This window comes from Leishmania mexicana, chromosome 12 (genome assembly GCF_000234665.1).
Source record: "Leishmania mexicana MHOM/GT/2001/U1103 complete genome, chromosome 12".
NCBI lineage: Eukaryota > Euglenozoa > Kinetoplastea > Trypanosomatida > Trypanosomatidae > Leishmania > Leishmania mexicana.
In genome coordinates, this window is record NC_018316.1 from 263,761 (window position 1) to 331,588 (window position 67,828).

Consider the following 67,828-nt stretch of genomic DNA (forward strand, 5'->3'; position numbering starts at 1 on the left):
CACCTTCGTCATCTGTAGCACTCACAGATCGGCTTTCCAACATCCGAGGAGTCGGCTCGTGCGATTCAGCAAATCGCACGACGCTCAGGCTGCTCCGTCGCGACTCCTTTTCCTTCATGAGCTCCTGCATAATAGCATTCAACTCTTCTTGAGCCTTCTCCTTCAGCTGCTGCTTCAGGGCCTCGAGCTCCTTTGCTTGGGAAGCCCTGATTTCCGCCAGCGTCTCCATAAAGCGCTCGTGCTCTTGCGAAAGCTGCTCTTTTTGATGGGCACTGCGCTGCTCCTTGAACTCGTCGTGCATCCTTTGAAGTTGCTGCTTTTGAGTTTGTTTGAGCTCCTCTGCTTCGCGCTCCATGTCTTTCCGCAGCGTCTCGAGGCGCTTGCTCGCACAATCTTGCTCTTGCTGAACTTTCCGGTCATGCTCCTCGCGCATCTGTACCAGCTTTGCATCCATTTCCTCCTGCATCTGCTTCTGCCTTCGAACCCCAATCTGCTCGAAGACATTGTGCGACTCTTGGATATCCTTCGCAAAGGCGGCGACCGCAGTCTCATACTCGTGCAGAAAGGCTGACGAGAACTGCTTCACATCAGTCATGCTTTTCGTAGCTTCCTGGAACGCCTGAGATTGAGCCTCTTTTTTGATCTCCGACTCCTGTCGCTTTTCGCGTGTAAAGCTTTCTAACATCTGCGCAACTTCCGCCTCGACTTTTCGCTTATCATGCTCGAGGTGCGCTTTCAACTTGTTGCGCAGGCGCTCGCTTTCAGCGGTGAGCTTCGTCTCGTAATCCTGCCGCAGCGCGGCGAGCTTGCTCTCTAGCTCCGCGCCAAGCTTCGCCGACTCGATATTCAGCGCATCTGCCGTCTCCTTCTCGATCGCAGCTCGCCGCTTGTGCTTTTTGGCGTTTGCACTCTCTTGATAGCGTCTGAGGTCTTCTGCTACGTCTGCATCGATTTCCTCCTTCTGACGCTTGAGGTTGCTCTGTTGCTGAGCTCTATATTCCTCTAGGTCCTTGCTCACCTGCTGATCCACCTTCGCTTTATGATTTTTCGAGCTAGAAGTCCCCACTTTCCCTGGCGACGATGTCCCAAGCTTGTCTAGAGCCCTCAATCCATTCACACCGCCACCAGCCACTACCTTTGACGGAAGGGGAATGGCATCGGGCTCATCGACCTTGGGTGCTTTTTCGGCATCAGATACAAGAGAGGAGCCGCTACGGGAAGCGGTAGATTGATGCTCGGTGGAGTCCATGCGTCTTGTTGCAATATTTCCCTTGTCCTCCCCTCCTCCATCATTCAGCATCGTGTTGATCTTCAGAGATTCGGGTAGTTCCTTCTTCTCCTGTATGGGGTCCAGATCCTTGACGCTGTTGGCCTTCCCAGCTGCCTCTTGGGCCTTGGGTTTTGCCTCATGTGCCTCTGCGTCGCTGGCCTTTGAGCGCCTCTTCTTTGCAGCCTTACCGCTATGCGCGACCTGAGCCTTGGACGAGGCAGCAGGAATAACTTCCTTGTCGCCTTTCCCATTTTCTTTTGCGTGCAACTTTGCCTTCTCCGCTTTGAGAAGCTCACGGTAGTGCTCATCGGAGGGGTGATCCCAAATGCTCTGCCCGGTCTTGAAGTTGAAGTAGTACAACTCGCCCTTTTCGCTCTTGCACGCCTTCCAGTGGTCCGGAAGTGGCGCCTTGAGACCCTCGCGTGCTATCCATAAAAGGGGCATGTCGTCGGGAAGCTCCATCCCAAGCCACTTCCCATACTCTACCATTTCGGCTTCAGAGGGCTCATACCCTGTGTCAGGTTGAACTTCGAGAACTACCGACATTATGCCTGCCTAATACTGAATTCTATCCGCTACGCAGCGTAGTTGCGATTTCCTGGTACTTTTTTTCTGTTTCTGCCCATGCAATCACTGAAGTAACCGTAGCAACCGCTGTTCGCAGGAGTTAAAGATACCAAAGAAGAAGTTAGAGAGAAGGTAGTGAAGGCGACTGGGAGAGGCATGGAAGTTCCTTTCATCAGTGACAGTTGCTCGTCGTAGGGCTGCAGAGTGCGCCTTGTGCTACACTGTGCTCCCTCCACCCGCTCCGCTCTCGTGAAAGAGAAAGTGGGGAAAATGGGCGTGGAAACCAGTGCAGGTGGTTGCTTTAGTGTAGTACGTCGCAGCTAAACTTGATTTACATGAGAGAATGTGTCGCTGTTGCAAACAGTTCTGCAGAATTAATCAAAAGTAACAGAAGAGAAACACTCCCCGAAACGCTAAGCAAATGCATTGAAAGAACTCTCCAGGAAATCGACACGACCGTGCATCAAATCGCTTTCTGGCTCTTTGTCGCTATCCTTGGTAGTGGGTCGCGTAGCTTGCACGCTAATAGGTTTTGTCAACCACCCGATGTTGAAAGATACAACATCAAACCAAAAAAAGTTACGTTATCAGTCCACCAAGGCTTATAGCACAAAGCCCAGCCATGACTGTAGGCCACAAAAGCTCAACGTTCAAGAGTGAATGTGCCCTCGAAGACCAGGCACCAGAACCAAACACCGTGGAGCCCATTCCACGCAGAAAACAGTCACGGAGAAGCACATGTGGTGCACAAACACGAAATCAGCATTTCGCCCGCAGCTACTGTTCCCTTGCCTCACATACAACTCCCTAATAACCCGAAGTCGATCACCGCTCCTTTATTTCAGCAACCTGCTGATCATCGGCTCCCCTCACATCATGCAAAAGGGTTTTCACATCATAAACAATGGTGATTCCCAAGCCCAGAACACTCACGCCTCTGTACGAGGTCAACCCTGTTGGTGCCTTGACCAAGAAAAAGAGCTGTCGTTAAAATAGAAGTGTAACAGACGTCCAGGCTAAAGTGAGGCTTCCCCGATGAAAACCTTCACTTTTGCAGCAGCTGTTCAGTTATTCCAAGCACAAGGCCGAGAGCCTTGGGTTTCATCCGCCCCACTGAGAGATCTCTGTCTAACAGGATACAATGCCCCGATTTGTACCACTGTAGCAAGCCCTCGACAGATACAACAGAACCACTTTGACTCACAGATTCTCCACTCAAATCGCAACAAAAATACACCTGTGATCGTGCCGATGTCGTCATTCTCCAGCAAAAAAAAGAAGAAGCTCTCGCCTAGTGTAGTTGGCAGGGCTCGCAAAGCGCTGTTGACCACCCCCTTCAAACCACGCGGCAATGTACTTCTCCAGTTGCAGCGCCTTGGCAACTGCTTGCAACAGATTCCTCAAGCACCTTTCATCAGGACACACACAAGTCAGTCATACACCCTTTTGCACCACACCTTACACGGCCATTCTGGCACCACAAACCTTTACAGAGAACCATCAACAAGCGCACTCGTTCAGCCTTAGTCAAACGCCATTCTAGCAATAAGTCATGCCGGTGGCAGGACAACCCAGTGTGTGACTCATCGCCCCCTTGAAGCAGTGGAAGTTTTCGATGGTTTCAAATCGGTGAGCCTGGTGACGAGCAATCATCCAGCTTGTTTTGATAGAAAGGCGGAGCACAGCGTCACGCAGTCTTGGGAGGGAATCACTCACCTCCCTCGCACCCTCCTGGTACCCTCATGTGTCGGTGAACGATGTCCTTCGATACACTCGCAGCAACGCTATTAGGAACTAAGTATTTTGTGGACGTAAAGTGGAGCACCTTCTACGGCAATATTTTTTTTCTTTCAATGTGTCCATTCTGAGGGCTGGACGAGATGCGCTCGAGCCACGCTGACGCTGTGGCTATCACATGCATGGCACAAGCGCGTTCACTGCTGCAGGCCTCTCAGATGCAGCCCTCGCCAGGACATCACCAGCAACATCAGCAGCGATACATCGCTCTGATTTCCCCACGATGTGGGGGCCTGAAGCTGTCGTCACGAGAAGTGGCTCGGCATCGGAAGTTATATGGGGTTTGCTTGGATTCCCAATAGTCCGAAACACTGGGCCTTGAAAGCACGCTGAGGAGATCCCCATCATTCGGGAGATCATCCACACTGCAAAAAGAAAAAAAACTTACGACACACTAGGTTTCAGAAAAAATGCAGAGACACTTAACCTCGATATGATTGTAGAGAAGCAAACCACGTATTCAAGAGCAATCAGTTATCTCTCGCGAACAAAACCTAATCAGCTAGTGCAACAGCTTGCAAGAGCCTCGCTCAAAGGGCGGGCGCGAGTATAAGCTCGGCGAGCAATTTCGCGGAAAACCTGTCATCAGTTTACCAAGTGCTGAGAAGAATCAGGCACACCATTGGGAAAAATATTCGAACGAGTACCAAGGGAGCCTTCCGATTTCACGAAAGGACAGAAAGGAAACACAAGACGAAGACAGCCTAAAAACCAGTACTCTGAGGATCGACAAACAATGTGAAGTGCTCCAGTGTTAGCAACTGTTTTTCGAGCCTCGAAGGCCACCCCTCGCAGATAAGATTTCAAAAACTCCAGAAAGGCAGTCCCACACACACCTCTTCAAAGCATCACTCCCAATACTGAACAGTCCTGTTAGATTTTCATATCTCCAGATTAGCGCAACCACAACAAACTGCAACCAACAGCACGAATTCCCAACACGAAAATGCGGGTCTGGCCTTGTGTGGATGGCTAGAGAGCCTCAGTCTCGTAAAGCCATGCACATGTCTGCTTTCAAAGCGCCACACATCCACATCAATGCATAAAAACCGATACTACGAGAACATCTTGTCTCTACTCCACGAACAACATTTCCTTTTCACTTCGTGTCCGCGCTACTAGGAGCAAGTCAAGAAACATCAACCGTGCAAACACCGTTCAGCCAACTCTGTCGCACTGCCCTTCAGCCCTGGTCGTCTAGGGCGAGCCATCCACCGGTGAATCGGCCCATTCCTCTAATGGACCCTCCTCGTCCTCCCTCGTGCGTGTGTGCCGCACCTCCGGCACCTGACGGATCGGAGTGGACGACACGCTTCGACCGACGTGGGCCGAGCCCAGCGTCCTGCCCTCGAGGGCAGAGGCGGTGGCGTCTGGCGTGCGGGGTGCGTGGTTTGGTCCAGGTGCGTGCCGGATGAGCTCGGGGAGGAAGCTGGCCAGCCTCAGGTCCGGACCCTCTGAGACACTCTGTCCTGCCTGCGCGCCATGCTTCCCACCGAGGGGCCTGAAGGCGCTGCATCCCATAGCATGGCGCAAGGGCTCCTCACATTGGGGCCCTGCGGACTCGGTGGTGTACATCGGGGCGCTCTCGCCATCCCTCCCGCACCTGTGCCGCAATCGCCCCACACCGGTCGGATGGGGATGCCGCACGTGCCGCACACGCGGGGTGCGCCGGCATGCGTCGCGTTGCGCCCTATCCATCCATCACCCTGGCCCCTCTGACCCCCGCATGGCTTGCTTGGATGTGATACGCCATTGCCGTCTGTGCTTGGCGGCGCGTGCGCACAATGCTCGCATTCTTCGGAACCGGGGGCCGGCCTCGGCGCGGCGTTGCTGTCGGGAGGGGGGCCCCTGCCGCCAACTTCCGCCTCCGTCCATGCAACGGGGGGCGTGTCTGGATGGCTGGGCCGCGTGCACCGCGACAGCCCCGGGCATTCCGCCCGCCCCCCCCGCTGGATCCGAAGCCCTTTGACATGGGTGGGCGGATCTGGCGGAAGGGGCCCGCGGATACAGAGGTGGCGGCGCACAAAAAACCCGCCGCCGGCACCCCCGGGAGAACGCAGGGGTGCAGCGATAGACACCCGGCGGGGAGGCCCACGCAGCGAGAGCGAGGCAAGCGTAATCAGGCCACCGTGTGCAGGATCACCGTGTGAAACGGAGTGTGCCCCGAGCCCTGGGCGATGCGCGAACCCAGCGTGCGCGACAGCCGCTGTGCAGAAGCCCTTGCCGTGGCACGTCGCACCGCGCAGCGCGCTTTCGCGGGATGTCGGCCAGGCGTCTGGGAGCGGTGACCGCGTCCGTCATCCATGCGCGTGCCGCCGGCGCCTCTGGCGATGCCGATTTTGCAAACTTGCCCACTTCGCCGCCGCGTTGCGATGCACAGTGGAAAACGACAGATCGAGCCGAGGGGCAAACGTGTCGGGCTGGTGGCGCCGGCATCCGCGCGCGGACACGCCGCCCCGTCCCCCAGCCCCCCGCACGACCCCCACCAAGCGCCGCGAGGAGGGGGAGCTTGCCCGCGACAGCAGCCACACCACACTTTTCGGTCCCCCTTGGTCACCCAGCCGTCCCCGCAGCCGGCCGCACCCCCAGCCACGCCGCACCGCACCCAGCGCGATGGCCACAAGCAAGGGGGCCGCGGCACCCCGTTCCCGCACCCGTTGGCGTGCGATTATCACGCAGCGTCGCGGCCCCTCCTGATTTCATGGCGGCGCACAGCGCGCCATCATCCCGCAGGGAGCAGAGGCGCTTCGCAAACAGCAGGGCCGCCGCCTTCACGCCGCCGGCGCTTTTTTTTCCGGAGAACCCCGCTCGTAGCCCGCATGGGAGGGGGGCGTGGCCGTTGAGGCGCGGGAAACCGCTGCGCATGGGGCAGGTGTGCGTGCGCGGCACCCTGCCTTAGGATTTCCCGAGGGCCGGTATCCCAGGGGGGGGGGTACAGAAGCCTTGAGAACCAGAACGGGCTCGCGGGGAATTTTTTTTGCCAGGCGCGGGGGGCAGCATTTTGCTGTTTTTAGGAAAATCACGGGTGCGGGTGGCTGCCCTGGTGCGCTGGCGTCGCGTGGAGGAAGGGCCCCTTGACAGGGTTATGGTTTGCGATATCTTTGCGGGTCTCTGGCATCCTTTTGGTGGGTTTGTGAAATGGGGCCCCGGGCCTTTTTAGACCATCCACGCGACGTGGTTCGGCAGTTGAGGGCGATATATCCGGCCAGGAAGCGGGAATGGAAGGGCGAAAGCGTGGGGGAGAGAAACACCCTAGCGAAAATCATCGGTTCCCGGTTTCTGTTTTGCGGATTCTCAACTGCGGGGTGGCCCATAAGCTGTTTTTTTCTTTCGTAGGCGCGTTTTGGACCATTGGGGCACTTTCGAAGACGGCGATCCCCGGCAGGGTCTTACGGAAAGCCGACCGATGGTGCCCATGGCGGCGATGAAAAGGGTGCCAGGGGATCGCCCCAAGGGGCCTCCAATGAAAGAGGGCTTTCCCGGCTTCGCCTGCGGGGGGGGTGAGGCCGGGCGTGGCGATCTTTTGGGGGCCCGCGGCTTTGGCGGCGTGGGGGCGGGGCGGGGGGGGGTGCGGAAAACCGCCTGGGGACAACCGGGGTAAAGATTGTCTGCTTGGAAAAAAAAAGCAGAGCCGGCGATTGCACATCCCGTCTTGGCTTCTTGCTGCCCGGTTCTGCTTTTCCGAGGCCCGGGATGCGGCGCGAGGGGGCTTTCGTGTGCGGGCCGAACCGCGTTTGCCGGGTTTGTCCCAAAGATGACCGGGGGTCATATTTGGTTGCGTTGCAAGCCCCGCTTCGGAAAGGCGCGGTGCTGGGAGCGGCGGCGCTTGCCGCCTTTCTCGTGAAATCAAAGCGCTGATCGTTTGTTGTTTCATGGATTCTTTTTTTTGCGCTGGTCAATTGTTTTTTCTTTTCCTTTAAAAGCTCATTTTTGCGTCGGGGGCAAGGTGCAGGCCGGCTGGGGGTCGCCGGGCGTTCTTGGCGCGGGGTGTGTGGTGCCAAAAAGCAGAAAAAAGGCCCCGCACCTTTAACAGTGTAGCGGAAACTGAAAAGCAAGCCGGCGAAAGCATGGTAAGAGTGTTCCACATATTTCCTTTTCTACGCTGCTTTATGCATTTTGGTAGCTGGTGATGTTTTGGGTTTCCCGGTTTCTTATTAAATAGAAAGCAAACGGCTGCTGAAAGGCGGGCGCTACAATTGGCGGGTGGTGTTTGTGGGCCTGGGGAGCCATAGGATGGGGTGAAACGCGCAGCGTTGGAAAAGGAATGCGCACCATACTAGTCAGGTACGGTGTGTTTCGGGCTTTTCTGTTTTGTTTATGAATTGTGCGCTTGGAAATCAGTGTTGCGCTTTTTTTGTTTTGCCCTCCCCCCGCCTCTCTGGAACATGCGTTTTTGTCCTTGGTAGCAAACTTCTCGTTTTTCGACGCAACTCTCCAAAAGAGTGCGGGTGGGAAGAGCCTCTTTTTTTTGAGACTGAGGGGGGGGAAACAGCCCCAGAGACACGGCGTTACAGATGCACCTCCTTGAAGAAGTTGCTTCGACCACAGAGTCTTAACTTTAGGAAGCCCGCCGTCACATGAGCGTTGGGGGTGCTGCCACCCCCCTCCAACACTAAGAAGCACGCGGCTAGTCTTTGAAGGTTCTCTTTTTTCTGTATTGTGGGGATGCGGTTTGTGGGATGTTTTGGAAGATGTCTGGCAGGATCAAAAGAAGCTGAAAGACTGTCTGATGGCGGGTTTCGCCAAGCGCGTGTTGGCGGTGCTCTTTGTCATTTGACCGAATTTGGAAACCCCGGGCTTTAGGTTAAGATGCTGCATAGAAAGTAAATGTTTTTGGGTTCGCGTCCTTCCTGTGCCGTGGGTTTGACTCCGGGTTGGTGCACTCAAAAGGAAATGCAAAGCAGGCAGGACTTTTAGGGGCTGCTTGTAGTTTCTCTAACCGAGACTTGCTGAGGGGGCGGAAGCCGCGCTCGTAAACTCCTATCGTCATTCTAAAACAGTTTTGCTCCATTGTGCTGGAATCCTTTGTGTATTTTGCGTGGGTTTCTGGACGTTTGCAGAGTCTGTCTTTCCTCGTTTCTGTGCGAGGGTGGTGGTGGCTTGGTGACGACAACCGGAGATCGGTGATATCTGCCACTTCACTGCGATTTGTTTTGGCTGACAGCGAAGAGTAAATTAGGGATTTATCGCATTTCAAAACGAGGCACTGCATTTTGGCTCTTTTTTCAAGGCTTCTTGACCTTCCTTTGTAATATTGGGCAGCGTTTAGGTGTTGCGTGGGTGCGAACTGCGACGGTGAACGCGCTTGCGCCATCCATGTGATAGACGGAGCGTCAGGGTGACTCGAACGCATCCCGCCCCTGTCCTGACTGCCCATTGACGTGCGAACGCTGGGTGCCACTGTGACGGGCCGCGCCGGGTGGCGGCCGGCATAATGTGAGCTGCTGTGGGGCGACCTACGAAGCAGGGGTGGGTGGAGTTCGAGGCAGGGGCCGTGGCCAGGTGACTGAGTCGACGTTGGTGCAACGCGTGTCTACCGCAGCTTTGCACGAGGCGGTGAGTGGCCTGTGACGAGGCGGGGTAGCGTGGAGCTCGACTCATGTTGTATGGCAGAATGAGCAAGTTTGAAGGAAAGCTAGATGGGTTTGTACATGACCGGTTGAAGGGTGTTGGCGGCGGGACTGCAAGGGTTTATGCTGGAATACTTTGCGTGGGATGTTTTATCTGCCCTGGGAGCCTGTGGGTAGATTCGGATACTGCTCCCAGACTGAAAGTCCGAGGAAAAGTTATTGTCGTGAGGAGAAAATGTTGGGCTGGAGTGTGGTGATTGCTAGTTTTATTGGTGTGTTTGCAAAGTTCGAGGGAAAGAGGGTAATTTGAGTAGATTGAGGTAAGGTGCTGGCCTAAGCTTCGTCTCAGCATTTACCTTAAGGTGCCTTTGAATGGGCTACTGGCGAAGAGGTGAGCAAGTGTTCAGCGAACGAGCACAGCGAGTAGCCCTTACGCAGCGTCTTCCTGATATGGGGACTCAAGGTTTTCTATGTGGGGACGTTTAGCACTTGAGTGATATGTGCTTGGCTTTAATAGCAACCGATCGGAACTAAGGAAAAAAAACTCAGGAGGACTTTCCTCGTATAGCAGTCATGCGCTACAGCAGCTGTAGCAGCTCTGTCTGCGTTGGATGAGAACGACACGCCTATCTATAGTTTCTCGCAATCTTTTCTTGAATATACAGTATCTACTGATTTACACACGTTTTGTTTCCTTTTCTTCATTATTGCACCTACCACAGACCGATGGGGCGCACAATAATCAAGTTTGGAGGACATCCCGGAGCCAGCGCGAAGGAGAGCTCTCCTACCAGCTGCGTGGAGGAGCCCGTAAGCGCAGAGAGTGCTTTTAGCATTGTCACTGGTGAGGGCGCATGCATAGTTGACAGTACGCTGTTGCGGAAGTATTTGGCGCGGAAGTATCTAAACGGAAACGCAGAAGAGGAAAATGCCCTAGGCGTTCTCGCCGCTGAAGCTGCTAGCGCGTTTCCAGATCTCGACAGTAAGAGTATTATCTACGAGGATTGGAAGTCGTGACGTACTGTCTTTATAGTTACCCTTCTGTGCTGATTGCAAGAAAAGTGGTAGATACGAGCTGATGCATTCCTCCTTGCACAGCATCGGAGATGAATGTGGATGGATACTAGTTAATAGAAAAGCAGCAGCGACAGTAGGTCTTTGCAGCAGTCCTTTATGGCGAGAGCACGTGCTCAGCTAAACTTGCGTGCTTTTGTGACTGCGCAACACCGTCGAATCCCACCTACTATCATATCGTATTTTGATTCTCTGTTCCCACATGACGAAAGCTTCATACAACAAAGCTATTGTCACACAGTCTCTCTTAGCAACCATGGCAAATTCTGTCCGCTACCGCAACGGTGAGCAGCGCATCGTCGGGATCATCGGCGACGAGGACACAGTCACCGGGTTTCTTCTTGCCGGAGTCGGCGACAACCGAGTGATGGCTAACCAAGGGGAGAATCCAAGCGAAGGCCAGCAAAGCGGGCTTCCACCAAATTACTATGTTGTGACTCCATCGACGCCTCTGTCGGAGATCGAAGAAGCGTTTACAACCATGTGTGGACGAAAGGATATTGGGATCATCATCATCTGCCAGCACATAGCCAATGATATTCGCCATCTTATGGAGGAACACAACACTGTGATTCCTTGCATCTTGGAGATCCCAAGCAAGGGGCAAAAGTACGACGCCGAAAAGGATTTTGTGCTGGAGAAGATCACTCGTGCGCTGGGTATTCGGTAGTTCACATACGTCGCGGGTGGATTGGCAGTGTGCAGGTCTTTTTCGCTTTGTGCTTCTTTCTATGTGTCCGTTGGGAGGAGGAAGCTGGCGACCACGGCATTTCCATGTGTTTTTGGTGGTGTTATCGACTATTAGGATGGTTACTAAATGCCTGGCTTTGCTCTTCGGAGAGGTGAGACAAGAAAATACATTGCAAACTTATAGCTGGTCGTTTGCTCGACATTTTGAGGACTTGTTTTCCATTCAAAACAGTCGCGAGAATTTGACGTATATATCTGTACGCGCTTGCATGTATCGCGTCTCTACTGCCCGTACTTTATGCTTCCGAAGCTCCGGTCTTTTCAGCCCCACACACTGCTGGTCTTCTGTACATTCCTCCTTTCCAGTGTCATTTTCACATGCGAAATGCACTGGGTAGATTTTTCAGCAACAGGATCATCACCTCACTCGCTATAGCTCCGCTTTATCAGTATTATACGCTGACAACACGCACGCATACGCACACACACATACACAAGAAGAAACAGTTTTCTATTGCACATCAAAGCCCTTTTCAAGATGAGCGATTATCTTTCGAAACTGAAGGAGCACGTGGTGGAGAGCACCAAAGTCAGTGGGTGCACCCCGTGCATGGCCACTTCGACTTTCAATGCCCCGCATGAGGTTGCACGCAGGACCAAGATGCTGGGAGCCACGGACAGCAGCCTGTTGAACTTGCCGGCGTGGAAGCGCTTGCAGTCCCTGTACGAGAGGCACGGCGACGAGTCCATCCTTTCGCATTTCGAGAGTGATCATCAGCGCTTTGGGCGGTACTCGATTGAGGTTGCCCTGCAGAGGGAGGAGAACTTCCTCTTCCTCGACTACTCCAAGTCACATATCAACGATGAGATCAAGGACGCGTTGGTTGCACTGGCCGAGGAACGTGGAGTGCGGGCGTTCGTCAAGGCTATGTTTGATGGGCAGCGGGTAAATTCTACTGAACACCGCGCCGTGTTACATGTGGCGCTGCGCAACCGCAGTAACCGCCCGATCATCGTTGACGGAAAAGATGTGATGGCCGATGTGAACAATGTGCTTGCCCAAATGAAGAGCTTTACCGAAAAGGTCCGCAGCGGAGAGTGGAAGGGTCAGACGGGCAAGAGCGTTTCCAACATAGTCAACATTGGCATTGGCGGCAGCGACCTTGGCCCGGTCATGGTGACCGAGGCACTGAAGCCGTTCTCCAAGCGCGACATGCATTGCTTTTTTGTGTCCAACGTTGATGGGACACACATGGCTGAGGTGCTGAAGCAGGTGAAGCTGGAGGAGACCGTCTTCATCATTGCGAGCAAGACGTTTACTACACAAGAAACGTTGACGAATGCCATGTCTGCACGCAACGCCCTCATGGACTACCTCAAAGCAAAGAACATCTCGACGGATGGCGCCGTTGCAAAGCATTTCGTTGCCCTATCGACCAACACAGAAAAGGTTCGGGAGTTCGGCATTGATACCGCCAACATGTTTGTGTTCTGGGACTGGGTCGGTGGGCGCTACTCTGTGTGGTCCGCCATCGGCCTCTCCGTGATGCTTTCGATTGGCTACGACAACTTTGTGGAGTTCCTGACTGGAGCGCACGTGATGGATAACCACTTTGCGTCGGCACCGGTGGAGCAGAACTTGCCGATGATGCTGGCTTTGGTCGGCATCTGGTACAACAACTTTTTCGGCGCGGAGACAGAGGCGGTGCTGCCGTACGACCAGTACCTGTGGCGTCTGCCTGCCTACCTTCAGCAGCTCGACATGGAGAGCAACGGCAAGGGGGTGACCAAGAAGTCTGGTGCGGTGGCTGTGCAGACGGGCCCCATTATCTTCGGTGAGGCCGGCACAAATGGTCAACACGCATTCTACCAGCTCATTCACCAGGGCACCAAGATCATTCCGTGCGATTTCATTGGCTGCGTCCAAACACAGAACCGTGTGGGGGACCACCACCGGATCCTGATGAGCAACTTCTTCGCGCAGACAGAGGCGCTCATGGTAGGAAAGAGCGCGGAGGAGGTCCGCCAGGAGCTGGTCCAGTCTGGTATGTCAGGTGATGCCATTGAGAGTATGATTCCGCACAAAACGTTTACGGGCAACCGGCCCAGCAACTCGATCTTGGTGAATGCTCTTACTCCGCGTGCGCTGGGTGCCATCATTGCCATGTACGAGCATAAGGTTCTCGTCCAGGGCGCGATTTGGGGCATCAACAGCTATGACCAGTGGGGTGTGGAGCTTGGCAAGGTGCTTGCCAAGTCTATCTTGCCGCAACTCAAGTCCGGCAACATCGTCTCCAATCACGATGCCTCTACGAATGGGCTAATCAACCTGTTCAACACGCGCGCACATCTATGAAAGAGCCTCTTAACGCTACTATTTAGAGCTGCGACGTGTGTTCTCTTTCCTTCCTTTGTTGGCGATGCAACGGACAGGTAGCGATGAGCCGGAGCGAACTGAGTTTGCTCTGTCTGGTGTGATTGCCTCTCAGGACACGGGAGAAGCACCATATCAAAAAAAGAAAAACTATACACTGCTTGAAAAAAAAACTGAAAGTGGGCAATGGGTTCACACACAGTGTACCTATATTATCAAAAAGAGGCCTTCGAGCGCAGGACTCAAGAACCCTTGAGCCCCTCAAAGGCTGAATCAGCAACCACGGCAAAAAAAAACAAAAACAAAACACACACACATACAGCCCAGCTTCTCTTCACGAAGTATAATTTAGTTGACTACACAACTCGTTCCAGTGCGCAGACTATAAGTCTTTAAGCACGGTTTCCGAGAAGAGCGCGACAGGAGCCATAACTTCCGATCGCGTGAGAGGGGACCTTTCTTTTCCTTCGCTATTCGAGTGGCCTGAAGAGGGGGGGAGGGGAAAAACAAGCAAACAGGCGACCATTACCTTCTGGATTGTGTCTGTACAGCGCAGACTTCCTTCCAGCTTGCTGAAGCGTTTACTTTTGTGGCAATGAAGCTCTCTGGTCATACAAAATGTAAAGGAAATGGAAAGTGGGAAAAATCGATACAACACTTCTGGATCTGTTTCGCATTGCGTCTTAACTTTGCCAGACTGCCACCTCGGTGTCGAAAAGCACCTCAGTGTGAGTGTGTTAGCTACTTCCTCATCCGGGACGGTCAACTGTGCCCTGCAGGGCTGCTTCCGGTAGTGTCGCTCTTTTTCCTCCACTGGCTTTCCTTTTGTGATGGCATAATAAAAAACGCTGTGCTTGGGGGAAAAAATCACCGCTTTTCTTTTTGTTTCCATGGTGCCACCAATCGTATCAAGGTGAGTGTAGAGCTAGTGCTTCTTCTCAAGCTGCAATAAACTACTAGAGGAAGGGCAGGCACAGGCAAGCTGGAGGACTACATTGTGTGCCAACATACAGCTTCCGCGACGGCGAAGAGGCCGACTATTGTGCGGCAGCGCCGCCACAAACGATGCGGCGCACGGGAACTCGCTGTTTCTTTAGCAGCTTCACCAGGGGCTTCTCCAAGGGGTTTTGGAGGGACGCTGGCGGTACCTCTGGTGGGTTGGGCGGCAGCAGTGGAAGCGGTGGGGCCAGTCTTTTTGGCCACAAGGGCGGAAGTTCTGGTGGTAACGGCGGCAACATCTTTGGTGGGTTTGGTGGCGGTAGCGGTTTCCCGCCTGGCGGGCCGCTCGGCGGATTCTTGGACAAGGCCCTCGAATGGTGCAGCGAGTCGCACGCTCGCGACATTGCACGCGAGATGGGGGTGGATCTGCGCGACATCCGCTTTGAAAAAACACCAGAGGGTGGAATGAACGTCATGGTGGATGCTCCTAGGGCGACACCACTGCAGATTGAGCAACTCGGCAAACGTGTGCAAGAGGAGTGTCCGGTGGCGCGCTTCCGCAAAACTCAAGTCAACTCACCGAAGCATGAAATGAAATGGGTGCAGCTGCCACCCCGGTACGATCGATGACAGAGAGGCGGCACGGATGAACGAAAACAAAAGAAACGCCTCTCGTGGCTGCCCTGCAGCATCTCTCTTTCCACCCCATCACATTTGTTATTTTTCCTACGGGACACCAAGATCTCGAACACAGAGGCGAACTTGTTGTCATGAGCAAAACGTGGACCTCGTTGGCGTACTCTCTCTCTTGCGTGTTCTTTTTTCTACAGCTGGATTGTTTCATGACTATGTGCACGTCTGCGGACCCATCGCAAGTTTAGTCGATCTACCGAAAAGCCCAGGGCGTTGGCTGCCTTTTCGCTATCGCCCCTCGTGGGCGTGCTGGTCTCTGCGATGCCAGTGCGCTACCTGGGTCTCCCTCACGCTCTGCGAGGGGTTGGGTGGGGAGCTCTGGACTCGTTATGTGTGTCCTCATGGCAGTGGCGTAACTGAAGCTGTGCACGTGCGTGTGCGACGCGCAAACAGCTGCTTGCAAAATCATACGTATTTCCTCAATCCTGCGCCTCTCATTCCTTCTCTTCGTTAACCATCCTTTTTCTACTGTCGACAACGTCGTATCCATGATTCGGGAACCTGTGCTGCTACAACATTCGCATGCAGACACCTTCCCCTATCGCCCCACGTCATCGGTTTCGCACACACTCGCACCCGCCGTCAAAGGCTCTCCACTCCCACTTTTTACTTGAAAGTTGGCCTTTACCTTTCTCTCTCACACCAGCTAATATGACGGACACCGCTTCCTGGAGCACTACCGCCCCACGTCGCGCTTCCGGAGAAGGCACCTTACAGCGTCCAGCACGAGCCTGGAAAGGTCTACTACTGGTGCACGTGTGGGCTCAGTCAGAAACAGCTCTCCTGTGACGGCTCTCACAGCGTGTGCAGCGAGCAACACGCTGCGGCGACGCTGCCAATGACGTTCACAGCAAAGGAGGCGAGTACAGCGTAGCGCTGCGGCTGCGAGGTTACCAAGAACCTGCCGTTCTGCGACGGCTCTCATCAGTCTGCTTGAGCAAGGGAAGCTCTCAGAAGACAAGAGTAAGTGGTCCGACAGCACTGGTGAGTCGAAGGGGCGACTGAGACGCGGCCGACGTACATGGACTACTGACGAGGGTACGGTGCCACGCTGCAAGGCAGTGATGGGTAAAAGGTTTAGTAGCGTGTGCTGTCTCACATTCTTGTGCCCGTATGTCCTTCCTAATTCTAGGCGGACGGAGATAGCCGTCAGCTCCCCAAGGTCTTTTCTTCCACTTGTTCCACGACGGCCTCCTCCCTGCACCCCCCCTTCCCCTCATCTTTTTCCCTCCGTCGTTGCCCCGACTTCACACTTCCCGGCTCCTCCTCCTCCTCACAGATTTCTTTTCTTTTTTTTCTGTTTGTCTCTCTTGTTTCCCATCAACTTCCTCGTGCTCATGTTGCTCCCGCTCCTTCCCCTCCTCCTATTCACTTACATCTTTCGCTTTCCCCGTTGCCGGTGCGGATCCCTGAAGTCCGACTTATGTCGCTTCTCCCTTTTTTTGTCGTATCCGAGGACTGGGGCACACCACCCACGGATCCACGAAAGGGTGAGGGGGGGGGGCGGCACAGACAACCACAACAAAAACAGGCAACAACTTAGTGCCTTAGCCGGCTTGTGATCTCCTCCTTCCTTCCGCTTCCTTTCTCTTTCTGTGCGTGAGTGTGCATGCGTTTTTTTTTTTTTGGAACGCAGGTTACTACAGAACGTAACTGTTGCTTGTGCTCCAAGCGTTGTAAGCCGTTTTACTCACCTGCGCTGTGCTGTGCTGCGCGGAGTGTGTGTGTGTGTGTGGGGTAGTCATGGCTGCCACGCGCGTCGAACAGGAACCCTATCTGCACCCAAGCACCAGTGTGTGCACACGCTCTCTTTATCCTAGTACGTAAAAAGGTTGAAACGTTAGGGGTGCGGCTGGCTGGCCCACAAGAAGATACCCTTGACGATTACTCGTTCTGAGGCAAAGAAGAGTCAGAGCACTTCTTCGGCAAAGCCCGCGTGACTCGTTTTCTCTTCTCCCCCCTCCCCCCACGACATCTCAGCTCATCTCTCTTTGCTCTCTGACTGGCTTATGCTCTCGTAGCCGTTGGGGGAGGGGGACGACTTTTTTTTTTTCGTCTTGTTTACCTTTCCTTCCCTCTATGCATGTGTGTGTGTGTGTGTTTTACCTTGGCTCTGTAGTACAGACTGGATGTCGACCGTGCCGAACAGAAAGAAAAACAGAGGAACAGCTTTCCCTCGACCACCACGTTCCAAACGAGCGCCCTTCGGACTTGGAGTCGGCAGTACCACCTCCGATGAAAACGATGAGGTGCTACTCTGATGATTCAGCGTGTAGGTGGAGACGAAGCCTGCTGACCTCGGAAGAGCATCCGTGGGATGACAGAGGCATGCTGATGGAAGTGCTCCCTCTCTCGCCAGCAGTCGCGACTATCTTTCACGGGATGGGATAAAACTGGAAGCGTTCAGTGCTACTCGCCATCACGTCATGACATGTTCACTTGCTTTTCTTCTTTCTCTCCCCAGCCCTTCCCTTCTGTTTGTTGCCTCTTCATTGGAGGGTATTTTTTTTTGTATCATCTCACTCCGAGTCGGCACAGCGCATCTGCCGACGGTCGGCACCGGGGTGGCGTCTTCCTTGTCGACGTGGCGCTCTAGCCTCCATAGACCATTTCCGCTCGCTCCCCTGTGCAGCACAAAGGGCCGGCGTCAACGCACGTCTGCCTTTATATAGATCCTCCAACATACTATTCGTTTCCTGTTACACATAGACGACCTGATCGCATGCGTCTTGTCATCCTGTGAGCTCCCTCCCTTACACTGATGCCCGTCACTCTTTCTGCTGACGCGGTGCTACCGTCAACCGAAGCTCCTTCACCAGTCGCTGAAGCGCACGGGTATCGCTCGCTGCACGGTGACTTCAACTACTACCCCACAAGCGCACACAAGCGCCGAGCGCCGTGTGAGGCGAGCGGCGGGGCAGGTGTAGGGACAACGAACCGCGTGGCAGAAGTAACTCTGCCTCCTTCCACGCATTGTCGGGCCGGAAGAGCAGACACCTCTCCGAGCCCTTCCGGTCTGAGCAGTAGTCCGTCGCAAGGGACGCTGGATATCGGTTCGCTTGCGCGGTGCTCTTCGTCACATCCGCTGGCATCCACGCCACATGAGGGAAATGCTGCTCTAAAGTCCCCTTCTGTATCGCCGAGCTTCGCAAAGACCGGGGCACCGTTGCTTCATCGATACCGCACCTCCCGCGCGAACATTTCACCGCTGGCACTACACCGAAGCACATCGCTGCCATCGCAAGCCAGTACTTGTACCTCTGTCGCGACGGGCGTGACCACGAAACGGCTAAACAACATCCGACGCAGCCTTCTGCACACCCGCTCAGCGGCACCCTCAAAACCCTACACTGTGCCAGGGGGACCCAAAGATGATGGGGTTGCGGGGGAGGCGGTGTTGCAAGAGTCGCGAGTTACCCCGCTGCGGGCCCAGCAGCTCCTGCCATCTACCTCTAGTTTCTCTCGCAAGAGAGCCGACAAGGTCGATGCAGAGGTGCCACTGACATCTGTTCGTCTAGTCGGTGCTGCACCTGCGTCATTATCGAGCTTAAAGAAAAGCGCCGTATCTCCAGTAGAGCCTGCCGCGGCATCAAGGCGCGCGACAGGCACGCCGGGCGTGAGCGGTGTGCTTGTGGAAGGCGAGATATATGGGAAAGGAGAAGGCCAAGATGTCGGGACGGTATCTTTGTCTGAGCAAACGTATTCCAGCTCGCTGCTGTCGAGGAGCGTGACCAGTGGACTTTACTGTCACGATAAGAGCTGCATGCACAGCGAACAATCCATCTGCGAGTTTATCCAGATGCAGAGAGAACTGCGCCGCTGCTACACCACGATGGAAAACTATGAAGTCGTAGTCGCGCAGCTCCGTGATGACTGCGCTTTATCCAGGGCGCAGCTTTGCCGATTTCAGCAGGAGTACGCGCAGCAGGGGAGGGAGGTGGAGGCGTCAGTGCGGGCGGAGCTCACGGACCAGACAAGTGGACCACTTTTGGCGCCACGACAGTCGGAGGCGAAGGATGGATCGTGTCTGAAGACTTCGGGGGGGCCAGACCGTAACACAAAGGACGCCGCAGAAGAATGTCTTAGGGACACGTGGCAGGCTACATTAGATGAGCTGCGTCGTGCTTTGCGGAAGGAGCAGTCGGGCCATGCCGAGTGTCTCGCGCGGCTCACGGAGGCGCTGGCGGCGAAAGCACGATGGAAGTCGCGCGCCGTCGAATTGCTCAAGTGGAGGAAGCAGGTGTGTAGAGAAATGCATATGTCCTCGACACCCTCATCTTCCTCGTTTGCAGCAGGCCCAAGTGCCATCGGCACATGTGGGGGGCTGCCAGGGGTATCCACGATCGGTAACTGCGCAAGCGACTTCCAGGGCGAGCCCAATGCAGGGAGCTCGGCCTCTGATATGTCACCGCCGTCCCAACGCCTTTATGGTCCTCCGTCGCCCTACAAACCACCTCCGTGTGTCTCGTCGCCGTCTGAGGCCGGAAAGCTGCGCAGTTCTATGGCGTCGGAGGCCAGCACTGCTTTGCCAGCTTCGCCCTACGAGGAGGGCACCGGCGATTGCGCGGCGGACAAGGAGAACGAGAAGGACAGCAGCGGTACGCCTGGTGTGGATATGAGCTGTCAAAGTGACTCGACGGCGGCGAGCTTCTTGTCCCCAAGCACCACCCCAGCTGGGCGCGTTGCGAAGGCTGTGGGAAGCGGTGCCGTTGTAGTGTGGCCGCCGCTCGCGGAGGGGCAAGGGATGTCCACTGGGAAATGTGCCGAGTCGTCACGAACGCAGTCATCGACAATAGCTAGCGCTCTGGAATCCGGAGACTCAGCACTCTTGGATGATGCTGGAGGACAGAGGCTGAAGCCTTCACCCCCAACCAGCTCAGTCTCCCCTGGTGTGCTGCCGAGTAGTGCAGGCTGCTACACCACGAGCGCCATTGGAAGTCGCACGCAGGACGGTTGTCGGCCATCATTGGTGGGCTGTGAGAAGGCCGTGATGGCAGCTGAGCCCCTGCGAGTCATGCCGGATCCGTTCGCCTTTCCAAGGCCGCCGCCATCTGGTGGTGTGGCGTGTACTATTCATAGCGTTTTGTCAACATCAGATGGGTTGCCCACTTTGTGCGACGGCTCTGCCGCCATGGCGCCTGGCGCTGCGGGGAGGCAATTCAAAGAGCTTCTTCGCGCGTTCCTTGACAAAGAGCAACAGGTGGCGCTGATTGCAGAGGAGAGAACCAAGTACAAACGGCTCTACGAAGCAACACGAAGCTGAGAGTCCGCCCAGAGGACGACCACCGTGCCTGCCCCCGCTGGATAGGGTCCGTTGTAATCTTTGCTGCAGCATAAACAACGACCCTGACGACGAGGGATACCTCAATGCATGGTGTCAGGGTCCAGCACACCCACTCTGTCTGGGGGAAGCCGAGCAAGCCCCCTCCCCTGTCCTTGCCACTGTCGAGCCACTGCTGGTGGTGACAAGGCCGAGTACCTGCGACCTGGGGAAGCCAGGGCAATGTATAGCTGCTGATGTCGCGCGACCAGGTCCTGGCTGACGCTGCGTGGGGTGGCCTGGAAGAGTGAACGCGCTTGCGCCATCCATGTGATAGACGGAGCGTCAGCGTGACTCGAACGCATCTCCCCCAGCCCTCAGAATAGACACGTTGAAGTAACGAATGGGCTACAGGAAGCACCGAACAAGGGGTGGTGGACGGCGCAGCTCATCTCCATCTTCCTGACGGCCTCTTTTTCCCCCAATCTAGCTCCGAGACGGGGCCTTCCTTCTGCGGACATTGCAAAGACGGAGCATGCATAGAGGGAAGAGGTGCGGTCCACAAGACGGACGTCAAGAGTGCGCCGATTGGCACCTGTGTTGAGCACGACGGCATTCCAAGAAACAAACGCAAAACAAAAACAAAACCCACGTACGCAGCGCATAACGGTGGCTTTCACACGCCCTTGGAGGGATGCCGATTTTCGATTCACCCATTCGTGCCCCCTTTCTGCCGTGGTGGTCTTCTCTGTATGTCGCATCCTTGTCGCCATGTGCCTGTGCGTGCAGGCTCGACCGGTGAGACAGGCCCCCTTACATGAAGGCATGTCGGGGATCCTTTTTCAATTCGTTTTCGTTTTTTTTTTCCCTGTGCGAGAGGGGGTGAGGAGGGTGGGTGGGTGGGAGGGGAGGGACGCTCTGCCCGCTGTACGCCGGCGGTGCCCGGTCTCTCTCGGACAAGGAAAGCTGGCAAACAAAAAAACCCACCCACCCACCCACGGAGCATCTGTCACTTCAATGGACGCTTCGCCGTCTCTTCTTCACTGCAACGAACTTCTCCACTGCTCTTTTTTTACACCTCGTACTCCCTTCTGCTACACAAGAACTCTCCCCCCCCTCACGCCATATTTATTCAACTCTGCCTGTACCACTGGGCGGCAGTGTACTCCTCGCTCCAGTCTGTGTCATCAAGCTACCTCGTCTCACATTCTGCTGTTGCCCCCTTGGTTTAGGCTCCCCTGATTTCCTTTGCCCCTCGCCCCTTTATTCAGATTGTGACTCTCACCTTCCACAGTCATCATGCGCGCCACTCAACGCCGTGTTTCCCAGGTGGGCCCCCGTCAGGCGGTGAACGACCTAGACCCCACCGGTTTCACCATCCAGCCGATGCAGCTCCTTATCGGTTGCGCCGCCTTTATAGTGACCATAATTCTTCTGCACTTCTTCGTGAAGCTCGCGGGCAAGATGTAAAAGGGCCGGACCGTCTTGGTATGACACAGGCCGTCAAGGATGGTCTTGTCGTTGCTTCTTGGCCCATTGTGTGCATGCACATGTGCGTCAGGGATGTGGATGCGTTTCGTTTGTTTAATGATGGGTGCGCGTACGGACACACGACAGTCTGAGTGTGTATATCTCTGTGGGCCGAAGAGGAGAAAGCACACCGTGGCACCACTGCGGATCTGCAGAAGTGTGGACGCACGCGCCCCGCTTATGGAGCGGTTCAGCAGCGGGGTGCTGGGGAGTTTTGCGTGTGGGGTGAACACTGAAACCGACGTTCGCGGGCGCTTTCGTGACGTGTGTTCCAATTTCCTGACTCTGTCAGAAAAGAACGACCTGGCTAGATCAGTCCATCGGCTTGTCGGGGCAAGTGAGTGCGGTAGTCCTACATGGATGGATTTTGGCGTGAAGTTGTGCATGTGTAGGTGGCGGACTGTGTAATGTGCACCATGGACTGTAGGCGGCTGGCGGCAGAACCACAAAGAAAAGAAAACCACGTTGCGTCTCTGATTGGGCTCTGTTTTTCATGAGACGTGAGGCGACCGGCAAGCGTCGCCAGTGGTGTGCCTCGCTGACCTCAGTGGAGGCATCACAGGATTTGTGCAGGCTGGCGAGTGGGAGAGGGGGTGGGGGGGAAGCTTGAGAAACTTGTTGCGTCGCCCCTACCGTGCAGTGTCACATCAACCATGGGACGTGCTTCTCTCCGTTCGTTGTTCCCCACCTGCGGTGTGGCCTGTGCGTCGTGGCTTTATCGACAAACTCACCCCAGCTCCGTGTCTCTGTTGGTGAAGGCCACGAAAACCGGTAGAGGTGCTTGCGCGTCTGCCGCGGTTGTTGGCGCTTTCTCTTTTTTTTTTCTAAGAAGAAAAGGCGGAGAGTGGGACTCACCCGCTCCGTGCATGCGTGCGTCTTTTGCCATTTAAGGCCCAAACGGGCGAAGCGGGACACCACCCGCCACGGAGCAAGACAAACAAACGAGAAGGCTCACATGGGGCTTTTGTGCTTTGAGGGGGGGGAGGAGGGGTCAAATCGATGCATGGTTCCTCTTTCCACTGTCACCACCAGGAGGGCCTCTGTCTACCGTGTGCCCATTGAGCGGGGAGGACAGCACACAGGTCAGGAGTTGTGTGCGTGGGACTGGTGGGCGAACGCTGGTGCATGGATGGGATTCCTCGCTCCTCATACAAGCAGCAGTGCGGGCCTCACCTGTTTTCTTTTTTTTCTGTGTCTTCTTGCTCTCTGGTTGCTGACGGCTTCGTGAGAGGTGGTTTAGGGCTGCATCAAGCTGGAAGGTCGATAGTGCTTCTGCCGCCACCGCACAATGACGGACGCACCAGTCCCACTGGTGTGGTAGTTACATGCCCACTCACTCTCTCCTACTGCCCGCACACACACACACATATACTTCTCTGTCGCCGCACCATTTTTCGGTTCAGCAGCGCAAGCGCACCTTCTGCAAAGCGTCCGCGAAGGTTTTTGCGCAGCTGCCTATTCATCCACGCAGATACTCCCACATACCACAAACACATACACGCGACGCAACACGTGAAAAGGTACGCTTCTGGTATAGAGCATACATCTTTCTGCCTCCAGTGTGCGCTTCCTCGCTCCGCTTCAAAAAAAAAACCCGCACCCAGCCGAGTCCACGAAGGCCACTTTTCGACAGACGTGGTCCGAGGGCCCCCCCCCCAACCCCCTCCTTTCCCGACCAACGGTGTGTGTGTGTGTGGTATGCCGATACCTTTGCCATCTCGGGGCTTTCTCCCTCTTCTCTTCATTCCTTTTTTTTTCTTCGTTTCTTCCTTCTCTCTGGACGGCCGCGGGTAGGGGGTGCCAATCGATGCCGCCAAAGCGAAAGGAAGTCGCCAATGTCGCTGAGGCAAGGCGAAGCGCAGCGACTGTGAAGCGGCGGCGCGAGGGGCAGCGCAGCGAGTTCTCGTCGAGTGCGCTGCATTCGACGTTTGAGGCACACGTCACCGCCGCACAAAATTCGTTCCTGCGAGGTGACTCACAGGCAGCAGAGCACGAGGCGGTGCAAGCGCTCCGCATCCGACCCACCGCGCATCTCTTTGCCCTGTTGGCGGTGATTGCGGAGTCGAAAGGAAAGTTTGACCAGGCCAGCGACTTCCGGCTCCTTCAGGCCTTCTTGGCTCGCGACATCGTTCTATGGGAGGAGCTGCTGCACGATTTCATGACACAGCAACTCTACTACAAATCCGTGGTTTGCCTGCAGCGGATGTCAGCGCTGGAGAAGAACCAGGAGCGGTACCGTGCGCTGCAGCTGCAGTTGGCAGATCTACTTATTGGCCTGGGCGAGATTCGAAGAGCGTCGAATGTGTTGGTGCCGTTGTGGAACAGCAGCCGTTGCCGCGACTTTGAGGTGTTCGCTCTCCTCTCGTCTTTGTACTTCCAGCTCGGCAAGTGGGCATCACTCCAGCGGCTGATCGAGAGCAGCGTCAAGCACGCTTTTCAGCTACTGCCAACGGGTGAGGTGACAGGAGCGACAACGGCGGCGGGGGAGACGATGGGACACGGAGGGGAAGCAACTGCTCAAGTGTCGTCTTTCACTCCAGGCACGGAGCAGCAGCTGTCCTCACCCCCGCCGGACTCGTCGATCTCAGAACAACCCGTCTCAAAACGCGTTCGCTTCTTTGGCATGGACGTCGGGGAGGGCGGGACAGCAGCGCCCGTCACAGCGGACCTCACTGCCCCAACTGCGCCGACGTCGTTGTTTCCTGCCGAGACTTCGCTGGACGAATTCAGGTTTGACGACTTCATGCCACCTGCCTCGCCTCTCTCACACCCACCGTCGTCCCACCGCCCTGGGAATGCAGCTAGCAGCATGGGTGCGCACCGCGGGGGCGTGGTCCATCAACTTTACGGGGAGCGAATAGAGCTGCGCAGCCCGCAGGACCAGAAGAACTTTCTCACGCTTGTCAACGTCCATGCCGAGCTGCTCAACGAGCAGGGGAACTTCTCCGACACAGTGCAGCTGCTTCATATGGCGGCTGGCTGCCTTGATGTCGACCTGATGGAGCTTCCGCCGGACCTCCTCGTGCGGCTTGGCGTGGCCTACGCGTTCCTTGGCGGCGTCTATGAGCAACCATGCCGCGACGTTTTTCAGCACTTGGTGGCGCACTGCTCAATGGAGGACTATGGTGACGTCCTGCTGGATGCGGCCATGTCGCTGCAGAAGGTGAGCATGCATGCGGAGGCGGCACAGGTGTACGTGACGCTGACCCGGTACCATCAGTTTGTCTACGACCGTGTTCGCAGGCAGGTGGATGTAGCGGAGGCGGAGCTGACGTTGATGCAGGACACAGCTCCGTTGGACCAGGTGCAGGCGGCCGCAGACGCGTTAAAGGCACTCAAGGCGGAGGAGGCAGACCTCAAAACAGTGCTAGCCGCTGCTCTTCAAGGACAGGCTCAAAGCGCGTACGCGAGGGAGCTGTACGAGGAAGCAAAGGAATACGGGGAGCGCGTGCTACAGCTAGAGCCCACCCATCTGCAGGCACGTCTCCTGCTCGGTCGCTACTACTTCTATCAGCGCAAAGACACAGCCGCCGCCGTAGAGGTGTTGACGCCGTCGAAACACGAGCCAGCGCTCCAGCGCATTCAGCTCGGTGTGTTCCTCGTTCACGTGTTTCAGCGTGCGAAGCGCTACGTCGAGGCGATCGCCCTCGGCGTTTCGATTTTCGAGCTGCTGCTGTCCAGCGAAGAGGACGGCGACACCCAATCTGTCGCACCTGGCACGCCGTCGCGTCGCAGCGGGGCCTCTCTTTACCTGCCGACAATGACGCGTGCTAGTTCAGCCATCATACCTGCATCGAGTCTGGCCGGAATGGTGGGCGGCAGCGCCTCGGCTGGGGGCAGCAACGTCGCCGCACGTACCTCCTTTTCGTTAGCTGCGTCTATCAAGGCGTCCACTTCCGTTGCACGGCAGCAGCTCGCTCGCCGTGGACTGGAGTCACTAACGACAACCGTCTACGGGGCCTCTGCGGCGGCGTCGCTCGCCGCCGGCTGGGATCGACGGGAGGAGGAGGGGCAGCTTAAGGACACCTCGACGATTTTCCGTTTCAACCGCCGGCGCCGCCGCCCTGGTGGCGAGAGGAAGGTGGCGGACGGTGCCCTCTTGACCGATAGGAAGCCTGAAGGACCTGCCGGAGATGCTGGTGAGCGAAGCGGCGATGCTACTGTGCACGGCGAGCCAGGGGCCACTCGGCTCAAGACGGCCGAGGAGCGGCGCGCGGCTGTCATCAGCATGGAGCCGGCTGCCTTCTGGCCTGCTGAAGAGGGGGGGGAGGGTGATGGGGCTGAGGAGGACCAGGCGGTATCGAGCAGGGTCAAGCCAGGAGCAGACAAGAGCAGTGCGACGCAATCTATCAAGGAGGAGGACGGCGGCGACAGTGAGGAGGACCGAAGTCGCGCTGACGCTCTTCACCCCCCTGTAAAGCGCGACCGAGGCGGTGAAAGAGTCACCGACACAGCCGCTGCCGAAGCGGAGGTGGTGAAGACATCATCAGGCGTCGAGGGCAAGGGCGCGGGGAAGAGGGCGAAAAAGGCGAGCGCTGGCGCGGGCGTGGGCCGCTCCAACAACACGATAGTGGGGGAGCGGGACAGGGACCTGGCAGAGTTGGAGGGGTTCCTGACAGAGGGTGAGGCGATTGCGAACACGGAAGCGGAGCTGGCCGAGTCGTCTGGAAATGCGAGGGAAGTGGTCGTAGGCCCGATGCGGGATGATGAGCAACACGACGAGGACGCGGTGGACGCATTGCCGGAATCCTATGAGCTCCCCTCGCTGGAGGAGGTCAGCAAGCAGTTCCAAGACCCGGTTATGGCGCAACTTTTTCTTGATGCCTCCAGCTTCACGCCCGGAGGCGGGGTGCGCGGCGGGGAGGGGCAAGACAGTACCCAGAATCCATGGGCTGACTTGGCGGAGGCGAACCACAACGCCAGTGCCGGTGCCGGGCTTCCGGCTGGCACGGGGCTGGGGGACAAGGTGACACTCCGTGAGGCTGTGGCTGTGCTGGGCAAGGTGGGTTTCATCGCACTCGCCGTTGCCGTTGTGGAGTGCTACAGTGCGGTGGGCCAGTTCACGGAGGCGCGGGAGTTCGCGTTTGTCTCACTCACTCACTTTGCGCAGAAGCGCCGGCTGCGGCAGATGGGAAACGGACTCGAGCGGCCGCTGCGGCTGGCGGTACTGCGAGCCGCACTCGCTGCGGGTGAGAGCGAGGATGCTTACCGGGTAGGACTCCGGCTCCTGCAGCAGGACACCGCCGAGGACAAGCGCCATGAGGTGGTGGAGCTGATGCACAGCGTGCTGAACCGCTGCTACGATCGCAGCTCCATCCTGTACCGCGCCGTTGCTGACGGCTACAATGACCCTGCGCTACTTGTGCTGCTGGCCAACCGATATCACCAAACGCGCAGCTACACACGCGTGCTGAACCTGTACCTAATGGCACTACGGGAGAGGCCCTCAGACATTCTGCTCAACTTTATGGTGGGTCTCTCCTATCTGTTCTGCAGCCACCGAAAGCGAACTCGGTCTCGTGAGGCGTGCGTGTCGGCGGCCATCTACTACCTGACTCAATATCAGCAGCTCCGCCTGGCTCTCGAGCCAGCTGTCGGCATCGGGGAGGTACTCTACAACATTGCTCGCGCTTTGCAATTTCTGAAGTTGTACTATTTGTGCATTCATTTGTATGAGCGAGTTGCATACGACTTGTGCCCGCCGGAGGAGTGCACCATCGCTCTGCAGCGCGCCGCGCGCGTGAACCTCTACTTTGTATACCGCTGGGCCTCGGGAAATCGAACGCTGGGGCTGACGGCCCTGCAGCCGCGCAGCGTGCCCAATGGCACACCTGTGGCATCACCACGGCCGGCTAGCCCTTTCCGTCTCAAGGCGGACGGCGAAATTCTTAACATGCCAAGTCAGAGTGCACCTTGAGGCCATAAGAAAGTCTGCGTGTAGATGTTGAGCACAACATGGTTTTCAAGTCGCGTTACGGGGATGAGAACGTTACCCTGGGTGGTGGGGGTGGTGGCGGCTGCCTCTCTGCATCCGCGAATACACGGCCACAAGATAGGGGCACAGAAAGATAACAGAACAGCAGTTCAACATAGCCACTCTCCCCGCCTCCCCATCTGGGCACACGTTTGTGTACATCGATGCGTGACTCGCGTAGGTGGACGCCTTTCGAGAGTGACGCCGGCGAAGCCACAGCGACGAGACACACCAAGCCGGGTACTGCCGACTGACCAGGGGGAGGCCTATGCCCTTTTGCCTTTTCCATCGATTCAGACGCATTGCACGCCACATGCCACACGAACATACAAGCAGATACATTCGCCACACGCCGCCCCTCTCCGTCCCGCCGTTTTCGTGTTTTCGCCTCCCTTCTCCTCCGTTCCTGCCCCCGCCTCCGTTTCCTTTTTTTTCGCAGTTTTGCACGATGCCCGGATGACGGGGTAAGGGAGGAGGAGGAGGAGGGGAGGGTGGCACACCTCCGTGCGTGATATCTCAGGGTACATCGCCCCCCTCCCCCTATTCTGTGTGGGGAAGGCAAGCAGTCTGCAGCCTGCCCTCCGGGTATTGGCTTCGGTTTCTTCATCTCGGCGGAGGCATCGGGGGTGCTGCTATGGCGCAGATACTTGCTGCCATGACGCTTGTACCAGGCCACGGCGAATTGTGTCGATGATACAAGTATGAGCATCAACCCACTGTTTTTTCCGCTTTAGCTGCGCTGCGGTGCTATCGAGCCTAATCCTGGACCTGGCTTGCGCTGCCTGCAGTGGAATGGGCATGGGCTGAACGGCGCCACACGGCGTTGGTTCGCCAAGTTTCCGGGACATGGCCATGGTGTGACAGATTTCGGTGAACGAGGGGGTGTTGGTGTGGTTGCATGGGGGTATTCGTCGGTGTGTGTGTGGTTGGACGGCCACGCTGCAAAAAAAAATCACGAATACGCGTGCGTACCAAAAGACATGACTGCTGCACCGCTGCGGCTTTTCTGTTTCTCTTTCTTTTTTTACACCTTCTCCTCTTATTCTTTTCTTTTGATTCGTTTTCTTGGGGCGCTGGGCTGTTGTGCTGCACGCAGTGCAGGCACACACACACACACACACACACGCACACGCACACGCGTGCACGCAGACGGACACGTCCACACGGCACCCACGAAGGAGTGTCACCCCCCTCCCTGCTTTACAGTGCTTCTTTTTATTTTATTTTATTTCGCCACCATTCCCTCCCCGCTTTTGTGTGCGGAGGAAGATGGACTCTCATGCTCGAAGTCCAGTCAGGGCCTCGGAGCCGAGCAATCTCGGCATCGATAGGGGCCATGAATTTATGCCTGCATCACACTACCGGCAGGAGACGGGCAACTCTAGCGATGCCCCAAATGACCCCCTGTGCACTGCAAACAGTCCCTGTCCCGTGCAGCCGACTGGGGACTTACAGATGAGCGTGACGAATGACTCCTTTGGGTATCCGCTAGGCAACAACGCCATCTTTGGCTCCACCCGACCCTTCGATAGCGGACAGGGTTCCTCGACCGTGGAGCATTTTCTTTCTACGGCGCCCGCCGCGAACTGCACTTTCACTCCTAGCTCCTTTAAACACGACAGCGGCGGCGTCGCCGAGCCAATGGACGCGCGAGAGAGGCCCAACTTTGTGTCTATTTCCAAGGAGGCCGCCTTGCCTGCAGACCCACCGCTGGACGCGTTACCATGGCCTACAAGTGCCGCCCCGCTCATTGTCGTGCCGGCCCTGGGCCAGGCTGCCTCTTCTTCGACAAGCACCTCATCCCGCAAGATGGTGGCCCCGTCACCGGTGGTATCGACAGTGCACCGCGATCCACAGGCGGTATTTGCAGCAACCGTGTCCTCACTGACAGGCTCGGTGCCCGTTGTTGCTTCGTTCACGTCGTCTGTGGTGTCGCCAGCGCAGCGGTCGCCGTCTCGTCGCATCTCGACAAAATCGTTTCCATTGATGTCCTGGGGCGTGGGGTCTGCTGCCGGCTCGCCGACACAGCCGGGGAGCTCCGCCCGGCCCACCTTGCCGCCTCTTAGCAGCGTGGGCCACCATGCCTCTACCAACTCCAGCTACTGCTACATGAACGAGGTGTCGGTCGGAGGCGCTGGTGCAGACGCAGGCGCCACTTACACCTCCAGCCCGGTGCAACGCAGTCCCGCGTCCCCCGGGCTTTCCCCTACGTCGCGGCGCGCACACAACTATGGCAGCGGGATACCGTTTTCCTCGATCCTCACACAGTTGCCCGGAGGTGTTGGTGGGGGCCTCCCTCGCTGTCGCTCTGACACGGATCTCCGCCGTGCCTTCAGAGAGCGTGAAGACGCAAACCGCAGTCCAACTAACGCGACCGCCGCGGGCCAAGTGCTCAGAGGAGGATCACCGGGAAACAGCGATCGCCCCTCGTCCTACAACTCCCCGTTGCTTGCCCTTGGTTCGCGCCAGCGCCGCGTGATCCGGGACACAGAGTCGTCCTTCAACCCCGGTGGACTGCACAACTCCAGCCGTTACGCGGCCTCCGGCGGCAGCGGTGGCGCCAGCTCTAGCGGGACCGTTCCCGCGCAGCCACGCTGGATGAGCGCGGCAGAGCGGATGAAGGAGTCGCGCGGTTTTGAGGACCCGTCGCTGCACGACCCAGTGCTCCCATACGACCAGAGCAAGCTTGGGATTCAGTCGCGCCGCCTCGCCGCGCAGGGTGTGCTGACGGCTGGCAAACTGCGCGCTCTGGAGGCGCAACAGGCTGAGAGCGGCGGTGGCAGCACGGACTACAGGTATCCTCATCAGATGGTAGCGTACAGTACCGCCGGTGGCAGTGCACGACCCGGCGCCTACCCGGCACGATCCCAAGCCGCTCATGGCGAGGTGCCCGTATTTGTGGCGCAGGAGGAGGTGCTTGTTGCTTCAACGCGGCACCACGGCCGCACCCTTACAGAGCAGTCGGGATGGCGTCGCGGCGGCAACATCCGATCTGTTGCCAGTGGGAGTCAAAGCATGGTTGGTGGGCGCTACGCCGTGACTGCCTTGCCGAGCCCGCGCGGCGTTACAACTGTGGAGGCGGTGACAGGGGGCGGCGTTGGCAAAACCAGCGCCAGCAGCACCGCAGAGAGTGCGTCCTTCCGCACCCGCGCTGGGAATGGTGGCATCTTGAGCTCGCTTGGCAGTGGAGACTCGAAGCCAGGTGTTGCAGAGCACAAGCTAGCCAATCTCTTCCAACGCAAGTTACAGCACACCAACAACATCCTTTATGCGATGGAGTCGTCATGTGGTGGGGTGGCTGCGTCTTCTGCCTCGAACAGTGGCGCGGCGGGAGCGCCACGGGGCACAGACGAGGGAAAGGGTGCTGCAGCGGGAGGAGGTGACGGTGGCGGTGGAGGTGGAGGTGGACGTGGCTCTTCGAGCGATTCTCCAAGCAGTAAAGGTGTGCCTGGAAGGGTGGCGAAGAACTCCCACAGCGATGCCGAGAGGGTTGGGAAGTACAAGTGGGCGGGTGTGAAGAAGATCGACACAGAAGGCGACGAGGACGAGCGAGACGAGCGCAACTTCCGGACTCGCAACATCGACGCCCTACACGCCATTCCGTGGGATCAGCGACGGCAGTTACCCATGAGCGGCTTCGGCACGCGCTTCTTTGCCTTACTGAGCACACCGCGTTTTTGGGAGAAGCTGGACTGGACAGTGCGTGCTTCCCTTCTGACCGTGCTTCCCACCATGGTGCTGTCACTCGAGCCCTCGACGTCGCACATGTTCCCGTTGCCGTCCTCGTTGGCCTTCAACGCCTTTTGGATCACCATGCCGACCTTTGGCAGTGGCCTGCGCGAGCTGATAATTGCGTTGAAGGGCTTCTCTGTCGGGCTGCTGTTTGTGTGCATCGTCGTGGGCACGCATCCCGGCCCTGCGTGGGTCAGTCTTCTTATGCTCTTCGTCTTCACCTTCATCTCCTCCTTTGTGGCGGAGGAGACGAAGAAGACAGCGGCCTACGTGCTGGCGTCGATGATCATGAAGTACACCGTGGACCCTGCCGAAACGGACTTCCGCTACATTGGCAAGTACTACGTAGGTCTGCTCATTGGCCTGGCCTTCGGTACGGCTGGCTTTCTAGTGCCGTTCATCCGCTGGTCGAGCGACATTGCTCGGCACTACATCAAGGCCATGGGCAACTCACTCAGTATTGACCTGCAGGGAACACTGTCGAGCTTCTGGGTGCGCACCCCGCTGGAGCGCGAGCTGAACGTTGTGCGTCTGCGCCAACTGAGGGCCACTGCGGAGAAGTGCCTCAGCAAGATTGAGACGGCGCTGGAAGAGTCTGAGTACGAGCCGCACACCGGGGCGTACATGATGTGCATGGTGAACCGCTTCAACTTCTGCAAGTCCATTCACAACATCCTCGGCTCTTTGAGCCACGTCATCGAGCTCATCGCTGACGACCCGAGCCTGATCGACACGCCGATGTGCACGGCTTTTGGGGAGCAGATTGGCGACCACCTCGCCGTTATCTCGTCCGCGATGGACAGCATGGTGCTGAAGATTGTCGACTTCGAGCGCTTTGTGACGCCGCAGGAGATCCAGTTTTTCCGAGAAGCGCGCGAGCGCTTCCAGGATGCGCTGTCGCGTGTTCGAGAGGATGTCATCTTGACGAATGAGAACTACCAGACGGACGAGTCCGACGTCCTCCTTGGTTTCTTCATGTTCAGCCTGGACGAGATGTGCGAGGTGATTAGCCAGTTCGACGAGACGGCGCACCCGCCCAGCAGGCTCTTGCATGCAGTACTGTTCCCGGTACGGGACGTGAAGAGTGTCATTGCTGCCTTTCGGAATTTGGCTCTCACGATTGTGCGGCGCCGTACGATTCCGCGTCGCATGAAGGAGGCCATCAAACTCTCCCTGTGCATGGTAGTGCCCAGCATCTTTCAGGTGTACGCACTGGACAACAGCTCGGTGAGCCCAGCGGCCGGTGCCGCGGTGATTGCGCTCATCTACAACCCGACCGGCTCCGAGAGCTTCCACTACGCCTCTGGGCGTCTGCTGGGCACAGTACTCGGCTCCATTGGCGCGCTGCTCTCTGTGCAAGTTGCGCGTGGTCAACTGTGGGTGCTGTACATCTTCATCGTTATCCTGTCCTTCATTGGCGCGTACGTGCAGGCGGCCCCGGGCTTCTACGCACTTGGCAACGCGATCGTCAGCAGCACGATTTCCGTCTGCACCCAGTACCAGGACGAGAGTGCCGCAATGGTGCGTATTCAGCAGAACTGCTTCGCCATTTTGATGTACTTTGTGATCGCGTGCGTTCTGTGGCCGATGCAGGCGCGCACGAAGGTGAAGATGTGTCTGAACGTCACGCTGCGGTGCACGCGAGAGGCCGTCACGCGCATGCTACGCAATCTCGACATGCCGTACGACGCGAACGAAGTCACCGCCGACGTCTCGGCGCTGCTCATTGAGATGAACAAGAAGGTTCGGACGCAGTCGCGCTTTATCCCTGGGGCGGTGGAAGAGCCGACAATGGGCTCAGTCGAGTACCCGGAGGACTCGTGGAAGCGCATCGTGGAGGCGGAGAAGAAGCTGTGCCTGGCGCTGTCAATGATGTGCTTCGCCTACAACACCTTCATGTCCAGCCGCGCGGACCCAACCACCGAGTTGTCGGTACACTGGGTGGTGCTGCACCGCATCGCCCCGCACGCGCAGGACCTGTCAGACCTCATCTATGCCTCCATCGACCTCTATCTTCTGTCGCTCTCCAAGATGACAATCGTGCCAACGTCGCACCTGACACGGCTTCGGGTGGGCATGGTAGACGCTAATCGGGCCATCCTCGACACCTACATGTCCACCATCTTCCGCAAGGTGGCTGGCGAGCAGGATACGGACGATGGCGACGTGTACTCCAGCAGCTCTTACATGGACGACGACGAGTACGACAACTACAACGATGCTGGGTACAAAGGCGGGGGGGACGGCAGCAGCGGCGGGCCGCATCTCCCGCCGATTAGAGGGGGGTGCTCTTACACGGACAAAGCCGTTGGCGGCGGTGGCTCAACTGCGAGCGTCGACGGCAAGACGGCTGCGGTGCACGCCGCCAACAGGCCGAGTGAGAGGGAGGGTGATGAGGCCAAGGGCGGCAACGATTACGATCCCTCCGCATCCCCGAAACTACGGCAACAGCGACGGCGAGTCGACTGTGACCCCGGGCACCGCCGTGGGAACCGCAGCTCTGTGGACTCTTCGGGCTCGTCTTCCTCCGAGAATGGCGAGCACGACGACAACGCCAACGCGCACCCACACAAGAAGGCGACGGGAAAGGGTGGCGACGGAAAAAGGAGGATGGGGTACCTCGGCTACGAGTTGACGGCGGAGGAGGCTGCTGCGCTGCGCGCCTTTGTAGCGAACCGCGTGAGCAACGCGACCTTTACCAGTAAGTCCATGGTTGTCAACAACTCCATCTTCGGTGGCCGGGGCGCGGGCGGGGCTCCTGCCGCTGCCGCTGCCGCTGCCGCTGCCGCTGCTACTGCTGGGCTGGCCACAAGGGCCTCGATGGTCATGTCGGGGTCTCCTCCGCCGGGCAACAACGACGCCCGCCTCATGGCTGTCACAGGTGGCGACGACGGGCTGGCGGCGGCGCTGCGCAAGAAACACAAGGTGGTGGTGAGGCGCGGGAGGGATGAGAACGACGGTGATGCGGAGGAGGCGGGGCCGGAGGGGCCGCAGAATGAGGGTAAGGCTAAAAGCGGCCGCCACGACGGCGACAACGTTCCTGGGATCTTCAATACATCCTTCTTCAACAACTCCTTCATGAACGCATCCTTGCTGGGCAGCATTTTCGCGAAACGGACGAAGGAACAGCGCGACCTTGACGCGGCGGAGATGTCGCAGCTCCGTGCAAGGCAGTCGCGCGCGTCGAGTGAAGCGAGCGCCACCTCGGCTCGCTCGCAGCGAGACGGTAAGAAAAAGAAGAAACAGCAGTGTCACTCCGGCAAACGGCGCGAGGCGAAAGACAGCGACAGTGGCGATGAGGACATCAGTAAGCACAGCACCCCGCTCACCTCACCGACCCCCCACCCTCGCGCCAGTAGCGTGGGGAGCGACTTCAGCGACACGGAAGACGATCCGAGGCCGCGCAATCAGGGGCACTCCTCCAGGAGGGTACCTCGCTCAACCTTGGCCGTAGCGGGGGCCCAAAAGACCAAGGTGGGTGAACGTCTACCGATGGCGCACTCGATGCCAGAGGTGCTGCCTGGCGCCGACAACTTAGGAACAAACCCACTAGGCGAGGATGGTGCCCGTGCACAGCGAAATCTGCCGCTCATGTCCCAGTCTGCGCCGATTACCTCCGGATGCGAGTCTGCTGCGGAGACCTCTGCAGTGCTGAGGAAGGAGGGCAACGTCGAGGCAAACCGGCAGGAAGCGAGCAGCTTGACAGCTGGGCAGCTTTGCGGGTCTGCGGTGGCCAGCGCGGTTAGCTTCAGCGGCGACGATGCGGCCGTGCTCGCGGCATCACTCAACAACACCTGCAGCGCCGCCACCACCATATCTCACCACCCCGCGCAGCCTCTTGCTCTGGGAGAGGGCAGCAACAGCGGGAGCCCGGAGGATCATAAGGGCTCGCCGCCGGGTGCGTGCAGCAGCGCCGAGGAGGGAAAGAAGAGCGACAACTGCAACAGCAAGACGCGGAGGGCGGTGTGTAACAAGGACGGCGAGGGGATGACGCACGGCAGCACTGAGAAGCAGCAGCCGCACAACAGAATCGACGACACTCCGAGCATGGGCGTAGGGGCTGCAGGCAGGGCAGGGGAGGGTCAGAGAGATGCACATGATGTGGTCGACAAGGACACGCATCTCTTTGTCGACGACGCTTCCATACATCACACCCTTGCCTCCTCCGGCAGCCGCCCCTCGAGCAGGCTGCGGCGCCGTTCTCTCGGCATTAAAGGCACCAGCTCGTGCGCCCCAGCGATGGTTGACAGGAGCCGCAGTGGCGACGGCACGAGCATGACCCCGTCGGACGGTGGCGAGATCCTAAAGGGCCTTTCCTTCTTTAACCCCGCCAGGGGCGAGTTTGTGCTCACCAATCACGACATCCACTCCCTCGAGGCCTTCCTGTTTGGCACACGCGCCCTCGTCGTGCACATCAACGATCTGCAGAAGGCGCTGCTGGAAATGCAGCACGCGACGGATCTGGCAAGGCTGCTGTAGTTTGGCTCGCTGGCTGCGGTCGCTGGCGAGAGCGCGCGGGACCCATCGAGGGGCACGACAGTTTTCGTGCCACCTTTCTTGCTCGCTCTTTCTCTCGCCCCCTCTCTCTTTTACACACACACACACACACACACGACTTTGTCAATGCGATCGTGGAGGGAGGGGTGGGAGGGTGGGCTACTAGCAAGAAACAGCAAAGGGCTGGAGGGATAATTCACCTCCCCTTTTTTTGAGGTGCCTGCGTGTATGCGTATGGTGCGTACTCAGTACGTACGCATTGCGTGCACCGCCACCTCTCTGCTTGCGTTTTCTTCGTCTTTTCTGCTCTTGGTGACTTGTCTCACACTCTCTTCCTCGCAATGTATGTATATATATATATACATATACATACATGTGTCTCTGTGCGTGCGGCTGTGTCTGTTTGGTGTGCGTCGCAGCTCCACGTGCTCCGCTTTCTTTACAACTTGCTTGTGGGTGTCTATGCTTGCGTCTATGTGTGTGTGTGTGTGCTTCTGTTAGCATAAATTTGTTGTTGACGCGTCCTTGCGTCTTGTACGTGGCCTGTTCTCTCATCCTCGTATAAAAGTTGTGACGCCCATGTACGAGCTTGGCGCGTCTTTGTATTGCCTTCTTGGTGTATCATCCCTCCCCCCACCTCTCCTCCCTCGTGTTGTCTTCATGTGTCGGCACACACTACTACACACACACACATGCACGCACGCATACATGCATGGGACAGTGTTATGAGAGTGCGGGAAACACACATGCAGAGATCGTGGGGAAAGAGGAGGTGGGGGGTGCGGGTAGGTGGTTCCGGAGCGAAGGGGGAACCACTTCCGTCGGTGATTCCGATTCACGGGTCCTTGCTGACAACGTGTGCCTCACATTTTTTTTTCTCTGCCTCTGTGAGTGATTTGGTATGTGTTGCGGTCCCTCTCGGCCTCATGTGCTTGTTGGTGACCACGGACGACTCCCCCCTTCCCCCCCCCCCCACACACACATAGACGCATGCCCGCCTCCATCTTTGACAGAACCGGTAAGTGAACTGAAGCAAGCGGATTGCCAGCGATGAGCTCCTCGCTCAGCACGCAAAGCAAGAAGTAAGACGTGCCCCCCCTCGATCGCAGAGAACTCCACGCGCTGCAGCCTCGCGCGCGCGCGTGTGTGTTTCTAAGTGTTCGAATCAGTCCGAGAGGGAGAGGGAGGTGTGTGTGTGTGTGTGGATGTTGGGAGGTGGGAGTGTGTCCCACTCCATCTCTCTTCGTATGCTTGTAGGCGAAGAAAAACACAAGCATCCACACCCACACCCACCCACACCCACACACACACACACGCACACGCATACATGGTCGTACCACCTGTCAGTGGCTACCTCGTCTTTATCACTGCATCCATCTCTCTTTCTCCGCTTGCTCTCCGTCTCCTTGCACGGCGTGTGGATGTTGGCTCGACTCTGTGTGTATGGATGCCGATGCGTGCGTTTTGGAGCGTCGTCCTTGATGCCTTCACCCAACGCCCACTTCTCTCCCATGACTTCACAACAGGACTCTCCCCCTGCACGCTGCTCCGTTTCTCCGCGCGTGCGTGTGCGTGCGCTCATACGCGGACATTTGTATGCTCCCTTTTTCGCATCCTTCGTTAGGCACTCGCACTTCAAGGTACACACACGCGTACACACACAGTCTCTCTCTCTCTCCCTCTCTCGACTCCTCACATTACACACGTAACGCACACTGTAGTGCGCGAGCGCGCACAGTGGCCCAACGTACACGCGTGCCAGTGCCACCGTATCGTCGCTGCCGAAGACGTGCTCTCCGTTGAAAACGGCCCGGGCGACGTGAGGGGGCGCGCGTCCCGAATTCGACACTTTTCCTTTCGCTTTCCGGCGCCTCTTTTTTTTCCTGTTGTGCTCCGCCGTCGCCTCCCGTCGGTGACGTCACGGCTCGCCTGTGCTCGGCTCTGCTCAGCCGTCTTGTGTCTACGCAGCAGGCTTCCCACGCTTGTGCACGTTTTCGCTTGTCTTTCCCCCTTTCTTTCTCGCGCGCGTGTGGGTGTGCGTGTGTGTGTCTTGTGGTGTGCTCATCGTCTGCGTGGAGACTCCGAGAGAGAGGGGCTGCAGCGTTCTGCTGCTGCTTGGGAATTGAAGGGCATACGACAAGGCGAACAGGAAAGGCGAGCACGTCACCATCTCCATCCGGACACGCACACGCACACACACGTGCATATGTGCATACGTAGACTCATAGACTGACATAGCAGCGCCGGTCAACATCGCCGTTGCCACATGCCTGGTCTCTCTGTTGATTTATTCCTTTTATGAATGTAGCTGCTCCTTCGGGCTTCTCGTGCTTCGTCTCTCCATCCTTTTTATTCGCGTCTCTGAGATCGACCTCACAGCTAATAGTGACTCCGGTGCGTCACCGAAGGGGTGAGGCGAACAGCGGAGGCGACAACAGTCGGCGTGTTCTGTATGATCGCTGCCGGTGTTCCCGCGGTCGCGCTTGCGCATCCGCGCGTCTGTGCTTGACTAGCTTTGCGTGCACGCCTCTTTCTATTCCTCCTCCCCCCTCCCCCTCCCCCACAGCGGCCTACTTTGTTGCCGTTTCTCTTGCATGAGCTGCTGTTGCTGCTTCCTGCCCGGTGTTGCTCGCACGTGTCCACGTCTATTTCTTGCTCTCTGGGTCTTTTTCGTTTCGCCGCGGTTGTCTTCCGCACAGTGACGTGCGCGAAGCGCTTTCAAACCTTTCCTTTTTTTTCGTTTGTGTGTGTTTACTTGTGTTCACATCCCATCGTCCATCTCCCATTCTCTGCTTCGTGTTGTTGTGCGGTGCGCACCTTTCCTTGTTTCGCCTTCTGTTGTGCATCCTTCCCTCCCCTCCCCTTCCCCCTGACCGCCCGCTCGTCCATTCGTCTTTTACCTCTCTGCAGCACCTGGCGTTGCTGCTACGACTGTTGCGTCGTGCAAGGAACACTCGTGTGTGGTGGTTGAAGTCGTGGTGTTGGCGGACGTCGAACAGCGTACGCTGCGCCACACGCACGCAAAGCGAAGAACTGATTTTGCCCGTTCGCCTGCCGTGATGGAGGAGGAGGAGGTGACCTCAGCTGCATCCACAAACCCCACGCGGGGCAGCAGAGTTGGCGGGCCGACCAGCACTCCACGCGGCGGACGGCGCCATGTACACGCGCGCCTTCACGTGGACTCTGCCTCGGGCTGTTCGCGTGACTTGCTAGAGTCATCTGGGGTAGGGACACCATCAGCATTCTCGGTCCCCGACTTTCCGCGTAACAGGCGCAACGCCTCTGCCCTGAAAGACTCATTGGGCACCAAGGATGGGAAGACCTTGTATGCGTACCAGGAGCAGCCGCCGAGGCCGGTTTCTTCAATGCCGTCAAAGCCGTATGTGCATTACGTCGCGGGCGCCTCCACGCTATCTGTGACTCCGGAGGCCGCTGCTGCGGCTGCCACGATGCGGTCGAATCCAGAAAGCCAGCGCCGCATGGTGGATGCCGGCACATCCAACCCGCTGCAGGTGTGGGGGCAGGAAGTGTCCTTGCTCAAGTCGCACTTTTCCCATCCGCAGCGCCACCAGTCCAGCGGCGCAGGGAAGCGGCAGAGCGACAAGTCCGCCGGAGCGCCAGGGATGCGGGAGAACCTGACGCATGCGGAGGCGGACTTGTGGCCGCCGAGGTCTGCGGAGGGAAAGGGCGACCAGTCTGTGGCCACGGCAGCAGTGGCAGAAAACGAGGATAGTCTGCGCGTCTTTAGTGGGCGGGCGGCATCGCCATCTCGGGCAAGCAGAGACACCGGTGAGAGCAGCGGCGGCCAGGGCGGCGAGGAGCAGGCCGGCAAGGGTGCGTCAGGCGGCGGTGCAGGCGCCAGCAAGGGTGAGGGCAGCGGCGGCGGTGGCAGCGAGGGCGAGCGGCTACTGCCCACCTCCTGCACCTCCGAGTCCATGATGCAGCCGAGGAACGCGACGGCGAACACGTGGGCCTCGCTCGCCGTCTTGCGCATGCGCAACATGAACGCCCTGCGCGCCTACTCGTGGGACCAGCGCGTCTTCCTGCCGCAGAGCGACGGCTTCATGGGTACCATCTTTGAACTGCTCGCCTCTCCCCGGGTCTGGGAGAAGGTGGACTGGGCGATTCGCGGGTCGGCCATCGCGATTCTGCCAACTCTGATCGTCTGCCTGGAGCCGACCACGAGTCAAATCTTTCCCTTGCCGACCTCCGTGGTGTTTCTTGCCTACTGGACGTCAAAGCCGACGCTGGGTGCTGGGCTGCGCGAAACCTTCACTGTGCTGAAAGCCTTTATTATTTCGCTTGCCTTCCTGTGCATTGTTGTCGCGATCCAGCCAGGCCCGAAGTGGCTGACCATCCTGATCCTCTTCTTCTCCCTCTCCGTCGGCGCCTTTGTGGCACAGCAGATGAGGGTAATGATCGCGTACTGCTTCGCGAGCTTGATGATGCAGTACGTCGCGCACCCGGAGACGACGGGGTACAAGTACATCGGGGACTTCTACCTGACGCTGTTCATTGGACAAGGCTTCGCCGTCGGCGCGCTGGTCTTTCCATACATACGGTGGTCCAGTGAGAACGCGCGGCGGTACTTGATCGTGATGGGCGATGCCATCAGTCTCTCGGTGCACGGGGCGTGCTGCAGCTTCTGGGTGGAGAGCAGCTTGCTGGAGCGTCAGCTGCACGTTGCGCGGCTGCGGCAGCTGCGCCAGACCATCGAGGCTAGCATGGCGAAGGCCGAGAAAGGGCTGTCGGAGATGGGGTACGAGCCGCACTCCGGTGTGTACACCACGCAGCTGAAGACCCGCATGGCGTTCCTGAAGAACATGTTCAACATTGTGCAGTCAATGACGCTTGTGATTGAGCAGATCGCTGCGAATCCGACGCTGATCGAGACGCCGATGTGCCGCGCGTTTGGCGAGCGCATCCGCGGTGAGCTGAGCGTTGCCGCTGCTGCGATGGACGCGATGCTGCTTCGGGTTGTGAGCCTCGACGACCTCGTGTCTGCCGCCGACATGGAGGCGTTCCGCGCTGCGAAGGCGCGCTACGAGGACGCTGTGTCGAGGGTGCGCGACGAGGTGATCCTGAGCAACAAAGACTACCGCACGGACCACAGCGACATCCTTCTCGGGTTCTTTCTCTTCAGTGTGGAGGAGCTGATGGAGTCGATCGGCGGCTTCCAGGACACCGCGCGCAGCCAGAACAACCTGCGCTACTTTCTCACGTTTCCTCTGCGCGACTTGCAGAGCTTATGGTCGGCATTTGTGGAGCTCCACAGCGCCATCACGCTCCGCCACTCCATTACGCGCAGGTTGAAGGAAGGCATCAAGCTGAGCTTGTCCATGGCACTGGCAGCGTACATCCAAACGTACGGGTTGAAGAGCTCTTCCACGAACCCCATCCTCGGAGTGGACACGATCGCGTTCCTCTACCGTTCTACTGGGGGCGACAGCTTTCAGTACGGACAGGGGCGTCTGCTGGGAACGGTGCTCGGGTGTCTTACAGGACTCTTCGCGGTGCAGCTCGCCAACGGAAGGCGTCCTGTGCTGTACGTGTGCACGCTGGTGCTGACATTCATCGGCACCTACGTGCAGGCCTCGCCCACCTGCGGTCCTATCGGGAACGGTATGTCGACCGGTGCTATTTCAGTGGTGCTGCAGTACACCAACAAGGATGGCGCCATTGTGCGCATTGAGCAGAACTGCTTTGCAGTTATTATCTACTTTATCGTCACGTCCCTGGTGTGGCCGGTGCGATGCCAGACGAAGGTGAAGACGGGGTTCGACGGATGTATGCGCATGGGCCGCGAGGTCACGGATCGACTGCTGCGCAATCTCGACCTCCCGCACAGCGCCAAAGCTGTCAGCTCAGATGTGATGGCGCTGCTGAGCGAGATGCAGAAGAAGGTGGGCCAGCAGCTGCAGAACCTGACAGGAGCTCAGTTCGAGCCGACAATGGACTCCGCGGAGTTCCCTGAGATGGCGTGGTCCATGCTTGTGTCCACGCAGCGCAAGCTGGTCGTGACACTGCTGATGATGCGCCATGCGTACGCCACCTTCATGTCGAGCACCATTGGGGAGGAGACCGCTGACTCCCGAAGCGCGAACGGCGAGGCGAGTGGCGGTGCTGCCGCCGTTGCGACCAGCATCTCTGTGCACTGGGTGGTGCTGCACCGGATCTCGCCGTATACGCGACAGCTGAGCCTGCTTCTGTACGAGGCGATGGAGGTGTATCTTCTGCTGATGTCCAAGGTGACGTTTGTGCCGACGTCGGAGCTGACGCGTCTGCGGCTCGGGATGATGCAGTGCTACGACCGCATCGTCGCCGTGTACATTGAGACGATCCAGCACGAGCTGCAGGACAGCGATGAGGACGACGACGACGGGTGCGGCTTCGATGATGACGAAGACATGAGGGACACCGCGGCGAAGCAGGCAGAGTCAGCGGGGCAGGCGGCGGTGCCGGCAACAGCGGGGGCGTGTGTCCCGGCCTTCACTCCTTCTGGTCTGGTAGTGGACGCCGCAGTGCGGGAGAACAGGAGCTTCCTTGACAGTACCACGGGCCTGAGGAGTCACGCCCACCTCCACGCTTGCCGCCGCCGCAGCAAGCTGTCTAAGTCGGCGACCTCAGAGCGAAAAAAGAGCGACAACGGAGGCGGCCGCATCGCGTACAAGATGACGCCGGCGGAGCGCCAACGTTTGTGGGACTATATGTTGGGGCAGCACACAGCCAGCACACTGAATGCATCGTTCTTCGCAAGCACCACTGCCATGGGGGCGAATCAAGAGACCGGCGGGCCATCTGCGGCGCTGGGCAACGTGGATGCCGGCGCGAGCGTTGCAAGCCACAGCGTGCTCAACCTGAACAGCATCATCTTCGCCCGCAGAGCGAGCATGTTCGATCCTGCGCTGCTGCGCAACGCCGGGATTGTGGTGCAGGAGCCGGTGCATGAGGAGCCGAAGGCGAAGCGGAGCAACAGCACGGTGTCCGCCACTCTTTCGGCGCACCATTCGACGGTGCACTCGTCTCGCCGGCCGAGCTTTTTCAATCTGCGCTCCTCTGTCACGAACGTGGACGGCGCCGTCATGACGAACGTGCCGGGCACGGAGGCGCCTGCCGTGACGCTGCCGGTGTTTCTGGTAGGCTTGGACCGGTCGCTGACGAGCGAGAGACCTCTTGAGGACGCGGTGTCTGCGCCGCTTTCTCTTGGGCACAGCTGCATTTCTGTCGCGTCACTGGACGGTGATGGGCGGCCGCAGCAGCAGGAGCGCCAGCTGTCCGGGTCGCCCGCTTTGGAGTCGCTCGCGAGGATCACGGCTGTGGGTGCCGCTCCTGCCACCGCGAGACGAAAGATGCTGGCTCCTCGACCGTCGGTGCTGCAGAGCTACACCGTTATTCCCACGAACGCCTCACTAGCGGCCACGCAGCGGAGTGTGGTTGGTGCCGCGGTCAACGTGCAGGGCGTTAGGGGTTCAAGGCCTCACGGCAGCAACGCTGGTGGTGAAGCGGCAGATCAAGCGGCGCCAAGCCATGGCACCCTGCTGTGCAACAGCAGCGTGCTCATGGCGGCCACGGCAGGCGGCGCTCGAGTGGTGGTCGGTGACGTCTTTGCGCTTGGCAGAGCGGCACGCGCGACTCTACAGCCGCATCTTGGTTTGATGGGAGCCTTACAGCCCGCTGACCGGCCCCACGATGCTGACGACAGCGCATGCCACGACGATGGCGCGAGCGAGCGCAGTGCTACCCGCACGGTGGCACCCCCGCGCGATGTCGCACTGGCGCCGGCACCGGTTACTGCAGCCACCACGCTGCGCAACGACGGTGCCCTGTACCCGATCGCGGCGTGCTCTGCGACAGTGCCGGGTGAGCAGGCGGTGTATGACGGCCGCAGCACGGCAGCGGAGAGCTTGCCGGAATTCATGCTGGGCGACACGGCGGGAGGGATTGCGGCCACCAACAGCGGCGGTAATGCTGGCACGGCGGACGGAGAGGGTGACTGGGAGGGGACCGGCGAAGCTCTTGGGACGGTGTTGAGCGACCGGAGCACCCATCCGGATAACAGGACAGGCAGAGTGGCTTACTGCACACCCTCCTCACAACTGGCTGCCACCCTGCTCACTCCGACCGCTGCGGTTGCTGGAGCCGATGCGGCAGCTGACGAGCGCGCCTCCAGCAGTGGGACGAATACGTTCCCGAGCAACGTGGATATCAATGGGAGCTTTAACGGGGTCGGACCTGCCATCCCGGCGGTGTTGCGCGCCTACGTGGAGGGGCTCGCGGCCCATCAGCAGCAGCAGGCGCCGCCGCCACCAGCGCTGCTCGGCAACACGTCCTACATCACTCTGTCGAGCAATCTGCCGGTGATGAACCGAACGCTCCTCGGCGGCGGCCTCGGCTGCCCCGCAGCCAACCCAGAAGACAGCGTGCGCGCTGGGCCCACTCTCACCGCATCAGCCGTCGCCGCGGCCTCGACGTTGGAAGGCGGCGCACCTGCTGCTTCAACGACTGTGTTCCCTGGCGCCGTGTGTCCCGAGGACATGTGGCTGCAGAGTTTCGGCGTCAACAACGCAAGCGGCATTGCTGACCTGCTGCGCAGCTTTCATGGCACGTCAAGTTTCAACCCTGCGCTGCTGCGCCTGCTGCAGTCCGATAGTGAGGGCGGTAGCGAGGGAGATGAGAACGAGTACGTGCTGACAAACAGCGACATTCACAGCCTAGAGGCGTTCCTGTTTGGCCTACGCGCGCTGATCACGCAGGTGGAGGATATAGAGCGCTACTTGCTGGAGGTGGTGCACGGGCGGGAGATGTCCAAGAAGCTGTGAGGGCACGGGCAGCAGAGAAGGGAGCTGTGCGTGTGCGTGGCAGAGCGCGCACTGACGGCTCACGGGTGATTGAAGGAGGGAGTGGGCGCCAAAAGCGGCAGCGAACACAATGAACGATGAGTCTCTACTTGGGCTCTTCACGACTTCGCTTTCTTTGTGCGTTCTGTGAACGGAGAGCCTGATGACGCGCGGCGGCGGGGGGATCATCGTATGGTATCACAAGGTCCAGTATCCCCACCCTCTCTGTGGGGGGAGGAGGGAGTGTACGCAGAGTCCACCCTATCTCTGCGAGTTCAGAGCCACCCCTGGTGGTGACAGCGTGAAGCGCCATCAACGATGAAGGCAGAGCGGACTGCCGACACAGATGTAGGCGTTCACGTTGTGGATGGCGTTTCGTTGGAAAGACCTGCGATAGTGCACAGGGTCGCACCATCCACATGATGGGGAACGTGTCCACGTGACTGGAGCTTACGCTACCTGGCCTTCACCACCTACTGATGAGTAGGGCCTGCGCCTCCCTCTTCTCCCCCTCTGAGAGATACACTACGCGGCGACCGCCATGATGTGAGCCTTGTGAGGCGGCCTTCGGAGCAAGTGCGGGGTTTGGGTGGCGTGTAACTCATGTGGTATACGACCGAGGGGCGCACTGTTGAATGGACAAGAGATGATGCGAGCGTTGAAGGCGTCTTCCTGAGGTATCGGTCTGCGTACGGGCATATGTGGGTGTGTGCACACGTTAAGCTGGTGTGCGTGGGTGTGTGGTAGAGGCGCGTGTGCGTCCAAGTGCAGGTATATATATATATGTCTGTGGTGCGTGTGTGTACGTATGGTCCCACTTTAGACCGCTACCCCGCGCGCACCATCTAACGTGTCCTCACCCCTCATGACTGGTGTTATCCTACACCCTGCCTCATCGATCTCAAGTGTTCAGGCTGGCCAAAAACTGAAAGAAGGCAGAGGCGAGTGACGCGCCGCGTGGATGCGAGTGTTGTGGGCGGCAGAGGAGAACGAAAGGTCTTGGGGAGTGGAGGGGGTGGGTGGGTGGGTGGGCGAGGGCGGTCTTGATATACATTTCAGGAAAATATCACACACACACACACAGATCACACATGCACGCGACCACCTCTCCTCTCTTTTCCGTACTTCCGCCTCGCCAAACAGCCCATGATGGACTCATTTTCGAGCGCGTTAGGGCAGGCCCGCGTGTGCGCATCTGTGGATGCTTGCACGCTATGCTCTCTCTCTTTCGTGTGTGTGTGTGTGTGTGGCTGCATCCGCTCACACGCTCGAACGCATCTCACTCTCCTGGATCCTTTCCTTTCCTCTACCCCGCCCATTGTTGATCCGCTCGTCGAGGTACCGTTGTACTCATCTCCCTCTCCCCTCAACTTGCTTTGGTCGTGTACGCGGCTTTCAGCAGCACATCGAAACACGCACACAGGCAAAAGTAGGAGACGGCCCACTCACCCACCTCCATCTTCTCCCCCTCCCCCTCCCCCTCCCCCTTGGCACCCTCCCGTAAACTCCAGGGCACAGGACGTAAGTGTTTGTGTGCGCCAGGAGTCTTGCCGCCGTCGGGCTGCTTGCGTGCCTTCCTACTTTTCAGCGCACAGGCACCGCTTCTTCACACGCGCCCGCACCCCCCCCACACACCCACGCAGACACCCGCCTTTGCGCCGGCGCTCCCACTCCGCAGTATCCGTTCTTCTTCGCTGTGAGGCACGGCACCGCACCTATTTTTTTCCCCAAGTCTCGCGGGTCCGTAGACTTGAGCAGGGGCTAACGGAACAGACAACGGGAAAATACTAAGTGAAGGCGAAAGGGGAGCGCTATCGTGGACATGTTCGGCGAGTCGTACGTGGAGGGCGGCGCCTTGAATGGGTCGCACGGGGGTACGCACGATACCACCACTCGCATCGAGTCCTCCGCCCTGCATGCCGCCGGTGCTTCTTCCAGTGGTGCGAATGGGCAGCAGCAGCACCTGCGCTCCGTGCAAGAAATCATCAAGACGCTGGATGAGGAGCACGAGATCAGCGGCCCCAAGGGCGGCTGCTGCTCTCGCATTTTCGTCCCGTTTCTTACGCTTGCCATGGTTATTGTCATCTTCATGGCCATCGTCTACACAAACGGCACTGGGTCAGAGGTCGAGGCCTCCCCACGTGTGGCGATTATCGTGCTGGAGGGGTTCTCCGGGACCGTCTTTCACGCTCTCATGCAGTCCGGTGTGCATATGCCGAACATCGCGCACATGCTCTCATCGCAGAAGGGTGTGTGGGCTGAGTGTGCGACGAGGAGCCAGTCTAGCTGTGCTCGTGCTGTGGTGGTGGAGAACGACACCTCTGGGGAAGTTTACGTGAGTGCGGCGGCCGCGATGACGTCTTTGTTTTCCGGTGTCTCGCCTCGCGAGCACCAGGTGTACAACGGGAGCTTGGAAAGCATGTCTATGTACGCGAACACTTCCAAGACGAACCCGAGTATCGCGAAGCGCGTGAAGGACGCGGGGAGGAAAGTGTCAGTTGTGGGCACCTCGCACCTCATCAACTCCCTCCGCATCGGGTTCGGCAGCTGCTCTCGGCCGGGTGTGCTCGACATGGAGTGTGCGGCATCGCGGGAGGAGCTGCTGCGGGCGAGCATCGACGAGTACTCGGGCAGTGTGCAACTGGACTGTCTCGCGTCGTCCTCGTGCAACATGAACACGCGCAAGATGAATTCTCCGACGGACCCGCAGGGATACAGCAGTGGCCAGGCCGAGGCGCAGTTCACGCGCCATCTGAACAACATCTTTGGCGGACTCGCCTACTCGACCGAGACGCAGGAGACCGCCATGCAGAACACGGTCGCGGACAACCTGGCCGACTCCCTCTTTGTTTTCCACTTCGATGCACTGGCGGTGCGGGCAGCCAGCACCTACCTGCCCAACTTCCAGTACAACGCCTCCTCCAAGGAGTACGTCGCGCAGGTGTACCTGCTAGATGCGCTGGTGGGCCAGGTGATCAGCTACGTGCGCGACCGCGCTCGAAGCCAGAAGGAGAACTGGCTTATCCTTGGCGTCTCCGATCACGGCGGCAACGACAAGCAGTACGCCATTCCAAGCTCCGTCTCCCCCTCCGATAACGCGATTGCCTTCTTCATGGCCACCTACACCGGCAATACGAAGCGATTCGTGGCGCTGGCGCCACTCCAGCGGCCAGTGACGCAGCTCGACGTGCTGCCGACGGTGCTGACATGGCTGAACGTAGCGCCGTACGACGCAGAGACGAGCGCTGTGGTCGCCGGTACGAACACGACGGCGGCGAGCCCGGCTGTGGAGGCGCGCGTGACGGAGCGGGGGCACTTTGAAGGCCTTGTGCAGGGCATCTGCTCCCCTGGTACCTCCCTGAAGGACTGCGCGTTATAACTGTCTATTTCATTTGTCAGTTTCTCATGCGAGGCGGCTTCATGGAGGACGAGAGGGGGCTGGGGAGAGGGCGTGGTGAGCCCACCGGTGATCGAGGAGCGCGCGCGCCTGTGACCGCGGCGTGCGCTGTCGATGATTTCCTTTTGTCTGTTCTCCATCTGCGCCTCCGTCTGTGGGCGTAGGGCGTCTCTTCCCTCGCCCTGCAGTTTTTTTGTTGTGTGCCACCTTCTCCCCCCTCCCCCTGGGCATTTGTCTTCATGGCCGTATCCTTGTCACCTCTGCCCCCCCCCCCCCCCGCCCTCTCCGTCCCTCCAACATGTGTGTGTGTGTGTGCTTGAGCGTGTCTCTCGATCTTTTCTCTATTTCCTCACTCGAGTTTCGTAGCGACACCGGGAGCAAGGGAACCGAAAAAGGTCGACAGCGCGATGGTCGTGCAGGTCATGTGCGTGTGGTCACTCCTGTCGTTGACGAAGTCCCACGGCGCACGTTGTCGTTGCGGCAGCGTATTTGGGTGTGTTCGAAGCCCCGTTTACATCTACCGGAATCAATGGGTGCGGCAGCGTGAAAACGGTGGTAGAGACAGACCTGGTGGTGTTGGTGGTGGTGGTGGGGTCGTCTTCTCTCTCTGTATCTCTCTCTTGGTGATGGCAACGCTGGTGGATGGCGTCAGCAGTGTGTGTGTGTGTGTGCATGCGATGCGCCTACGAGCACACCTCAGTAGGCGAAATGGCGTGGGGAGAGTTCTCCTCGCGCAGGCCCTTCCTTCTTCTTTCGGTGCCACACTGCATCTTTACACAGAGGCGCGCACACACCCACACGCACAGGCACACTGTTGCACACGCATATCGCACCTCTGCCGCGTGGCTGGTCTTTCCTCTCCCCGCCCTCTCGCCGGATCATGGTCTCTTCACCCTCCACCGCGCTCTCTCCTTGTATTCCGCATATTTCTCTACTGACGACACGCACACACATGCAGAGGAGTCCCATCGCCGTGCTCACTTTTACGCTGGGCTTTATACCTTCGTTGGCGGCTGCGCTTCGCTACTGACTTCAAGGCAGGACGGGGAGGGAGGGCAGGCGCGAACATCGTGACGCATCCACTTACCCACTCACCCTGACCCACCCACCCACACACACACACACACACACACTTCATCATAGAACACATCCACCCGCCCAAATTACACGCTCGCCAACCGCAGATGGAATGGTCGTCCCCATCGTCCTTGCCAGGGGTAGAGGGCTCATCAGGGCACAGCGGCTTTTGCAGCGGTACGAGCGGCGGCATTGGTGGGCTTCAGCAGTTCTCTCCTGCTACAGCCGCCAACGTCGGCGATACCACCCCAGTGCCCGCCGAGACTCGCTCATCCGCGAGCATCACCGTTGGCGAAGCGATGGATGCTGTTGCTGTGCAGTGCGAGCGGCGCGGCCTCATAAATGCGGCGACGTGGCTGAGTGAGATGAGCCTGCACGCACTGCCGTCGCTTCTCACGACCCCGCTGCAGGCGTGCTCATACGGTGGTCACGGCGGCAGCCCTCTTTACAATGCTATACAGTTGGATAGCGGTGTATTCGGCGATCACGGCATAGCAGGAGGTGCTCGTGCCACCCCCTCCGCCCGCTGGCAACGCCTGCACCGAGTCGCGCTGGGGTACTTCACCAAGGGCGAGTATCAGCGCTGCCATCATTTGATTCTGCGCGAGGTGATGCGAAACACGGCGGTTGGCAGGAGCTGCGGCGCTCGTTTGCCTTCGACAACGCAGAGGACGTGGCCCATACCCGCGAGTGAAGTGCCTGACAATGAAGGGGGCCTCTCCTTACCTCTGCCGGAGGTGGTCCGTGGGTTCCGCACGACGGAGCTGCCCCCTATCCTCCAGTTCCTCAGCCTCTACGCCCTTTTCATGGATGGCGTGAAGGCGAAGCAGCTGAGCAACAACGCCTCTCAGGGCGGCGGTGCAGAAAGTAGCAGCATGGGCCGCAGTGGGCAGCAGCGAGCGTTACACCCGCACGCACGAGTGCTGCGCGCCTACCTCCTCGAAGCGATGCGCAACCCAGTAAACATGCTAAACCTGCCGAGCTCTAGTAATAGCGACCCTGAGCCGCAGCATGGAGACGGTGGCGACGACGAGGCAGCACTGCACACCGCCTTGGCAGGACCTCTTCCAGGCCCTCACCACACTTCGAGCGCGAAGCGCCCGTGGACGACATCTAGCGCGGTGTGGCTGGCGAGCCGCGCCGTCTCAGCGGCAACGACAACCGATACAGCCGCTGTGATGATCACAGGTGCCTCTGCCTCTCGGCCTGCGGCAACAAAGCCAGCCGGCTGCACGCACGACGCCCTCTCCTCTGGCACCGCCGCCTCGTCCGCTTTCTCGAACGTCTCTCCAGCCGGCTCTCCAGCCGCGAAAGCAGTGGCAGTGCCAGGCGGCGAATCCGATGCGGCACCTACGTCGGACTTGTTGCATATAGATCCATACCTGTCGTGGCTCATGGGCGTGGTGCTGCGGGAACTTCGCATGCGCCAGGAAAGCGCGACGTTTCTGATGGCGGCGGTGAGTGTCAACCCACTACTGCGGTGCGCCTGGGAAGACCTTGCGTGCCTCGTGAGTCGTGAGGCGCAGCTGGCCGAGCTGGACGCCGCCTTTGATGGATTAGAGCCGTTTTTCATGGTGGACATTTTCGCCGCCGAGGTGCGGGGGCTGCTGGGGATAACGCCGGTGTCATCGGCGCGGCTGCGCATCGCCGCTGCTGCCGCCGCGGTTCCCAGCGACGGGTTCGCGCCGTCGCCACCTTGCTCTGCGCCACCCGAAGGACAAGCCGCCAAAGCCGGCACGCGCACGTCGCCGCCGCCGCCGCCGCGAACCAACGCCGGCGCAACGCCGCCCATCCCCGCCGCTGCGCCGTCCAACGCGTGGGAGTGCTTCTCTCTGCTGTTCCCTGACACGCCGTTCTTCCTCAGCCAGCTCGCCCACTTCTATTACCACCAACGCAACCGGCTCGACAGAGCAGAGGCGCTCTACCAGCGCATCCGCTCCCTCGACCCGCACTACCTCGCCATCTTGTACGACTACTCGAATGTGCTCTACACGAAGCGCGATCGTCTGGGGCTCAGCAGCCTCGCACAGTCGGTCTACCAGGCGGACGCGTTCCGGGCGGAGACGAACTTTGCTGTGGGGAACTATTACGTTCTACTCGGCCAGCATGACCGGGCTGCGTTGCACTTCCATCGCGCAACCGCGATCGACCCGCAGTGCGCGGAGGCGTGGCTGCTGCTCGGGCACGCCTACGTGGAGGTGAAGAACACGACAGCCGCCGTGGAGGCCTACCGGACGGCGGTCGAGCTCAACGAGCGCGATTACCGCGGTTGGTACAACCTGGGGCAGATCTACGAGTTGCTGGAGGCGTACCACCATGCTCTTTACTACTATTGGCACACCACGTCCCTGCGCCCGGCGGATCCGGGGATGTGGGTGGCGGTGGCCAACTGTTTGGAGCACGATGGTCGCATTGCCGAGAGCATTGCCTGCCTAGAACGCGCAGAGACGTACGACTCGAGCTCTTCGCCGAGCTACCCGGCGTATGTGCGGCGGATCGCTACGCACCACATCGCCAACTCGAGCTACACACGTGCCTGTGTGTATCTGGAGAAGCTCGCACAAAGTCCCGCGGCGTCCACGGAGGACCTTCTTCTCGCACTGCCTTTTATCGTTCAACAGTGCGTGCAGCGAGCGCGGAGCTCAGTGGAGGGGGTTTCTCGCTCCTCCAGCTACGACACGGTACTCTTCTCGCCTGGTGCGAATAATGTGTCGTTGATGTCGTCCCCGGCATCGGCCGCGATGGCGGCGGGGCGGACCGCCCTGCACCACGCACGCGCTGCTGCGGCACTGCAGCACCTCAACAAAGCTGAAGAGCATCTCAGCACCATGGCGGAGCTTGTGATGCCATCCGGTCACAACGGCGCCGGCAACGAGGAGGCAGCGGAGACGTCAGCACCGTTGGCTGCGGCTGGCGAGAGCGAGCAAGGCGGTGCAGAGAGCAGTGCACCGCAGAGAGCTGCAGAGGATGCACCTCATAGACGACGGGTGCGTCAGCCGCGGAGCGGCCCAGCCTCCAACGCCTCCGTCTCTGCGTCGGCTTCGGCGGCGCTCGCTGCTGTTGCGGCGACCACGGCGCCGAGTGCCGGTGATGTGCCGCCGGTGGCGTTTGTCCGCAGCCGCCACCAAGAGATCTGCATGCTGAGGGCGCAGGCGATGCACCTTCTTCAAATCGGGGCGGGCGGAGGCGGCTCAACCCTCCCCGTGGCAGCATCGGCTTCCGCCTCTGCGGCGGCGCAGCCGTCATCTTCGTCGGTGCAGCATCAGCAGCACAGGAACCCGCTTGTGTCCCAGCTGCTTGGCCGGTAGCATTAGTCGCGGCAAGCGCTGCGTCGCCACGCGACTTGAGGGTTGATCGAGCAAGTGGGTGCGGCACTGGTGAGGGAGGACGGTGGAGGTCGGCGCACTCGAGGCCCATCTTTGTTGACAGCCAGCGGGGGCTGGGCTCTCTGATGTGCCACCGGCTCCTCTCCACACGCGCACAGCAGACGAATGACACCGTCGTGGATGTTGCATGTTCTTTGAGTGCTCTGCACGAATCAATAGAAGGGGGGACCTGTAGCATGACGCGGTGCGTGCGCGCTGATAGATGGCGCGTGACTCTTCACGGCTGCCGTACCTGCAGCGCTGGTTGCGCTCTCCCTCCCCCCTCATCCTCCTCTGCCTTTTGTGCGAGCGACGTCTGAGAACACACCGACCGGTCCACAATGCGAGGCGAAGGGCAGTCGATGGGGTGTCAAGATACCCCCTCTCAGTAGGAAGGCTGACTTCCCCCCTTCCGCCCCACTCGGCTTTCGTATCCTTGTGGCGGATCTACATCTCACTCTCTCAGAAGTGCACACGCACACATGTACATGCAGTCCTTCTCTTGCGTCCCTTCTTCTTGTGCCTTTCGTTGTTGTGTCGTCAGCCGCGGGAGAGACTCCTGCAGGGCAGCGCGCCTCTCAGCAACAAGAAGTCCGCACACACACACACACACACACAAAAGGCCGCCAAACACCCCGCCAACGGGCACCTCCCCTCCCCCTCCCCCCGCCTCCCTCTGCACATTCATAGAAGCACGTCCACGTCCACACAGGTGCGCTGGCGAGATATAAATATATAATATATATCTTCAGAGCCGTACAGAAGAGGTGCAACTTTTTTCCTTCTGTGTGTGCTGTGCTGTTTGTGTGCGCGTGCATTCATAGATAACCGACCCCCCCCCCCCCCCGACCCCGACCCCGACCTCTGTCGAGGAGGAGGAAGAGAGGCGGGGTGGGCGTGTGCGTGGGCGTCTGGTCGCCTTGAGGCATACGCAGAGAGAGGAACGGTGGGATACAACATCAGGGCATCGGTCCTCTCGGTGAGCTCCGGGTAGTAGACGCCGCGTGCAAGTACACGCACAACAAGGGGGGAAGGGCGGTCTGTCATAGACATCCGTATGCCCGCTGCACTGCAGACGCCACGGCGGCTGGTAGATCAGGACGGTGCCCCGCCCTTTAGTGCGCAACGCACAACGCTCGGTGCTGCCACTGGCGCCACCACGGTCGCCCCCACCGGGGTCCCTCCAGACAGCAGCAAATTGGGCCGCCAGCGCACGGTACCGTCGCCCTCTCTCTCCTCATCTTCTGCCACCGTTTCGTCTCCAGGACACACCCTTACAACTTCTAGCGCAAGCGCGCTTAACACCCGACCAGATACCCAGGCAAGTCTGGTGAGGGCGTCCGCGATGGCAGCGGCGCCGTTATCGACCACGTTGTCACGGTCCGCATCCGTAGCTTCTTCCTCATCTTCGGCCTCGCAGCCCACAGTTTTTCCAGGTAGCAGACGGTGTGGCTCAGGCACACATGACCGAGAAAGCCAAGTTGGCGCCACCGCTCTTGAGCCGCAACGCCAATTGCCATCGATGGTGCCGGCAGCCACCCAGGAAGGCTCTGGAAGCCACTTTCTGTGTCCGGCCACGGACGACGCCATTGCTCACTCGGTGCCCCTGCCTCTGCTAGTCGAGCAGCAGCGCCACCGCATTCGCGCTCTGGTGCAGGAGCGCGACACCGCCGCAGCGGAGCTCAGTGAGCTACACACTTTGTTTCAGCGCCTCCACGACGACTACGAGGAGGCCACGCGCGAGGCAGACGGATTGCGGCTGCAGCTGAACAGTCTCCGCGCGCAGGAGGAGATGCAAAGCAAGGAGCACCAGCTATTGCGGTCGAGTCACACGCGCCAGCAGGAGCGTATTCAGCAGTTCGAGCTGGAGTGGGCCAACAAGTCCAAGCATCTCCGCGAGCAGCTCGATGCACTCGTCAGCGAGAGAGACGCCATACAGGCCCAGCGTGACGCCTCCATGGCCGACAGCAGCGACTTGCGCCGGCAGCTAATTCAACTGCAAGCCGAGATGCACCGCGCCGAGTCGAAGCATCGAGAGGCGCTGCGAGAACAGGCCGACACACACGCGCAGCAGCTTCGCTCTGCCCTGCAAGAAAAGGAGGAGGAATTCCAGGCGAGGGCGGCCGCGACGCGGCGGGAGGCACGGCTGGTTCAGCAGGAGCTGGACCAACTCGGCGCCGGTCACACCGCCGCGCACGACGAGCGCGAGTCCATGCGGTGGCGCCTCTCAGAGCTCGAGACGGCGGTGACTAACAAGGAGAAGCTCCGCGCGGAGCTGGAAAGGATGGTAACTATGCTCCGCTCGCGGCTGAATGATCAAGAGGAGGCGGCGCGCCATGATGCGCAGCGCTACGCGCAGCGTGCCCAGGACCTGGAGTTGCTGTACCGCGGTCAGGTCGCACAGGAGCAGCGCCGTGCTCAGGCTCTCCAAGACGATCTGGCTGCTGCCCGCAAGGCGACGCAAGAAGCCATGCGACAGCAGGAGATCCTTCAGCAGTCCCACAGCGAGCAGACTAAAAACTTTACAACGCGCGCTGCAAAACTCGAGGACGACCTTCGTCAGCAGCTCCGCGCCCTCCGCATAGAGCTGGAGGAGGCACAGGCGCGCGCACTTCAGCACGAAGCTGCCGCCCGCCGCAGCCAGCGCGATGCAGAGACACTGCGGGCTACGTGCTCTAGTGAGCAAGAGGCGCGTGAGCGGCTGCAGCAGGCTCACACGGCGCAAGCCCAGCAGCTGTCGCGCGCGGAGGGGAGTGTGACTGTTCTGCAGACGCGCCTGCGAGAAAAGGAGAGAGAGGCGGAGCTACTGCGGTGCGCCATGGAGCAGGCCACGTGGACGCGGGAGATGCGGCAGGCAGCGCACCACACGTTGGCGTCCCTTCTTGAGGTGCCGCGGGTGTCCGTGCGAGGTGGCCGACGTCGGGTGAAGGAGGGAGAGGAAACGGAGGGCTGGTCTCCGGTGCTGCAGCTCGAGTGGGGGGCGGAGGCGCAAGGCATTGCCCCCTCCCCGTCGCCTCGCAAAGAGCAGCATGGGAGCGATTCTGCACCCGCTGGCGCTGGCGACGCTGCTCATGCTGTACCGGAGGGGGGTGAGTCGATCCCATCCTCCAGCGAGGTGGAGGGGGTTGTGTCCTCGCCCTTCAGGGGAGCCGCCCGTGTAAAGCGTGCGCAGCGTGACCCAGCGGTTGCTTCCGGCAGTCCTCAGCGCCCACCAGTTACACTGACGCAGGCAGCAGCTGGGCAACACGTGGAGACCATCGAACGCACTGTGCCACGAGATACAGGTCAATCCGATGGTGAGGGGCACGCGGGATCATCCACTGAAGCCAGCCATCTACTTCAGCCACCGCTCTTGTTCCGCGCCGCGTCTCCATTGGCCGCGGCTCCGCCATTACATCCCGGAACGCCGCGAACCGCTGGCAGTGGCTCTCCCTGGCCGGCTCAGGGATCGCCTGGCTACGCTGCAGCAGTAAGCTCTACCACAGCCGCGCTCCGTGGCGGTGGGGCCGGGGCGTCGCCATTTCCATCGCCTCTGCGAGCGCTCCCCTTTGTCCCGGCCCAAACCACCGCAGGCGGGGCGAATCCTCTGCGCACCGCCACCGGCGCGGCAAGATCACAGCCGCATGCCACGCCCCTTCTCTCCTGCCAGCGTGGGGGCCACATCTACAACATCCCTGAAGAGGAAGAGCAGCAGGACCAGCCGCAGCCGGCGGCGACCGGAGGTCATGCCGGTGCAGCCGCGTACGCTGCTGAACCCGCACGCGGTTATTCACGCACACAAAGACCACAGTCCGCGACACCTCTGTCAAAGCAGGCGGGCGAGGTTTTCTTTGATGATGTCGTGAGCGCACCGCGTGCGCGAGGGTTTCAAGCGAGGGTGTTGATCAGGGATGCAGATGCCGTCGCTGCTGTACCTGGAAGCCATCAGCGGCAGACAGCGTCAGCACAGCTGGTGACTGCATCCACGGCACGAGTCGGCCCCTTCAACACGCACCTCACCCCCTCTACTTACCGCGGAAGCCTTGCCTTAAGCGACGGGGTGAGGGGGGCTGGCGGTGCGCGCGATGCGCAGCCGTCTTTTTCGCTCGGAGACAGCCTCTCATATGACTACGGCGCATCTGCACCAGGCGTCCGCGCGGCGGAGCTCATCGCGCAGCTGCCACGCCCCTCATCGGCGGTCTCCTTTGTTGCTGCTGCTGCGGCCCCCGACAAAGGGCCTGCGATGCAGCGCGGGGTGTCGAACATCGAGAGCCACCGCAACGTGCTTCACGGCGGAGATTCGGCGCTTCAGCAGTACCTTCGCGACACCGTGCAGCAAGTACTCGCTGATCACGGACGCGGCGGGGCACCTCAGCGTGAGTCACACCATGCATTACGGCAGCTGCCAGACGGCGGCTCAGCAATTCCTGCAGCTTATGGGTACCAAGGAGATGGCGCCAACAGTGCAGGGGAAGCGGATGAGGACGATTTCGGCTCTGCATCTCTCCTCCGCTCGTCCGTCGCAGTGCCGCTTGTGCGACCGGCGCCACAGCCGGCGTCTACAAGGGGTCTCGCGAACGGCGGCGGGGCGACTCGCATGATTAATCCCGGCGGCAGCAGCCAAGGCGATGCAGGCCGGCACGACTCTGAGAGAGAGAAAAGTGATGCTGGCGGCGCTGCCGCCGTGACTCGGAACGGTCGTTCGGAAGCCGCAACTCCGCACAAGACGGGCGCAGCAGTATCAGCAGCAGCAGAAACCACTCCAACCCGTCGCAGAGGGAGCGGCATTTTTCAGACTCTTGAGCAGCTTGCCGGCCGACAGCAGCAGCTGCTGCAATCACTGGGACACCTGCCGCACGCGGTGATGTCCCCGACGGCGCACAACGCCGATGCCCCGTCCTCACTACCATGGCAAGCAACAGCGGCAGACCCCTTCCTCGGCGAGGCCTTGCGGAGCAGCGCCATGATCATCGTGCCCACGTCTCTCTCCCTGCAGGAGCATAGGTGCTACGTTCCGCACCAGGGCCAGCGCGAACCCGACGGTGGCCAGGGAGTAGCACGGTCGTCTGTGGCCGTGGTCGCGGCTGGCGGAGCACCGGCAGAAGCCGCCGGTTCTGCGTTGACGGTCAGCGCATCTTTGTCGAATACTGATTTCTCGGCTTTTGGGAAAACCATTGCTGCACAGGGCCACCCTGCAGCTGCGGCGCGCTATGCAAAGGGAAGCGATGCCAGCACCGATGTCGAGCTCGACCCTCGGCAGCTCTCCTACTCTACCACGGTCGCCACGACTCAGCTGGCAGATGTAAAACAGGGAGACCGATCAGCGGTAACGAAAGACATGGGCGACCCGACGGCGGCGGCGGCCGCGGTGGCTCAAGGCTCACAGCCGAGAGCGGAGATGCAAGCTACCTGGTCATCAGAGCCAGCACGCGCAGTGTGGGAGGTGGCGGCGGCCACGGCAAGCGCAAGGTCTGCGCCATCTGTGTCGGAGGTTTCGTCGTTGTCGCAACTCGAGCGACGCTTTGCGACGCCATTCTGATCAGCAGGGGAATGTCCCGAAGGATGAGGTGTATGGGGGGACCGCCTCGTCAGTGCCATCAAGAGCGGAAGTGCGATGCTGTCCTTTGGTGCGACCTGGCGGTTCTCTGTATCGCTCGCCCCTCCCCCCGTCTCTTGGGTGCATGGCTTCTCCTCTACAGGCTCCGCACGCACACGCACGCAAGCGACACAAGACAGCAGCAGGCAAACGGGCAAGGGAAAGCAGCAATACAGGAACGACAACGATGACAGGACTTTGTCGCTGGTGCAGCGCTAGGGAGGGCGCAGAGGGGGAGGGGGAGGTAGTCACTCTGGCGGCCTTTGTCACCGGTGTATCCTTCTACGAAGAGGGTGGGCAATGGGTGTGCACATGCCGTCACGATGGCGGAGAGGCAAGGGTAATGGTCGGGGGGAGGGGGAGGGATCGATGCGCGTGTTCCTGTGCGCGTACGCTCTCTCATACCAGCTCCATCGAGGCGACTCCCTACATCGTCTCTTGCGCCCGCACGCATGTTCGGCCCGACGACGTGTCTTTTTCGTTGAACGGAGCACGCGTGAGACATGGCCCTCCCCCCCCCCCCCGCGCGCACGCACGCACGACTGCTGCAGCACGAGGGCACCCCGCACAAGAGACGGATAGGCATCTGCTGCTCACCTTCACCGCCCATCATTTTTTTTTTGTGCATGTGTGTGCTCGTCTTCGTGGCTGGTGTGGATACCATGCGCTCCTTTCCCCAATTAATCCGTGTTCCGCACATCGCCATCTTTGCCGCCTCCTCACTGTCGCGCAGCAGCGACGCAACAGCCTGCACTTCACCCGACCCAGAATACATACTCGATAGCTAAGGATAGGATAACTACGCAGGCAGAAGCCACGCGCGCAATGTGACAGGACTGGTGTAGGAAGAACCCTGACACGCGCACATTACACGCCCACTGCGCAAACGGGAAGTACACACACACACACATACACATAAGCACAATAAGTACTCTGCCGTCTGCCTCTCTCTCTCCCGTCTTTCTGACAGAGCGGACCACCACCACTCACCACCAGCCACCGCTACACGCACACAACGCAAAAGAACGTACAGCTGATCCCATTCCCCCCCCCCAAAGCTTAAAACATGTTGCGCAATGCTGCTCGCAGCTTTTCGCCAAAGCGATGCTACGTAAGCCCGCAGGTCATCGAGGCGGAATACGCCGTGCGGGGGCTGATCCCAACCCGCGCGGATGAGATCAAGGCGGACCTGCTCACTGGCCGCGGCTCCTACTCGTTCGAAAGCCTCGTGTACTGCAACATCGGCAACCCACAGTCGGTGGGGCAGATGCCCCTAACGTTCTGCCGACAGGTGATGGCACTTGTGGATGCGCCGTTCCTGCTGGAAGATGCGGAGATCGTTGGGCGGCTGCCGGAGGACGCGGTTGCGCGTGCGCGCAGGTACCTTGCGGAGATCGGGACGGGTACCGGCGCGTACACAGAGTCGTTCGGCTACCGGTTTGCGCGCGCTGCCGTTGCTGCGCACATTAACGAGCGCGACCACGGCGTGAGCCCCGCTGCGACGGTGAACGATATCTGTCTGACAGACGGCGCTAGCATGGGTGCGAAGCTTTTCCTGCAGCTGCTCGTGGGCGGCGCGGGCGATGCTGTGATGATCCCGGTTCCGCAGTATCCGCTATACTCTGCGCAGATCGCGCTACTTGGCGGGGTGAAGGTGCCCTACTACCTGCATGAGTCGGAGGGGTGGGTGATGAAGTTGCCGGATCTTGTTGCCGCGTACGAGCGGTGCGTGGCCGAGAACGGGGCGACGCCGCGCTTGTTCGTGTGCATCAATCCCGGGAACCCGACGGGGAACGTGCTGGAGCGCTGCGTGATGGAGGACGTCGTGCGGTTCTGCCACGAGCGCGGCATGCTGCTGCTTGCGGACGAGGTGTACCAGGAGAACGTGTACGACACGCGGCGCCGGTTTTTGAGCTTCCGCGAGGTTGCGCTTGGGATGCCTGAGCCGTACTGCTCGGAGACGGTGCTTGTGTCCTTGCACTCGACATCAAAAGGACTGATTGGTGAATGCGGGCGGCGCGGCGGGTATTTCTGTATGACGAATCTGCCTGATGCGCTGCGCCAGCAGGTTGTGAAGCTGTGCTCGATTAACCTCTGTGCGAATGTGAACGGACAGTTGATGACTGCGCTGATGTGCTCGCCGCCGCGCGAGGACGAGGCGAGCTACGTAGTGCACCGGCGCGAGTGCGACGAGATCTTTACGGGCATGAAGGAGCGCGCTGAGCTGCTCGCGCGCGAGCTTGGGACTGTGCGTGGGGTCTCGTGCCAACCGGTGGAGGGCGCGATGTACGCGTTCCCGAGAATTGTGTTGCCTGAGCGGTACGCCCAGCGGAACGAGGAGCTGAACGCAGCGGAGGGTCGGCGGCTCGAGCTGGACGCGCGGTGGGCGCTGGAGCTGCTGGAGTCAAGCGGTATCGTTGTTGTGCCCGGGTCTGGGTTTGGGCAGGAGCCCGGGACGCTGCACTTCCGGATAACGATTCTCCCACCTCTTGCACAGATTGATCGGATGGTGCATGCGATCCGCCAGTTCCAGGACCAGATCTACGAGCAGTACGCGTAGGGAGCTGAGTGTGCATGGGTGTTGTAGATACAAGCGGTGGAGGGGGGGGGAGGAGGAGGAGGAGGATGTTCTTCTGTATGATCTTGGTAAAAAAAAAAGATCATGCTGAGGTCTTCGATGCGTGCGTGAGCCTGTGTGCTCTTTCTCCTGTCTCTTGTCATCGCCAGTTGCATGCATGCACTTTTTGCTTCTTCCCCTTTGGCCATCCCCTTCCCCCGCCGCCATTGACACCGGCGCCCGTCCTCCTCGTCTACGCCGTCCCTTTGCTTTTACTCTGCGAGCGTGTATGTGTGCGTGTGTGCGTGTACGTACGTGTGTGTGCAGATACGGATGTATACGTATGCACGTCTGTGCTGGGCGCTCACACGTCCCCTTTTGCTTTCGTCGGTTTGCCTGTTTGTATTTTTGACCGTTGTTATATATATATAGTATGGCTATATATATATAGTATGGCTAGATCTATTGGATATATATATATATATATATTGTATTTTTTTTTTGAGGCTCGCCCAGCTTCCGTCCACACGTTGGAAGTGGACACATGCTGAGCGTATGAGGTCGGTTTGTGTCCGTTATGGCGCGCGAACAACAGTGAAAGGGAAGATGCCACGGGCACACACTCAGGGCCAAAGGTCGGGAGGACTGGCGGCCCAGAGAAGTTTGTTGGAAAGCGGAATGTGACGCGCTGATGGGCTGATGTTGGTGTGCTGGGGTATGCGAGGATGTCTCACTCCTTTTCTCTCTCGTCTTGTGTGGGTGCATGTCTGTAAGCCGTCGCTCGTGCAGGTAAGATATGGTTGGACTCTCTCTCTCTCATGATGTGTAAGGATATGCCACGACTTCTTGCCGCCCCTTCTCCGCCCCTTTTCCTGGCGCTTTCCTCCGTTCGCCTCTTGCGATATATACATTCTCTCTCTGCGGCGGCGACGTCTGCTTCGCTGTTGCGTGTTTGTGTTGGCACACGATCGTTTCAACATTCCGCATGCTCAGCAGCTGGTTAGACCCCGCAGCCCACACGCAGACACTCCTTCACCTACGCAGGAGTCCTGCACACATCCCTTCCCTCCCCCCTCTACACTTCGTGTAGCGTGTCGCGCTTTCATATCCCTTCTGTCTCCAGTGCTGTCTGCCGCGGCTGCCGCCTCCAGCTGACGAGAGCTTCCACACACATATATATATATCCGTACTCGCACCCACGCACATAGACGAAGAGGTGCGCGCCTACGTTCGCACGTATACACGCACGTCTCTCTCGCTCTGCATATATATATAGAGAGAGAGAGAGAGAGAGCGACTCCGCCCTCTTCTCACGAGCCGTAACACGTGCGCCTCCTTTGCGCCCCTTCTTCACCGCCACTCAACAATTGATTTCGGCTTCACGTCCGTCATTTCTTTTTCCTGTGTTCGTGGCTTTCGGTCTTCACCGAAACGTGATAGATCCGTGTACGCAGGGGCGTCTCTGTCCACTGTCGGCCCTTCGCCCCCCCCATTTCCTCTGTCCATGTGTCTGCGCGTGCGCTGGAAATAGAGAGAGAGGAGGCTTCACACTTTCTTCTACATAGATACACATTTTTCTTAGGCTGTTGCACTCACAGGAGCACGTACAAGCCCCTCGGTTCATCCCTCTTGCCTCGGTTGCCGGTGATTCTCCCCATTCGTTCGCGATTCACATCTCTCCGCAACGCTGCAACGGGTTCCTGATCGACCTCTCCTGTCGTTCTCTTCTCTCCATTCTCGGTATAGCTCCTGCCACCCCACTCCTGACACGTGCGCGTCCGCAAGCACACACAAGCGCACGCATACCCAGGAAGTACCCGTGTACGCACGCCTACCACGCATACCTACAAGGCTCGAAGAGAGCGAGGCGGGAGTGAGACCGACCCCCCCTCCTCCTGGTGTGACCCGTGCAACAACGGCGTGCGCGAATCGCCGTTATTGCGGCTCTCGTGTCCGACCTTCTTTTATTTTTTTCGTGCATCGTTCTGGCCCATAGAGAGACGTGTTCCGGTATTGAGGAGAGGGACACACACGCACACGCACACGCACACGTTCTGCCATGATGCGTCCATACGGCCATCTTCTGCAGCGCTGCCTAGGCGGTGCGCTTCACAACTCTCCTCTTCGTTTTGCCTCTGCGAGCGCGCGTTCAAGCGGGAGCGGAGGGGGCCGCACTGCGGCTGCTGTGGCGCCGCTGAGCGCGGTCGAGAACGACGGGGAGCTGCTCCGCTCGACGGAGGACGGGTACGGGGGTGCAGCGGGGTCTCGCCGACGCCAACGTCGCACACCAGCGCAGCTACTAGCCAACCATAGCGGCGGCGATTCTCAAGGTGCCGTCAGTGACGTTGTGAGCCCTGTAGAGCGACTTCTAAAGAAACATGAGGTGAGTGCCGGCGGCGTCACCGCCAACGCTATCCCGGTCCCGAGCAAATCTCGGTCGAGGGTGAAGAGCGGGCTCGTGGCGCCTCCCACGCGTGCCGAGGAGCCGACGTCTGGTGGAGGCAGCAGTGATGACGGTGACGACCTTGGCGAAGGGCTTTTTCTGTCGTCGTCAGCGACGCCGGCAGGAGCGCAGCAGCAGCTTTTGACGAACCCCTTCCGTGGCCTACACGCCGATGTGTCCCGTAGCTACCGTGTCGACCAGCTGAGGGAGGTGGCGACAGCGGCTGACTTGATGTTCGCACGCCAGGAAAAGAAATCCACCGCCTTCTCCTTCTTGCACTTCCGTGCCGGCGAGCGTTTCTATCAAGGGCACTGGGGGAGCGTGGCCGACATGCAGGCGCAGTTCGATGCGTTCGCCGAGGCCGCGCAGACGACGCTGTCAAAGCGCATCGCGAGGCCGTACCTGCGCGGTACGCCGATCCCCGGCCTGACCCTCTTCAACAACGATCTCGGCCTGCAGAGTCCGCTCGTGCAGTGCAGCTATCCTCTGATCGTTGCTCAGCGGCTGCTGCTCTTCCCCGACTACTTGCGGCACTTCCATGCCGTCTGTGGACGTGAGAACGTGCCCTGCGACTTCTACGCCGACATCGACCTCCCCGGCAAGTCTGCCGCCGAGGCAGAGAAGACGCTGCTGGAGGTGCTCAACTACCTGGAGGTACGGCTGCCAGGCGTGGGCTTCACTGACCCCTTTTTTCTCGTCTTGACGAACGCCGTGCCAAGCGGGAGTAAGGCGTCGTACCACATTCATGCTCGGAGCTTCACACACGTGAAAAATTGCCCACTCGCCAGCGACGCCGAGGCGAGCACGATCTGCAAAGCGAAGCGCAAGCCCACGAGAAAGATGAAGGCCAAGGCAGCCGCATCAGCCCCAGCAGCGTCAGCCGACCGCAAGTTTGACGAGGATGATATAGACGAGGAACACGATGAAGATCCGTACGACGACCTGAGTGACATGGTGAGCGCCGTGGATGCCGGTCAGGGCTCGGCGTCCTCGCGCGGCGGGAGTGCTGCGACCCCCAAGGTGGTGGCGTTCCAGGACTACCGCGCCGTGAAGCTCATCGCCGACGAGGTAAATCAAACAGTCGGTCGAGACATCATTGACCCCAACTGCTACCGGACGAACGGCATGCTGCGCTGCGCCTTCAGCGCCAAGATGCCCTCTGTACAGAACCACAACTACCATGAGCAGGCCGACAGCGGCACGGCGGCGCGCAAGCGTCTTGTGCCGCTGGTGACCGCCTCCGACCCGGCTTTGCAGCAGCGGCTGTCGGAGACCGAGTCGGTGCTCCGCACCATGACCGACCCCGAAATACTAGAGCTTAGTTTTGTCACGAGGCATCTGGACGCGGACACCAAGGTGATCAAGGCCGCCAACAAGCGCGCCGCCAGTCTCTTGGCGCACGAGAGTGACGCCCCTGCCGAGAGTGCGGAGCAGCTGCGCCGCGCCGCCGTGCTGCAGGCGACAACAAAGCACCGCTTTAAGCTGATTCGGCCGCGCCAGATCATGGGCCCACAGGCAACGCAGGCCGTGGAGTACGACGCCTACGGCAACGTCGTGCCTCCCTTCCTCACGGAGGCCGCAAAGTGGCGCCGCTTCAAGGCGGTCACGGCGAAGCTGCGCACCTTGCCGCCTCGAGCTGCGGAGAGCTACGACGTGTGGGTGCGTGTCGGCCTTGCCCTTCACAACTTCAGCAACGAAGACCACGTCTTCGAGGAGTGGGTGCGCTTCTCGCTCAAGTCACCGCTCAAGTACTCGCGGGAGGTGTGCCGTAAGAAGTGGCTGCAGTTTGAGCGCAATCCGGACGCCCTGAACTGGCGCCGCGGATTCAACTATCTGAATTCGACTGTGTGGCGCCAGGTGTGATGATGCCAGGGGGAGGGTGGGAGATAGATACACGCCACGCACCTGCACGCATCTCTGTGCTTCCGCGTGATATGCACACATCCGCATGAGCTGTGGCGCTGACAAGCTTCGAGAGACACAGAGAGGGGTTGGGAAAGTGACCTGCCAGCCTTGCTTTGCTACCATTTTTTATGGGGAGGGGTGCGCACGGGTGTGTCTTTGGTGGGTCGAAGGTATCGTGTGGAGAGGAACGCAAAAGCAATGCGCGCTATTGCACGTGTGTGCGCGTGCTTGTGTGCGGCTCGCAACAGCGTAGAAACAGAGACGGGGTAGGGGGTGGAGAGAAAGCGAAGGGCCGAAAGTGGCGGTGGCGATGGTGGCATGGGTGGTGTGCGGTCTCACAGCGTGTGTTGGTGACCACCCAAACGAAACAACGACAAACAACAGAATGTTTACGCCCTTTTTCCGTCCCTCGCCCGCGTTCCCCAGTTGTTCATTCGGCACACACACACACACAAACACACACGCCACGCAGGCCCGCAGCGGCCACCGTTTCTCGCACTCCCAGCGCATACATACACATATAGTTTTCTCCGTCGCTCGGTTGTTTTTCTCGTCTTTCCCCTTTTCCATCTCCGTGCGGGGAGGGGGAGGGAGTGGGTGCGGAGGGGGCGGGGGGGGGGAAGGCTGCTCTCCTCTCCCCACAGTGGCTTCATCCTAAGGGCACTCATACCCTCCCCTCCCCTCCCCCTCCCTCTCTCTCGAGCTACCTACTTATTCTTGACTCCTTCCCCGTCCGCGCATCCTCGACACATGCTATGTGCGTGCCATGGTCGCCGCACGCGCTTTACCTGTACTTCTATCGGCGGCTCTGCTCTCACCTCTTCCCCCCTTCCCCCCCCTGTGGTTGGGCCGGGAGGGGGGGGGTGATCTTCCGTTCGCTCTCGTGCGTCGATGGGACATCTCTGCGGGTGGGTGCCCCCTTCGACTTTCTACTTTAGCGTGTGTCTTCACGACTCCCCCTCCCTCACTCCCCTCCTCTTCTCATAGATGCTCTCTCTCTTCCGGCCCCTGTAGGCAGGTGACGCCCCGCTGCTCTTCTCACTCTCTCCCCGGCTTGTCGTGGTCTTGCTGAGCTCGTGTGTGTGTGTGAGAGAGGGGGGGAGGGCCTTTAGGCATGAGACGTGGCCGGGACGCCGGAGGGTGGCAGGAGAGGGGTTGTTGGGGATGGCTGCTGCTTTTATCACGGATGAACGATCTGGCAGGGAGTGCATGCAACATTGGAGGGGAAAGGGAAGGGGGGGGGCTCGATGTCGGTGATGGCTGCCCTTGCGTGCAGGGCAGGGGGCGGGTGTATCTCTGTGCTTGTACCCATGCACGCACGTCTTTTCGCCTATCGACCACCCTGCCTGCACACCTTTGTCTCTCTCTCTCTCCTGTTGGCGGGTGGCGGCCTGTAGTTGTCGCGGAGGCGGTTGTTTCGATGGGCCATTGTTTTCGTGCGCTCTCCTTCCCACTCGCTGGTGGGTAGGCGCACGTGCTCTCTCTTTTTCCCGATTTGCCAGTGCCGCGGCGGTGTCACACACACACACACACACACGTGTGTGTGTGTGTCCTTCGCTGGTCGCCTGTTGTTTGTTTCCTTATGTGTTTTGCGCGCGCGTGCGTCTCCCTCTCCCCCTGCACGCGCCTCCACTCCATCCCTATCCGTGAAATCTGTGATGGCGAGGCGTACTGGGTGACTCTATGACGTGTGCGATGGTGCGGGGGTTGGGTTAGCGAGTGGAGGAAGGGGAGGGGGAGGGGGTGGGGGGCGGTCTACCCTGGCTCTTCCTCCCTATCTGTATAGGCGTGAGGTCTATGTACGTAAGGGTGTCTTGGTATCATCTTCGTGGTTGGCTCACTTCAGGCAACAACAGCAGAAAAAAAATATGAGTGCGACGCCGCTCTTTGCCCCCCCTCCCCCCCCCCCCCGAGCGGCGCGTGCGTGCGCCGTGAGCGGGCGCTCGTCTCCGTGACAGGAACGACGCGCAGGCGGAACAACAGAAAAGGATTTTCACAGCCGTCGTTCCACAGCGTAGAAGCGCTGCCCCAGGGCTGAGGGGGGGGGGGCGGCGGACGGTGCGGGGTCGCCGTCCTGCTTCCTCACTCGAGTGTCGCTACTTTGCGTACGGCCACACCCGTCGCCTGCCCCCCTCCTCCCCTTCTTGTGTGTGTGTTTGCACAGGAGGAGTCCATGGGACTGGGTGCGAGGACTCTGCTTCTCCGTCCCGCCCCCCCCCCTTCTCCCCAAGGGGTGCCTCTCCTCGTTGTCGCTACTTCTGGCCTTACCACGGCAAAGCGTGGCGGCCGCGCACCTTCATAGCAGAGGGCGGGTGCTTTTCGCGTCGGCGTGCGTCTTTGGACGTGGGTGCGGACGAGAAGGGCTGCAGCTACGTCCCTCCCCCCCCCCCCCCACCCGCATCTTCTCCTCCGTCTTTACATCTCCCTCGGCCTTCGTCTGTGTGTCGCCTTCTCTTGTTGTTGCTTTTTTCTCTGTGCGCGGCTGTATGTCTGCGTGCATGTGGGTGCGTGATGATTGCGTTCCTATCGACGCTGATGGCGCCCGCGGTGCCGATGGATGTGCCGGCCAAGGACGTCGCCAACACACCAAAAGAAAACGGACAGGAAGAGCAACGAAGAACAGCGAAGCAAGCACGGTGAATGCTGAGGCAGCATCAGCAGGGCACATCGAACGCAGCACCCGACGTCGCATCTCAAGTCCTCTC

At 59.3% G+C, this 67,828-nt stretch overlaps 13 protein-coding genes across 13 annotated transcripts in view; 12 read left to right on the plus strand and 1 right to left on the minus strand.

The window, feature by feature from the left end:
- The window catches only part of LMXM_12_0510 (conserved hypothetical protein), a gene marked incomplete at both ends in the record, with an annotated part of 2,913 nt that extends 1,154 nt beyond the window's left edge, over positions 1-1,759 (minus strand). The window contains one exon of the mRNA XM_003873107.1: positions 1-1,759. This exon is cut by the window's left edge and continues 1,154 nt beyond it. Within this exon, the coding sequence (XP_003873156.1) occupies positions 1-1,759 (1,759 nt within the window).
- Positions 1,760-10,534: 8,775 nt separating this feature from the next.
- Positions 10,535-10,948, plus strand: LMXM_12_0520 (putative vacuolar ATP synthase subunit; the record flags this gene model as incomplete). Its single annotated transcript, XM_003873108.1, has 1 exon — positions 10,535-10,948. One exon carries the CDS (start codon positions 10,535-10,537, stop codon positions 10,946-10,948), a length of 414 nt encoding a protein of 137 aa, XP_003873157.1.
- A 558-nt stretch (positions 10,949-11,506) lies between these two features.
- LMXM_12_0530 (glucose-6-phosphate isomerase) lies at positions 11,507-13,324 on the plus strand (the record flags this gene model as incomplete). Its single annotated transcript, XM_003873109.1, has 1 exon — positions 11,507-13,324. The coding sequence occupies one exon, from the start codon at positions 11,507-11,509 to the stop codon at positions 13,322-13,324; it is 1,818 nt and encodes a 605-aa protein (XP_003873158.1).
- A 1,083-nt stretch (positions 13,325-14,407) lies between these two features.
- Positions 14,408-14,911, plus strand: LMXM_12_0540 (conserved hypothetical protein; the record flags this gene model as incomplete). The annotated part of the gene is made up of 1 exon (XM_003873110.1): positions 14,408-14,911. The coding sequence occupies one exon, from the start codon at positions 14,408-14,410 to the stop codon at positions 14,909-14,911; it is 504 nt and encodes a 167-aa protein (XP_003873159.1).
- A 3,826-nt stretch (positions 14,912-18,737) lies between these two features.
- Positions 18,738-20,237, plus strand: LMXM_12_0550 (hypothetical protein, unknown function; the record flags this gene model as incomplete). Its single annotated transcript, XM_003873111.1, has 1 exon — positions 18,738-20,237. The coding sequence occupies one exon, from the start codon at positions 18,738-18,740 to the stop codon at positions 20,235-20,237; it is 1,500 nt and encodes a 499-aa protein (XP_003873160.1).
- Positions 20,238-23,571: 3,334 nt separating this feature from the next.
- Positions 23,572-27,681, plus strand: LMXM_12_0560 (conserved hypothetical protein; the record flags this gene model as incomplete). The annotated part of the gene is made up of 1 exon (XM_003873112.1): positions 23,572-27,681. The coding sequence occupies one exon, from the start codon at positions 23,572-23,574 to the stop codon at positions 27,679-27,681; it is 4,110 nt and encodes a 1,369-aa protein (XP_003873161.1).
- A 2,673-nt stretch (positions 27,682-30,354) lies between these two features.
- LMXM_12_0570 (conserved hypothetical protein) lies at positions 30,355-35,949 on the plus strand (the record flags this gene model as incomplete). The annotated part of the gene is made up of 1 exon (XM_003873113.1): positions 30,355-35,949. The coding sequence occupies one exon, from the start codon at positions 30,355-30,357 to the stop codon at positions 35,947-35,949; it is 5,595 nt and encodes a 1,864-aa protein (XP_003873162.1).
- Positions 35,950-39,026: 3,077 nt separating this feature from the next.
- LMXM_12_0590 (conserved hypothetical protein) lies at positions 39,027-44,786 on the plus strand (the record flags this gene model as incomplete). Its single annotated transcript, XM_003873114.1, has 1 exon — positions 39,027-44,786. The coding sequence occupies one exon, from the start codon at positions 39,027-39,029 to the stop codon at positions 44,784-44,786; it is 5,760 nt and encodes a 1,919-aa protein (XP_003873163.1).
- Positions 44,787-46,626: 1,840 nt separating this feature from the next.
- Positions 46,627-48,183, plus strand: LMXM_12_0600 (conserved hypothetical protein; the record flags this gene model as incomplete). The annotated part of the gene is made up of 1 exon (XM_003873115.1): positions 46,627-48,183. One exon carries the CDS (start codon positions 46,627-46,629, stop codon positions 48,181-48,183), a length of 1,557 nt encoding a protein of 518 aa, XP_003873164.1.
- A 1,202-nt stretch (positions 48,184-49,385) lies between these two features.
- On the plus strand, positions 49,386-52,586 carry LMXM_12_0610 (conserved hypothetical protein; the record flags this gene model as incomplete). The annotated part of the gene is made up of 1 exon (XM_003873116.1): positions 49,386-52,586. The coding sequence occupies one exon, from the start codon at positions 49,386-49,388 to the stop codon at positions 52,584-52,586; it is 3,201 nt and encodes a 1,066-aa protein (XP_003873165.1).
- A 1,579-nt stretch (positions 52,587-54,165) lies between these two features.
- LMXM_12_0620 (conserved hypothetical protein) lies at positions 54,166-58,161 on the plus strand (the record flags this gene model as incomplete). Its single annotated transcript, XM_003873117.1, has 1 exon — positions 54,166-58,161. The coding sequence occupies one exon, from the start codon at positions 54,166-54,168 to the stop codon at positions 58,159-58,161; it is 3,996 nt and encodes a 1,331-aa protein (XP_003873166.1).
- Positions 58,162-59,284: 1,123 nt separating this feature from the next.
- Positions 59,285-60,778, plus strand: LMXM_12_0630 (putative alanine aminotransferase; the record flags this gene model as incomplete). Its single annotated transcript, XM_003873118.1, has 1 exon — positions 59,285-60,778. One exon carries the CDS (start codon positions 59,285-59,287, stop codon positions 60,776-60,778), a length of 1,494 nt encoding a protein of 497 aa, XP_003873167.1.
- Positions 60,779-63,449: 2,671 nt separating this feature from the next.
- Positions 63,450-65,081, plus strand: LMXM_12_0640 (conserved hypothetical protein; the record flags this gene model as incomplete). The annotated part of the gene is made up of 1 exon (XM_003873119.1): positions 63,450-65,081. One exon carries the CDS (start codon positions 63,450-63,452, stop codon positions 65,079-65,081), a length of 1,632 nt encoding a protein of 543 aa, XP_003873168.1.
- Between the last annotated feature and the right edge of the window lie 2,747 nt (positions 65,082-67,828).